The sequence below is a fragment of the Callorhinus ursinus genome, unplaced genomic scaffold, assembly GCF_003265705.2.
Source record: "Callorhinus ursinus isolate GAN/ISIS: 27379988/994484 unplaced genomic scaffold, GSC_fseal_2.0 scaffold7, whole genome shotgun sequence".
Lineage (NCBI taxonomy): Eukaryota > Metazoa > Chordata > Mammalia > Carnivora > Otariidae > Callorhinus > Callorhinus ursinus.
The window spans coordinates 929558-1001334 of NW_027397069.1; the positions used below are offsets into that span (position 1 = coordinate 929558).

General features: G+C 45.0%; 1 protein-coding gene across 1 annotated transcript; it reads left to right on the plus strand.

Annotated features, from left to right (window-relative positions):
* The first annotated feature begins 4036 nt into the window (after positions 1-4036).
* Positions 4037-47836, plus strand: EFNB2 (ephrin B2). The gene is made up of 5 exons (XM_025874926.2): positions 4037-4520; positions 26411-26694; positions 41876-41968; positions 42704-42817; positions 44130-47836. The coding sequence occupies exons 1-5, from the start codon at positions 4399-4401 to the stop codon at positions 44516-44518; spliced, it is 1002 nt and encodes a 333-aa protein (XP_025730711.1). The 5' UTR covers positions 4037-4398; the 3' UTR covers positions 44519-47836.
* Positions 47837-71777: the final 23941 nt, after the last annotated feature.

Genomic DNA, 71777 nt, shown 5'->3' on the forward strand with positions numbered 1-71777 from the left:
AAACCTGTTGGTTTGCAAATAAGGAAAAGAGATTTCATGCCAAGTACTCAAGTTAGTTGGAGCTATTACTGTACTCCTTCCACATATGCTTATTTTGCATTAATAATATAAAAGCAATGATCGATTATAAGCTAGAGATTTGAATGACTACTGTAAGTGGAAAATCATGGTATTTTAGTTCCATAAGGGATATATTGTTAACAGTTGATAAGGTCAGTTGTCACCAAACTTCCCAAAGGGAAAAATGATGTTATTTTGACCGAGAGCGTAATGTAGTAACTAATACTACCCCTACCAAATTCCTAAAGATAAGTAGATGCTGATTTAGGGTGTTTCAATGTGTAAGCTGAACTTCAGAAGCCCATGATGCAGGAGTGTACAGCAAAGTTTACTGAGAAAAGACTACTTTTGTTTTGAAAGGTCTTCCCTTTGAGGAATTTGAGCAGTATCATTTGCAGAGGAGTCCTAAAAATTACAGTGATTTTATGAAATAAACTGCATGCAATGGCAGGAAATGTTAGTAGAGTCTTAGAGCTACATGAAAGTCTATGGCTTGGACAACATTTACTCAACATGTACATCAAATTTCAGTAATTTTTCTGTAATGTTACATTTAGATAAGGCTTTTGTTCTTTGTTTTACAGAAAGTTATGTTAAGGATGTCTTTTGAAGGACATCTAAGAATTGATGGAGTACTATACAAGAAACGACCATGAGGTCTAAAGACAAGCATGCATAGGAACTCAAAGGGGCAGGAATATGACCTTGCTAAGGTGCATGTACTAGGGCGAAATTGGCTGCCATCTTAATTTTTTAAACAAATTACCTAGCTTTACATTTGCTACTTCATCATAACGTTTATTCAGACATATTTCTATCAACTTCTATTGACTATCTGAAACTCCCCCAATTTTTATTAACTTGACTTTAGAAACAGTTGAAGTAACTTGCTCAACTGAGATAAAACTTCATTTTTTTTTTTTAATGTGTGGGTGAAGATGTGCTGGTAAAACCATGGGTTTTTCAGAAATTACCACATTTCTCCTGACAGTTTAGTCACAATATGAAGTCCAAATACAAACATGTATTAAGCTGATGTGATAGGTTCTTTCTGGTTTGGCACGCATTAAAATTTCACCTTTGTCTTGTACATGCTGCTGTAACAGTTTTTGTGTGGCATCATATGTACAATAGTAGACACTATTGGCTTGAGATGATGCTTTTAATTACAGTTGCCCCTTGAACAAGTTGGGTTTGAAGTGCATGATTCCATTTACACAGGGATTCTTTTTTTCAATAAATATAATACAGTACTGCAAATGTATTTATATTTCTTAACATTTTCTTGAGCTTGCTTTAAAAATACAGAATATACATAAAACAACAAAATATGTGTTGATTGATTTTACATTATTGGCAAGAGATCTGTAGTTAAGTTTTGGGGGGAGTCCAAAGTTAAACAGGGTTTTTTGACTGGGGTGGTTGGTGCTCCTTACCTTCTTCCTTGTTTCCAGGTCAGTGGAACTGAAATTACCATCTCAACAGCCCTGGAACATTTTATCATCTTGAAGTTGCTATTGCTGAGGTTTTTCACCTAGTAGTCTACAGATACATTAATCCTTATTTACTGAAAATAAATTGATGAATATTCACACTCTAGTTATACAATAGGAATCTTTGTGTAGGATTTTATTTTTTGGTCAAATACACTTTGTTTAAAAAAGAAGCAGTTTTTACATGTACATTTACATTTTCCCCGAGGCAAAATGCTTTGGGTGTGTGAATATCTGATTTACTAAAAATGGAAGCCAGGGTTATTTTCAGACAATGCAAATTTCCTTTATTTCCTCTAGTTTACTTGGAGAGAGGATGTAGGAGCTAAGAGGTCACCAACTTAAACTTCACAAAAGAAATTCGCCAACTGCGAAACGTGGTACTGAGATACTCAGTTCTTGTAGAATATTAAGCTAGCTTTACATTAAATTTCAAACGAATTCCTTAAAATGTTTTAGGCTTACTAAAAACCACTCCTTTTTTACCCTTGTGACAAAGTTATGAATAATACCACCTGCCCCTTCCTGGTATTTTAGTCCTCATGGGAATGCCCATGACTTCAAATCGGTTTGCAATCTTTGAGCCTTTTTTTTTTTTTTAATTTCCTCAAATCGGAGGCTTATTTTTAAACTAGCAAATAGGGAAAATGAAGTTGTTTTCAAAGATTTACCTGGAATAGTATAAATGTATTTGGTACCTCCCGTGCCTTAGTGTTTTCGAGCGCTGCAAACTAGTCCTAACAAAATGTCAACACTCCAGGTTGGAATGTGCTTTAGCTTATGTTTACTATTTCCAAAAAGGAATACTTAAGCCGTAAAAATCTTCAAACTTTGTAATAAAGACGAGCGAAAGAAACAGTAGTATCTAAATGAGATGTTTTACAATATATATATTTTAAATTTAGCTTGGAGTAGATAATTTAGCTAAAGAAATAATTTGTAGGAATACCGTCTGGTTCCTTGCGTTTGAAACATTAAATCCCGGAGTAGACAGGATTTTTTTAAACCATGCTGTGGGTATACGGCATATTTTATTTTATTCAAACTGTGACTTGTACATTAGTACTGTGCCTTACTGCCGCCGAATTCTCCCTGCTGTTGGTCATTTTAGAAGCTTCTGCTTCGGGCTTTCTGCGCGGTGGGGTTCCCGGGGGTTCTGGTTCCGGGTGGGCGAGGTGTGGTGCGCTCTCGGGGAAGTCAGGCCGGCCGCTAGTGGGCGCTGTGGGTCCGTGGAAGCCGTCGACGCGGTGGCGCTCGTCCAAGGCGTTCTCTGGGCAAGGGCAAGCACTTGCCGAGAAAGAACCAAAGTGAAGAATTCCTGCCACCTCTCCATTTGGGCGCTATTTGTTACCGTCACCCCTAAACTCTCGGTCACCTTGGGGCGGCGTGAGTGTGTCCCAGAGGCTAATTAAGAAGGTCCCGTGGCGGGCGCGGGTGTGCCAGCGACACTCGCAGGGAACGCCTGGAGGTTCTGCCTTCCTGGGAAGCGAGGAGCGGAGGGTGCGGGGCCAGGATGCCTGCGCCCCATTGTCGGCAGCCCCACCGGCGCCACGTCCCCGGGAGTCGTTTTGCATCTCTCGGCCCCGTTGACTTGGGTCCGGCCCCAGCTGACGTTAGGAACCGAAATCAGGTGTGGAACACATCGCTCAGAAGCCTGCTGGGGGCAGCGAAGGGATGCGCGTGCAGGGGTGTGAGCCAGTCTTGCAAAGGAGAGGCTCCACTGAAAGGAGGAAGACCCGCGGGAAAACCCACTGCCTTCCGCTCCGCGGGGAAAGTTTCGCCCTCGACGTTGTCCCTCTGATGAAGTTAGAACACTTGCCGGGCAATGCAGGCGCGTGCTGGGCTCGGGGACAGGTGGCCCCGTGCGGTCCCCGCTCGCCTCTCGGCCGTCCCTAACTGCGTCCCCACCCCGCCGCTGGAGGGGCGCCGGGTGCACGCGCAGGCCACCCCCTCCCCTCTTTGGCGGTCCCGGGTGAGCTCCCTTTGCGCCACCGCCCGGGGCCGGGGGCGGGGCTCACCTGTCAGCCGGCGCCCCGCCTCGCGGCGCCCAATGTCGGGCGGAGGCGGATGACGGACGGGCCGGCCGCCCAACCGGCGCGCGGCTGCTGGGCGGCGGGCCAATAGGCTGCGCGGCGCGGGGCGGGGCCCCGCGTTTATAGTGCTCTGACAGCGCGCCGAGCGCGCTGACTCTCCTCGGCGGGGACGGCGGCGCCGGCCGGAGCTGGGAGCTGCGCGCAGAGGGTCCCGGCGCCCTCCCCGCACACAAAGGCCCGTGCGCGTCCGGCGCCCGCGGCGGGGACCGAGCCCCTCCTGCCTGCTCCGCGGGCCGGGAGCCGCGAAGATTGAGGAGGCTCCCGCGCGCCTGGAGGCGCCCCTCGCCGCTCCGCGCTCCGCGCCCTGGGACATGGAACCGCGCCGACGCGGCGCCCGCGCGCTCGGGCCGCTGCCCGCCCCCCTGGATCTATAGTGCGAGGCGGCCTGCTCGGGGCGCAGCGTCCGCCGCCCGCGCGAGTCGTCTCTCCGCCTTTGTGTCCCGGCCGCGCGCCCTCCCTGCAGCCCGCGCCCGGCACCCTGGAGCCGCACGGGAGCCTGCCGTCAGAGCTGCGTTCGGCGCGGCGCCCCGGAGCCCCGAGCCCGCCGCGCCGCCGCGCCCAGCGCGTGCGCTCCCGCCCCGCACCCTGAGGGCCCCGAGTGGAGCGCCCCCGACCTCGGCGGCGGCTGGAGCTGTCCGGCGCGCCCCGGAGCTGCCTGCGGTCTCCCCCTTGCCTGCCCGGAGGATTGGGGCTCCGGCCCGCGCCCAGTCCCTCCATCGTCCGGAGTGTGCGGCGCTGGGAGCGGCTTGGCCATGGCCGCGAGGAGGGACTCCTTGTGGAAGTACTGCTGGGGAGTTTTGATGGTTTTATGCAGAACTGCGATTTCCAGGTCGATAGTTTTAGAGCCCATCTATTGGAATTCCTCGAACTCCAAGTAAGTGGCATCCGCGATCCCCCTCGGTCCCCGCCTGGGGTCCGCCGCGTCGCGCCGTCCGGGGGGGAGGAAGGGCTGGGCCGCGGAGCCTCGGAGTCTGTTTCTGGAACCCCGGTTCCCCCCACTCCAAGTTCCCTGTCCCCCAACCCTCGCCACATTACTTGACGAAACTCTTTTCGCTCGGCGTTCCAGCCAGAGCGCCGGTTCTAAGGGGCTCCCTCCCCGCCTTCCTTTCCCAATGAGCTCCGGGGCTCTGAGAAACCCCTGGCGGCTCGGCTCGGGTGTCATGTTCGGGAAAGTGTCCGATGGCGATACCTGACCCTCACTTCTTTTCGAGGACGGAGAACATGGCCACAAACAGGGCTGGCCGGCGCGTAGGGGCCGGCGGGGATACTGCGCTCTCGAGCGCCCAGGGCGGTCGGACCCCCGCAGGCGGGCGGGGGCGCTGAGCCCGGGGCAGAGGAGCGCACTCCGCAGAAGGGAGCCTGTGGTCGCTTCTCGCCGTCCGCAGCGCCCCGGAGCCCGCGCGCCTCGGCGTCGTGCCGCCTGCCCGAGTGTGCGCGGGGAGCTCGCCAGCTCCGCCGGAGAACTCGGGCGGCGAGCCCTTTCCTGCCAGCCGGGGAGACGGGCCTTCGGTTTCTCCTCTGCACGTCTGAGCCCTCTGCGCGTCGGCTTCTCCCTTCGTTTCTAAACCAGTGGCCCCGAACTCTGTGCGGTCCAGATAGTTGACTTGATTTTAAGGACGCTTTCTGCAAAAGCTTCAGGCCCTGCCTAGTCGATACGACTCCTGACGCCTTGGCGCTCGGGGAGCCTGGGCAGGAATGGGATCCTTGGATCTGACTTGCTTTTACCAAACCGTGTAGCCAGGAGAAAGACAGGCCTCGTGGAGATTAACTTCCAGTATGAGCTACCAAAAGAGAATACATTGAGAATTTAGAAGAGGCGATTCGTCGGTAAGCATGTACGGCCATGGCTCCTAATAAGTTACCTGTGCGTTCAGTTTTGCATCTTAGCTTCTTCTTGGAATACATTTCTAGTTAGGTCCAAAAATATTTTACAGAATCATTGAATTTTTAGCCTTTGGAAACTTGGAAAAAGTGTGGAGGCATTGGCTGGCTCCTGGAGTAAGCGTTTGAGATCAGAGGGAAAATCAATGGCCTAACTGAAGACAAGCAAGTTGGCCATGGATTTAGGAGTAAAGAGATGGGGAATTGATTTTACAAATTATATTTTAATTAAAGAATTATGTTCATTCTTTTAAAAGTGGTAAATTTCAAATTCACCAACATGTTTTACCAAGAATTCCCCTTGATAAGGGCAAGAAACGTCACAGCTGTAAATCGGATTAAACACATTCTTGCATGATGCCGGATGGCACTTTCCAACACGGCTCATATTTAAAAGTTACTTAATTGCAGCCTCTCTCTATGCAGCCCAGTCTTGTATGGACCACTCTTTTTCCTTGATTGATGTAAGGTTTGTGTTTGCGGAGAAAGTAGTTGCAGTGACATCCTTACACCGGTCCGGAATTGTGAGGCACCAGGTGGTGCGGGAAAGTGCCGGTCCAGGCGGTTGGGGAGCCCGGGCTGGGCGGGCCGGGAAGAGGCCAGCCAGTGTTCGCTTTGCGCCTACAGAGGTCACTCTTCCACGCGCAATGCTCGCGGCTCCAGTTCTCACCTCTTCCCCCCAGGCTGTCTGCTCCGCTCCGCTTTACACTTTCGCTGACGGATTGTTTGGGGAGGCTGATTACCCCCCCACCACCACCACCAAGATTTAATATTTACACTTAAGACATTCCCATTAACCCGTCCATTGCTCAGCTCCGTGTATGCATCTCTGCGCTAACTACTTACTACTTGGTGTGTGATCAGGAGGCAGAGTAGAAAATACCTACTTGGAAGAAAAAAGGTAGAGCAGTAACTGTTGCCAGCACGGACATTAATATCTTCTTTTCCTAATGTATTTGGGGTGGGGGGAGGTGACTGCTATTTTACGAACGGTCCTGATGAGCAGCATTCCTCGGTTTTTCTGTGCTGCGGCCACAGACTTGGAGACCTGCTGGAGGCCTGCATTTTGGAGAAGCCTGCCACCCTGCACTGATGAAGTTTCTGTTGCCATGATTGCTCCGGTCCTCAAGAGTAGAATTTCTTTTAAAATTCTCATGATAATGGCTTGCCTGGAGGACTGGATAATTTGTCCCTGGAAAAGGTCTGCTTAAGAAAGTATGCAGCTGAATGCTAGCTCGAGAGATCAGAAAGATTTCTTCCTGGAAGAGTGATATGAAAGAGCCTTTTCTAAGTTGGGGAATGAATAAAAACCCCTAGTGCCAAAGGGTTGCTTTATTTGGGGAAGTTGCATATTTATTTCCAGGGAAAAGTTTCAGTCCGTGAAAGTGATGTGGCAGGAAGGTGATCAGATGCAACTGAGGTTTCACGTCAGTTCCTACGAACTGTGGAACAATTCACTTGTAATGAAGCCGCCATCAGTTATTAGATTTGTTTCATTTGGAGGTCAGCTTTTTTAGCAGGTGGTCGATGTAGGGAGCAGGAGCAGCTGTTTGGATGCCGCGTCCAGAAAATCCTTTGTAAAATCACCGTCTCCATAACTACTTTAATCACACTATCTGCTGCGCCCATCCCTGAGAGTTTGTGCTGCAATCAAACGAAGTTCTGTGTGCTGAAACATTAGCAACTGCCCTGCGAGATGGATGACTCACGTCAGCTCCAGTGGTGTTACCTCGGTTGTGGTCCCGTTAGGTTGTCGAAGCCTATTCCGCCCCCCCCCGCCCCTTTCAACTCGGCGGAGAACAGCAAAGCCTGGCTTTCATTTCCAATTAACTGATGTAGAATAATTTTTCCAAGCATGATAAATAGTTGCCTCCTCTAAAAAATATCCACTTTCGAGTGAGCAAGGCTGTATTAGTTTGGTGCTCTATAATTAATTACACTGACTTTTGTTGGAAATTTCAGTCGAGCAGTAATTTCTTCTGTCTAGGGGTAATGTTTCCTGTGCACCATATACTAGCTAGTTAACAAAGCATTTTGCTTTTCCCGTGTCATTTTTTCCCTGCATAATACTGAATTCCTGGTATTGATTGACTTGATACAAAAGAATGGCTGGATAATATCCAGATAACCTATAATACGTGGGCCCCACCACAGTCAGGCTCTGAATAAATACGGACCTGTCAGAGATTGATAAAATAAACTACAATGGATAGTGCTGTTTGAACAGTCCATTCAATACCATATATAAGCCAGCCTGCCTTCCATTGTGTCTGAAATTCTTATTTTTGTAGGTAAACAAATGCACATTCAACACTGATTGAATAGCCCCTTGAACTATGCTCCACAGTTTGCGTTTGGGTTAATCTTGTCGGTTTTAATATAGAGAGAAAAAAGCACAAAGCACCAGGGGTGGAATTGTTAGTCCTTTCCCATCCACATTCCTCACATTTTGTCAGGATGATAAACTAGAGGTAATGGAGTGTCGTTTCACAGGACAGCCGAGCCAGGGAGAACACAAAGACGGAGCTGAAGTGATAGCTCACAACATGCTTGGTCGCCTTCTTTTCAGGCGAGAAGAGAATTTATTTGGGAATCGTGTGTCTAGGGACTGCACTTTTTAACCTCGGCAATTATAGTTTCAAGCCTCAGAAACGGGAGCTGGAGGTTAAGATGATTTGTTAAGCACTTGGTTCTAAATCTTTCACAAAGCGTAGCTGTTGACACTTGTCCTACCAATGTAAAGAAATGCAAATGACTGCCAGTTTCCTGAACGTTTCTGACTCTTGCAGGCAAAGTAGAAGGACAGGTGAATTAGCCATCATCCCCAGACCAGCTAAAAACTACAGATTGGAATGTTCTCTCCAGGTGGAGTTAGCTGAAGAATAATCAGTATATTTGGATTACTTACGGTAAAACCTCTTGTCTGTAAATTTACTGAGAAATGCTTTGGTTGGTGGGTCACTGCGATCATTATCCTCAGAGGGACATGGCAGTTGGAGCAACTAAATCCGGGCTACCTTGCCTTCCACTGAGATGCTTTGGGTAGCTTCCAGGGGGTTGAGTGTGACATCTACCTTAGTGTGATGTTTCTCAGAGCGTTTGCCTAATGGGACACGGTCTGAGCTCCCAGCATGACTGCAATCATACGTCATAGGAATGGGAGTGGCAGGGAAAGGAAATACGGACTGTAGACCCTCGGCAAAAGGGCTTTTTTTTTTTTTAAGGAAGGTGATTTCTTTAACATTTTACGAAAACTTTATTCTTAAACTGTTCCATCACAAAGTAGACAAAAAGCAGGGCTCTTGTAAGAAAAATAATGATGAAAATGGTACTCCTGTCTGCCTAATCTCTGCTTTCGTTAGCAGCTGACATAAAGAGCCTGTTTTTCAGGTCACTTATCATTCATCTACATAGATTTGCTTATGAGCTCAGCCTTTGTGTAGCGGAGTAGAGCCTTAAATAGGAGTGTTCAACTGTTTAAAATATTTTGATTAAAATATGCAGAACCCATAGAACTATAAGCTTCTAGTCAGGAATTAGCTCTTTCAGGGAAGAGCTCCCCCCACTTTTTTTTTTTTTTTTTTTTTTTTTTTTAGGGGTGGGATTAGAATGGGGCTGGGAGAGGGATAGAAGAAAAGCAAAGAAGGAAGGGTGGCAAATGGGACAGTGTTCGAACAGCTTGGAAAAACTCCTGTGGCTTCATTGTCTCTGTAAAGCCAAAGAATACAAAGGCATAAGCAACTCAGCCCTTCTCCCATGATGGAAAATGTAAACCGTTGACATGGCCCCCTGTTTAACTTGTTTAATTCTTGTTTTAAATTCAGTGCTACGCTAGCCGTGTGAACTCTGAAGATTTCTTTAGTAATCCATTTTGTAGTTCCGAATCAAAAACAAAGTGAAAGGGTCTGACACAATTTGCTTTTATTTTTAGGCAAATCAACCCTGGTCATAGTTAATAAGGGGATTACAACCCAGACTAGGTCTTTACAGATGTAATGTAAATCAAGGGCAGAGTATAAAGAAACTGATCCCTTTTGATTGAAGTACGGTAAAAAGGCATAGAGAAACTAGCGGCAGTAATCTGATTGTATGGCAATAAAACCACCATTTTCTGTCTTTCAGATAAAAATAATGTGGTAAATCCATGCAGTTCATAAGATGGAAAGGCAGATAAAGGGGGAAGCCATGGCAACATATAGATTAGCTTGATGTTGGAAATGACACGTCTCTGAAAAGGGTGTAGAAGCGAAGGTCCTTGCTCCAGGCTGTTGGCTATTATGTGAGAACCACACAGACTTGGAAACTCGGATTAGAAAGTATGAAAGCCCTACTTGTGGCCCGGGATGGTGAAAGCAGGAAAGAAAAGCTGCTCAGTTCTTGCTCATTGGTGGCAGATAATATGGCGAAGGTAGATTTCATTGGCTGCCTTTTTTAGAGGTTGAGATACGGGGCTGATTAAAACTTCAGATCACTGCAGTTGTTAAGGCCTGCAAGATTTTCCTTTTTAACTCCTGGCCTGACAGCAGTAACCATTCTGTAGGATTAGCTGCACTTGGCGGTCCTCGCCTTAATCCATTTGGGCTTCAGGCAGGGCCATGCTGGGCAGGAACAGAGACCAGAGGGGAAGGTAGGGCTGGAGCTCCACGCAAAGAAAGAGACCTTTGGACTGTAGCCATGTTTCAGACCCAGCGCCATCTCACACCGCGTGGGAGAAGTGAAGGTAAACAGTACCCATTGTCCCTCTCCCTCTGCCCTTCCCCGAGTTTTGTCCTTCTCGCCCTGGAAAAGAATATATAATAAAATAAATAAAAGGGGGGGGTTGTTTTCATTCAAATCAGCGGTAATCTAATATGACCAAACCAAGGGGCTCTATATTTTACTCGTAAATGTGAGCCTTAACCTTGGAGTTGAATGGGATGGGCTCCCTTCGTGTAAAGACAGGATTAGAAAATGTTAGCACTGCTCAGCTTTAAAGTAAAAAACCAAAAAAGAATCGGCATGCCTGGAATCTTACTGCCCTCTGTCTTGAACAAGCTTGTGAATCAACTGGACTTTTGTTTTTGCCTTCCACACTCTCCATTTTAGTCATTACACAAAATGAGCCATTGAAACCATGATTGGGTTACATGTGGAGTGACATCCACAATTGGGTCAAGCCAGAAAGGAAATATTTGCTTTACTGCCTCCTACTTGGCGTTTTAGAAAAGTCTCAGCATTTCCTTAGGAGAGTCTGAAAACTCTTAAGACACATGGACAATACTGGTCACTACAAACACCCCCGGTGTCTTGATGGAGTGGATCAAGGGAGTTGCCCTTGCTGTTCTCTTAACAGCAACGTGGGGGCTTTCTAGACAAACTTGTTCTGTGTCTGAGATCTTCATCAAATCTCAGTATTCTCTTTCAGACCCATTGCGTTGGTATGGTTCCTAATACTCAGCTGACTCGACCCTCTGGGGCAAGGATTTATCGCCTTTGTTGCCTGCTTTTCTGGTCGTTACAATGTAGCTTTCATAGATCCAAAACATTTAAAAATGATTGCCCATGCACTTGCCATTCCCAGTGCCAGCAACTTTACCTTCCTTTCTAGTCTAATTCAGTAACCTATATCAAAAGATCCATTGCACTCGTCTAGATTCACCAAAGAGAAGGGACACCCCCTAATTTACAAGCTGGTCACATCCAAGCACCTTGCATTCTACATTTGACAATGATTGCTAATGGCCCATTCAGCTAAAGTATTTGCTTGTTAACAGGGAACAGAGCATGATAAATGTCCAGCAAGCTTGCGGCCTCCTTCAGCTTTTCAAATGCAGACTGGTGCATATTTATGGCAGGCAAATGACAAAGGAAGACGCTGAATTGCCCTGGCCTCCAGCTTTCTACTCGGAGCAGGGTTAAAGTGATTAGAGAAAGAAGCAGGGGAGTCTGGCCTCCAGTTTACTGACCGTCCCGCAGCATTCAGCATCCCGGTCTCCCTGCAGAAACGGACTGCAGAGGTGCTGGAGATAAGGATGGTTAGATCGGGTGCACCCGGGGAAGAAGGAGGTGGTCGGTGATGAAGTGTTTTCCGTGCACACTGGATGCCAGGTGAACCTGTATCTCGTGCTCCCGCAGAGAACCACCAGTGGTTCTTTACGTTCCTTTTCCTGTATAAATTCAAACGTGTAATTCTAGTTCAAAGCATTTTGTGACTGGTGAGTTGCATACTTGCTGATTTGAAAAAACAAAAAACCAAAACAAAACATAGTAGGAGAACACTACATTAAAGAAAAACAAGTTGTTTCTGCCTTTAGTAATTCTCTACGCAGAACCTGAAGGGGAAAAAAAGAAGGATTGTAGTGAAGTATTAATAGTTTGCTGTTTTGTTCCTCTAAAAGCACGGGTAGGTGAAGGTTCTAACAACTCAGTGGTGGGCAGACATTCAGGATGCTCGGAATGAACCCCCAGTGATCGGCTTTGCTTTGAAAACTTTGTTTTCTTCATTACTATAGGTTCTTCATGTTTCCTATATAGAAATGATTAAATAATCTAATGTATTTTCTCAATTTAAGTTCAGCTGCATCCTTTAATTACAGTCCTTGTATATAGGTCTCCCAGTACTTGCTGGGCAAGTCCCTATGGCCCCCAAGGCATTCCCCTGTGCTTTTCATGTACTGATTCCTCCCATATCACCCCAGAATAATTATGAGTGCTACTCTCATCTTTGAAACCAGTAGAGTCAACGTGTTTGTATTGGAGAAATGGGGTTACGGATGGTCCTAAGGCCTTGGCTTGTTTGGTAGTTGGTGTTGGTGTGTCTCTCTCTCTCTCTCTCTCTCTCTCTCTCTCTCTCTCTCTCTCTCTCTCTCTCGGGTGCAACACCTGCTGTCTGCCCACTGGTGCTCCCCAGCCACACTCCCTGCTGGGTCCCTAACCTCAGGGTGTCTGAAGTGTGCCTTTCCCTTTCCAGCATCTGAGGACCGGAGGCACAGCATAGTGAAATGCATCTGAATCTTGGTCCTTGCTCTTCCTGCGAGTTGAGCTGGCTCACTGTGGCTTGAAACATTTGCCCTGGACTAGAACTGTCTGTGAGTGGGGCCGGACCAGTCATGTTCAGGGCCAGGCTCGGAATGGGCCTGCCAAAGAAGTTAGAAAATGCCAGTTTTCACCTAACTACCAGAACTAAAGTCGGGGTACATTTTAGATGCAAATAAGCTCTTCTAAGCCCTGAGTCCCCCATGGTCTATGGGAAAATGGTGTGGACTGTCTAATAAAGTTTACAAATTCCCCTAGATAAGTGCCCTCTTTATGACATAGATCAAACATAATTTCTTTAAATCTTTTCTCTGTAATCCCACAGCACTTTAGTTAAATACCTAGGGTCTAGAAAGAACATTATACACTGTAGGGTCATGATTCATATGCAAGCCTTAATCCCCGTCCTTGCCCTCCCGGTGCCTAAGAGGCTGGGACAAGAGCTGTTGTATTTTGGCAACCTCTGTCTACTAGCTAGTGGTGACATCCATCCAGTAAGGATCAGTCCGATGAACAGACACAATCTAGATGTATATTTATGGCTGCCTGTGGTGTGTTAACTTGTCACCTGTTACTAGAGATCCCCCCTGCCCCCTGCCAGAGCAACGGCTCTAGAACTTGAGGGCACAGAATCACCTGGAGGGCTTGTTAAAACCGGGTTTTGCTGGGCCCCACCCCCGAGTTCCGGATTCCTGAGGTCTGGGTGGGACTTGAAATTGACATTTCTAACAAGCCCTCAGCTGATGCTTCTGCTGCTCAGAGACCACACCTTGAGAACCATTGCCGTAAATTAACTTTTTTTTTTTTTTTCCCCTTGGAAACAGCTCAACATTAGCTCATCACCTTCTAAGGCTGTTTTGGAATTTCTGAAGAAATCGGTGGTCCTTGTCTTGCTGCTTTCCGTCCCATTCTTGCCTTGTTGGAGGCCATAGGGGATCATCTAGGTCACTGAGAAGCCGATAAAGCATCGATTTATTCAACAAGCATTTGTTAACTGTGAGGCCCGTTACTAGGTTCTGATGATAGAACAATCTCCCCCCTCAAGAGACTTAAGTCCTAGGGTGGGGACAGAGAAGGCCTGGCGCAAGTGTGGTTACAGTAGGTCCCTGAAATACACCGTAATAAGCAAGTCAAAGTAATAACAGTTCAGCTATGAGCAGTATGTGTGTATCGAGTACACGTCTGTAAGCATCCACAGTATTTCATACGTCTGAGCATAGCTCAGAGATCCCACAAGTGAGGCAAGTCGACCCTGTGGGATAGCTAACCCAGTGGTCTCAGCTACCTTTGTGAATATGAGAATCCGCAGTACCGATGGGTTTTTAAGATGCATGTGATGATAATGGAAGGGTCAGGCAATTCGATTTAGCAAAGACGACCAAGCAAATGCTATTTTAGTTTAGCAAACAGTACCTGCTCTGGAATCTGGCTGTTCCAGCCCAAACCCAGCACAGCCGGGTTTTTTTCACTGTGTAACTAGGGGGAGTACCCTCTCTGTCTCAGTTATCCTGACTCTAAAATGGAGGCAGTAGTCTAATAGCGCTGAATAAAAGAGTAATAAAATTGTGGTCAGGATTAAAAGAGTTTCGCTCTGAGCTTGGCACAATGAAGCAATAAATGTCCGCTATTGTTAATAAAATTAATTGAATATTTGTGTGCCTGGCTATGGTTCATTTTGCCTACCATATACAAAGAATAAATAAAAATGACATGTTAGTAAAGATTGCAACATGGCATGTTCACCTTTTAAAGTTTGTTTTGTTGATTTTGTTCACCTGCCACCCTTCTACTCCTCCTTTAAACCTTTCCTCTTAAGTGAAGCATTTTATCTGCCCCTCTACTGCAAATTCTGTGCTCTCCCCTCTGCTCCCTACACCTAATGCTTGGTTGTAACATTTATAACACCGGAGAAATCCGTTTCCCCACCGTGGACTGAGGAGAGCCTGGGCTGAGTCCACTTTGTGTGTTCTAGTACTGGATACAGTAAGAGACTGTGTTGTTGAACAGAGAGAAGAATGCAGCCTGTAGGGACGACATAGTAGCCTCATTTGTGTTCATGTTACATGTTATTTCTTATTTCGAAACCAACTCACCTGGTGGACGCAGTTTATTTAACAAAAGTCATAGAGGACTTAGCGTATGCCATATGCTGTTCTAACAGTTTAACAAATAACTGACTCATTCAGTGTTCACAGTAACCATCTGAGGGAGGTACTTTTATGATTCCTATAATATCATTGGGGAAACCAAGGCACATTAATTAACTCGCCCGAAGACCTATAGTTAATAAGTGGTACGGTCTGCATTTGAACCTGATTACTCTGGTTCCAGAACCTATCCCCTTAATTCTCTGCCTCTCTCTCTTACGCTATTGCGTGGAGTGATTAGAAATCGAATAACTAAATTAAGCATACATACGTTCGTGGAAAACCATGCATACAAGATGGATTAAAAAAGTTTGAGGTGTAATTCTTCCCTTTGTCAGTTGTTATTTATAACCTTTCCTATGATGGATATGCAGTTCTCGATGGGCCCTTTGAATCTTTGATAACGAGGTTCTACTCAATGGAAACTAGACACTTATGAAAGTATATAATATTAATGCATTTATTGTGAGTGTTATTCCTTTGACTATTAACATCTTCCTTTTAAAATGTTAAACATTTGATGGTTTTTTTGGGAGAAAAAGAGGTCAGATTTTCGAGGAGAGTTGCATTTGGTTAGGTGCTGAGCATGCGTCAAGCCAAGGAGGTAGTATGACATCTTTTTTAGAGTCTAGTCACAATTAAATGCCATTTTATTTTGGATTTTGGGATCTGTGCCAGCTTCTAGCTTGTCAGAGCTGAGAAGACTCAAATCAAGTCCAGGCCTATTTCTACAGCAAACTGGGATTCTGGCTTCTTGCCTGTGGATTCATTCAGTATATCCCATCTGGCTTTTGATGTTCTGCAAGTTTGGAGCAGTTTGTTTCAGGAAGCCTAGCAGCCTGGGGTCCTCTTGCCTCCAGAATGAGCCTCTCTGCTTGCCTCTTCTCCAGGACTTAGTGTCCGCTTACCTGTTGACAAAGCAGCCGGCTGGAGGTGACAGCCAGGTCTTCCTTCCTTTTAGAGCTCAGGACCCACGGCGTCCCTCCTAGTTTCTCCATGCCCTGTGCCCTTCAGTTTAATTCAGTCACAGCCTGTTTGAATAACTTAAGAGTATTTAATTTCTGTGCATGTTTGTGTCTTGGTGAGGCTCTATCCAGGCTGCTCGTAGTGACTGAGCAGGAACTATACTGTCCTCAGTTACAGTGGCGCCCCACGCACATTTTTATAGGAGACAATTTGGGGGTGATCTGTGTGGAAGTCTCCAGCCAGTCAGGCTTGACTCTTTTGTGCTGTCAGCAGGACAGACCTGGCTGATGGGCAGCCTGCTTTATTTCTTCCCTCCTCTTCCCTCCTCTCTGGGCTTTCCCAAAGCCATGAGAGGTGCAGGAAAATATCTCCTGTCCTATGCACAGCAGACTCGTCCCTGACCCTGCTCCTGAGCCTGGGAAGAGGGGGAAGTGTGCCGGAGGCAGGCATTTAGGTGGTTGGTTGTAAAATGATTGCGCACAGCCTTGTAACTTTTGTTGGCAGGCTTATGCTTGACTGGCAGGGAGAAGCTGTTCTTATATGTGTTCTTATATCAAGAGAGAACTAAGAGTTTTGTCTCTTCTTCAACCGTACTTATCAAAGTGTTCATTCTGTAATCACACCGACACCCATGGAGCACCCTTCTGTGCAAGGCACGGGGCTGGACGGCTTGGAGTCCAGCAGGAAACATAACAGGCTCTGTCCCAGGGTCCCACTCCAGCTTGAGGAGCAGGAACTGGACCCCCTTGGTGTGCCTCTTTCTCTCAGTGCTGTTTTCCCCACCAAAGGGGAGAGGTTTCATTCACCCATAAAACATGGGTGAATTGTTTTTCTAAATAGGCGAGATTCTTTGGAATTAAAAAAAGTGTGATGATTGGAACGAAAGGAATGGGCAGGCTTGCTAGAAAAGAGACGCCCATTGCTGTGCATGGAGACCTCAACTCCATTCCTTTGCAGCCAGCCCACTCCCCTGTGAGTTACATGTGCCTTTCAGCCCTGTGATGTGCCCACTCAGGCAGATGAGCAAATGGATCTGCACACTTCTACCGTGAGAGCCACCTGGAAGTGCCCCTTGGATTTCTTTCTATATGAAAGCCACTTTTCTCTCGGGTGCCTCACCTATAAATAACGAGAGTTCCACCTTCCTTTATAGACTCTTGCTAAAAGCACGGTTTGGAACAAGACCGTGCAGGTGCAAACAAATCACAGTTGGGAAAGAAGCTCGCCGCGCCTCTTGCCTCCGCGGGTTATGAGATCCCTGTTTCGATACTGGGGCCGGCGTGGGTGAGCCAGCACGACAGACAGAGTTGGCCGGAGTGACTCACTCGCTTCCCCACTGCGCCTCCCGGCTCCCCAGCCTTACTCTTTTCAGTTCCCGAGTTTGGCCTTATCTGGCCACAAACTTCACTTTTCTGAAAGTTTGGAGGGGGAGGGGGCGTGCTTAAATCAGTTCCATAAATAAAAACCTCTGTGTTTTGTTTTGAGGTGGGTGGCTGCTTTTTGTTTTTAATTCCACAGCCGAGATCAACTAGTCTCTTTGAACCCGTGCAAAGAAAATGGTGCTGTGTGTCATGTACTGAACGTGTGACTTACAGATGCAGAGCTCTTCTTTTTTTCTTTTCTTTTTTCTTTTAATTCCAGTATAGTTAACATAACGGTTTCAGGTGTACAATACAGTGATTGAACAGTTCTATATAGCACTTGGTGCTCATCATGAACAGTGCATGAAGATACCTGTTTCAGCCTCAGCTGGCTCTAGGCTGGCCTGTGAATTGGAAGTTTTTTATTACAGCGGAACAGAGAAAACTTAAATAACTTGTGTTATTTTCCTCAACGAAAATGTAAACTATGGGAATATTATCTTTGAGTGTTTTAAAACAAAACTTACTTTAGCCACCACTGTTTGAGCATTATGTCACAAATAAAAAACAAGATTAACATCAAAAGGAGTCAGTTTTCATTCAGTTGTGCAGCATTGTAGGCTGTGAAACTTAATATTATTTTGACTCGTGCAGTAATTGTAGAATGACAGGGAAATGGATTAAGTTTAAATACAAGTGCACACAGCAGCTACACACAGACTGTCAAATGCAAGGCGAGGTCATTGGCCAGAGTGAGGCCCCTGGCTCTTCAGATTAGGATTTTATAAATAAAACTTTCCTTTAGACTGTAGTTTACTACTTTTTTCAAGTGTGTGCATAGACAAAGAGGCACAAATACTGTTGCTCCTCACCTTGAAAAGTTGCTAAACTGGTTTGCACACCCATCGGCTCGCAGTGCATTTTGAACTTCTGTGCTTCTCATCTTTCTTTTTCTGGAAAAGATTTTGCTTGTCATTGGTGTGAAGCTTGAAATGCACCCCCTCCCCCATACACCCCCTAGTTCTCGGATTTATAACACTTTAATGGTCCCAGATTGTATAGCCTGCTTTTATGCCCCTTTTCTTTTCCTTGAATAAATCAGGTTCATGTTGCAGATATTCGTTTGAGAAAAGTTTTTGAAAGAAGGGGCACCTGTGAAAACCAGCGATTGTTCCAGCACCCCATACACTTTCGAATTAAAGCAGAAAATGTCAATTAAGACCTCCAGTTACTACCTTATTTCTTGAACGTTTAAAGCCACTGAGAAGGTAGTGGTGCGCTGGCTTCAAGTTTTAAGGTAATTACTTGCTACTCCAAGCAGTGGTATCTGGTGACCTAATTCTGTATAAAGCTGACACCCTGTAGCTACGCCCCACTCTCTCTCTGGTTTCAGAGAAAGTTTGTGCAGAATCTTGTTCTGATGGGAAAGTGCAAAAGGGGGCAGTAAAGTGCTATCCACAAAAAGGAAACTTTTCCCAAGTATTTCTCAGGGTCTTGATACTGCCTGTGTCTGTTGTGGGCCCTGCTTTTATTTATTCCCTTTCTAACAAACTCTTCTGTTTGGGGCATTTAGAGAGAGAGGATCTTATTAAGCTGTGGCAGCAATGTAGTATTCAACGGAAGTAATACCGGAGGAGTATCCCTCCTGGTTATGAAATTCACATACGAATTAAGTCCTGCTTCTGCAGTATTTCTGTTCCCCAGTGCACAGGGTGTTTCTGAAAGGAATCGTGGGCTTCTGTGTTCATGCTCTTCTAGCGCCCTAGAGACGTGGAAGGAGGCCCCCAGTGCATGGTGAGGTTCAGGGTCATGGGTCTGGGCTTATCCAGAGCAACCTGCATCTTTTGTCAGGTGACCAGAAAGCCCAACCAGCTGCAGAGTGCTCCTCCTTCAGAATTTTGGACTAATTTACAAATGGACTGCTCTTCTTCCCTGAAGCCTTTGAAATTTAATTAAAGTAAAATAGAAGCATTTTATGGGAAAAGTGCATGTTTTCCAAAATATAGTAAACTCAAAGTGTACGTAATATAGAACTCTGGCCTGCAAATAAGCTTATTCTGTGATAGGACATGATTTTGGGTGCCAACTGCTAGGGTGAACCTCCTCCTAAAGCCGGCATTCAGATCCCCTGAAATGTTAGCCAACTTCCAGATTTTTCCGGTGCAGTGATTAAGCCTAAACTGTATCCATCCTGTATTTTTCATTTATTTTACTAGGGTTTTGTGGACTCAGAAGCTGATTTGTTACGTAGGCCACAGTTCCAACCATAATAACTTTAGTTATTTCAAAGGAAATGCATCAAAAAAGTTATAACGTCTACAGGTTTTAAATATTTTAAGTGCTGATTTTTAAAACCAGAATTATGAAAGATGGCTCAGGAACATGATATCATTTGTTCTTTGAAACTGCACTGAAAATGATGTTCCATCTGATCACAGAAGCATTTAATGTTTATCGTAGAAAATTCCGAAAAACATGGAAAGCTAAAAATCACGCTGGGTCCACCACCCAGTATCTCAAAGCTGTCTCAGGTAACAGCCCCAAGTTTGATCATCTGTGTATGTTTTCTGTGTTGTCAGAATAAGCAGAATCACATACCACACATTGTATCTATATGTATGTTTTCAATTGAAATTAGCCACGTACTTACAGTAATCGTATACTCTGATGTAACTTGGAGAAGAAAAATAAAAACAATCCTCAGTGAAAAAGGTAGCACCTATGCATTTATGAATCTTATTTTGCTCCACGGTGTGCTCCAGAGGTAGAATATCATGTGTGGGTCCCCTGTCCCCCCAGTTTACATAGTGGCCGGATTGGCACTGGTCCTGTTAATGAGCACCAGGGTCCTGTTCTCAGGTGGATGATACCTGCCATTAGCATGCAGAAATACTTGATTTTTCAATTGATTTTTATGTACCTAGTAGTAAATGGAAACGGCTCTGGATCTGAGCTGACACTTTTTAACTTAGGAGCACTGTCATTGTGTCTGGTTAAAGGGGGGTTTGCCTGACTGGGTCATTTGTTTAGACATAGACATTGGTCATTCCTGTCTGTGTCTTCTTCTGACCTCCTTTATTCTCTGTCAGCTTGCTACTTCGCATTCGGGTACCGCTTACTGAGTTGCTCTTGTGTATGTGGTGGTCTGGCATATCCTTCAGTCATTTACCTCCATATATTCCTTCCCTCGGGAGAACCAGGTTGCTCTTGTGTATATGGTGGTCTGGCATATCCTTCAATCATTTACCTCCATATTTTCCTTCCCTTGGGAGAACCAGGCCTCCTGTTTTTCCGTGTATGTTTTCACAGATTCTGTCAGCATCAACGGAGCACCTCAGCGATTTGGCCTTTCTTCTAGGCTAATTTTGGACAACTTTGAAGAAAAACATGAGAAGTCACTGAATGTTTGTCCTGAGCTGTAGGTGTCCCAATCAGGGACAAATGCAGGAGCGGGTAGGGGAGAAAATGGGCCATTTGTGGTGGGGTTGGGAGTGCAGCTATGGGTCCCCCCTACACAGCGATCCCTAAACTAATCTCAGCTGCCGGCTTCCCGCGGACCCTCCTCCTCCATCTGGCCAGGGTAAGAAGTTGATGGGGCACCCACTGCCCCCATCTGATTTCTCAAGCACCCCCAAGACCTGGTAATGCAATACTAGTCAACAGAGGAATCCAGACCTGAGATCACATGTGTGATGTTCTGGTCTGTCAGAGAAAATTGTGTGTTGTGACCCCTGAGCTCTTAAGTAGTTTTAAATGCATTGCGCTAGGGTTTTTTTGTTTTTTTTGTTTGTTTGTTTTTTGTTTTTTGTTTTTTTTTTAAAGCATGGATTCCTAGTGTGGATTAAAACATTACAGAATATCATGTCGCATGAGGACTGTATTATAAATAGTTTCTACAATAATGAATATGATGTTGAAATGTCTAAGTTAGATTATTAGAGATCTAATTTAGATTACTAAATATTAATGTCTAATTTAGGTTATTAGATCGATTCAGAGTATTCCCTGTGGGAAGTATTAGAGTCTGGTGTGGTGAATAACTTTTTTTTAAAAAACTTGGATTACATTTAATAGGTAATCAGAAGATAAAAACTTTCTGGTATCAGATCATTTCATTTCAGGCAGGTTAACTCTTTTATTCCGTATTGTCTCCATATTTGATTCAGAGTCATCACATCTATTGTCTTGCTTGGAAGTGACTCATTGGGGAAAACCATAGGAGTTGCCTGTTTGTGCTCAGCAGGCACCCTCTCTTACCATTCTTGGGTGGGGGGGGGACCTGCAGTGAGCAGCACAGACCCAGCCCTGACTTCAAGGAAGCAGCCCTGAGCCAAAGTCTCCTGATGGAAAGGAGGGTATGATTCTCCCTCCCAGGACGGCAGCAGGTGACTGACTGCTCTGCCCTTCAGTAGCCTGGCTCAGAAAGGAAAGTGGCCTGGCTTTGTTCTCTGTCCTCTATAGGACATGAAGCACTGTAGGCCTTCTTTGGTTTTTGTTTTGGATTAGACACCAGCAGACTTTATGAAATGATGCCTATCACTACTCTTTGTTTGGGTAGAGTTTCACAAAAACAACCTCACCTGTGTAGTATGGGTTATAACTCTGTGCTCCTTTTGGTTAGAAGATAAATGTTATTTCATCACATGGAAAGAAATCTGTATTTGACCTCCACTGTGGATAGCCAGGTTAGAAATTTTAAATGAGCCAGTGGTTACCACTGTAATTCTCCCTCTGTGTTTTTTGGGTTTTTTGTTTGTCTTTTTGAATACGTCCTAAATCAAAACAGGATTAAGTAAATTACTAAATATTACAAAATATTCAGGGCATAGTTCTACTGGGTAGTCTGACTTATTAAGGTCTCCCAGTAATCTTGAGGTAATAGAATCCCAATATAAAGGACCTAGCTTCAAAAACAGTTAGGATTTTGTCTGTGTTTTTAAGTCTGTGGTTACTGACTTGCTTTTAACATATGGGACGCATTGCTTTCCACTCGAAAGTGGTGTTATTAAGAAATTCACCCTGTTTTATTTTCATTTACATTTTGAATTCTCATAAATTGTCAGGAGACCATCCGTAGTACTATAATTAAAACACCGATTTCACATAGTTGGCCAGTTTCTTCCTCACCTATTGGTTCTCAGCCTTCCTGGGGCAAGGTGGGGTTACCAGATGGCCGCCTTTGTGTGAGCTGTGGTCTCAGGTGACTACTTCTGGAGCAGCCTCCGCTGTAGGCAAATGCTTGGTGTGGAATTAGACTCCACGGGACGATTGCAAGCCTGCATGGCCATTCACTTTCTCTTCGTTTTCCTTAACTTCGTGGCTTATCTATGCAAAGCTCAATTTAGAAAAAAATTGCATTTCACAAAACCAGATTTATGCTCTAATGTGATGCAGTGAGAACTGAAAAGTGTGCAAAGAAAGGGGGCTTTTCCTGTCGTGTCTCCTGTTTGGCACAGCGGGGCTTCATCTGTTTTGCATGTTACGTACGTGTGCAGTGATTAAATCAAGACAATGTGGTGGAAGGGGCTTCGATCAGCGCTTAGCTGAGAGTACGTTCTCAAAAGCAGCCTTGCGTTTGTTATTATTGGTTCTGGAGGGGCTAACTGCCTTGCATTTTAGATAGGAAGGGATTGTGGAAGACTGCCGTACTCCCAGATCCTTCCAGAGAATGGGTCAAAAGCTCTGTCTGCACTGCTCCTTGCTCTCCAGAAACACCCATCACGCCTGCAATGATGTCTTAGAAATCTCATCCCTGCTCCCCCAGCACACCCCTGTCTTCCCAGCACTAGGTGGTCCTGTCTACAGAACTCGTCCATGCCTATAATCTGCAAAGAGTCTATGGCACATAATTTGACTTAAATTTATTGGTGTATATCTTCCCTTCCATTTGTTCTTTCATATTTTTTCAATGAGTACATTATTTATTGAGCATTTACCATATGTCAGCCCTTGGGCATTCAGCATTGAACTAGACACATGGGATCTGCCTGCCCTCAGGGAGCTAGACAGTGCACTTCTGACCACAAGCCCTTTACGCTTCTGTCACTCAGAGCGTCTGCCGCAAAATAGGTTTGCTTTAGTTGCTATACTCGCTTGACTCTCTTTTTGCTCTCATGTTGCCTTAGAAACAGGGTTCCTGGGGAGCAAAGGGGTTTTGGGGGCTTGACTGTGCACAGTGGTAATGTAGGCAAGAAATTCATGATTCAGGCTCTCCGCTCAGCCACACTCTTTATCCGCTGAGAAACTATCATCTCATCAATTGAATGACCGGTGTGCTAACCAGTTTACATATGCGTGTTTGTTTATATATATTATATATTTTATATGCATTATATGTAAATCATATTGTATATATGTAAACCAGGTTACATATAAATATGTATATATATATCTTGTGTGTGTATATACATATATATGCTTAAGTAAACCTTTAAAGCACTCAAGTGCTGGGTCTTTTTTTAAGGAATTCTTGAAACAATTATTTTTTCAGGGAAAAGGATCAAATCCTTGCCTTACTCTTTGCCAAAATGTATTCTGAAAAGCAAACAGACACTTCTTGAGGCATTTGGAATAGTGGGTTTTTATGAGCATATCAAATATGCTTATTGAAATTCGAGATTTCTCCTCTTCCCTCTCATTTTGCTAAGCCATCCCTTGGCTTACCCTCCCCATCCATCACTCCCCCATCCCTGACAGTTACCACTTTTTACATGATTTGTGCCTTCTGAAAGTACAGTCTAAAACATGGTGGTCCTCCTAGCCAGACTGGCCCATGTGTGGGAGGTTCCTGACCTCAGCCCTGTCAGCAGTGGCAGCAGAAGCTGTTACTCAGATTTGGTGAGTGAAGAGACAGTCATAAGCAGTTGTTTACACGGCGGGGTGGAAATCTCCCATGATCCTTTGGTTAAGCGGCCGGGGCGGGGGGGGTGGGGGGGACAAGACAAAAACCCTCTCATGAAGGAAACAGGATCTAGGGAGCATTTTGAATGAAGAAAGAGCTTAGTGAGCCAGACACACGGGGTGTGATGTGGGAGAGTTCTGAGATACGCAGACATCGGACGCGGCTGAGAGGGAGTGGGCAGGTCCGATGCATTACCTTAAGGAAATTGACTGGATGCACAAGAAAATGGGTCCATCTGGCAGCTAAGGATCCTGATCTCTAGTGCCTGGGCAAGCCCCTGGAGAAATGGTCCAAAGTAAAAGTTGGTGCGTGTGAAGACCAGAGCTTTGAGAGGAGGCAGACACAGGCCTGCAGGCTGCAGACCTCAGCTGTGGTTTAGGAACACTTCTGACACGGCTAATGCGCGCTGCTTGCTCTGTACCAGCTCCCAAAGGAGCAGACTTAGGATCGAAAATGTGTGGCATCGGGTGGGCCCCCCAGGCAGGAATTGGCCTCTGGTTCTTGGAGGCAGAGAAGATTTCCTGAGACGGTCAAGGAATAAAACATGAGGAAAAGGTTGTATTAGGAAGGTGAGCAGTGTAATAGTCACCACACTTCCTTCATACCGACCGCCAGGCATCCTGCCCCCACTTCTTAACCCAAAGGACACATAGAATTACTCTGAGGGGCAGGAGTGAAGGCGACAAAGCTTCATCCACAGACATTCTGATTCAGCCCTTCAGTCCATTCCCCAGAACCCAGAGTTGTGTTCTACCTGCAAGAAAGACAGAATTGCCTACAGAGACTATGCTGGCACTCGGGAGGTGGAGGCTGGGGGTTGAATTTTCAAAGCATCTCCCCAGAAAATTGTATGAATGGCCAAGAAAGTCACAGAGAGGCTCTCACTAGGGGTCGTCTTCATTTGTCAAAAGTTTTAGAAAAGACTTCAAGGGTGCACACTTGACTGAAATTTGTCATTGTTATAAAAAAATTCATTTTGAGAAATATTTTGTTAAATGATTCTTGTTCACTTTTCTTTCCTTCCCTTCTTTCTTTCTTTCTGTCTGTCTGTCAATGAAATGTCTTATGTCCTTGCTAAAGGAGCTCAGGGAAAAAAAGCGGGGGGGACCACACTCTCTGGGATTATCAATGACACATTCCCAAAGAAGAAGACAAACCACTGTGCAGCATGCATTTTTTTCTGCCATAAAGAGTATTGGTTTTTAATATAAATCTGTACTATAATTTGTTATGTTCTGTGATGGTTCATAACAACCTCCTGCACTTTTCAGAAAATTAATACCATTCATTAGCATAAATCACAACCCGTTTCCTCAGTCTGTGCTTGAAATTGGGGGTGCCCCATCATCCAGGAGCTCCCTCGCTCGCTCTCTCAGTGAATTATGACCCATTAATTGTCATGGCTGGTGGGCTTCCCTGGTTAAATAAAGGATTGGATTGGAAGGATTCAGATGTGATGCTTTGTTCTTGGGCTTTAGTATTTTAATGAGCCTGCAGGCTTGGCTGCTTACCGAGGGAGGGAGGAACGAGATGGGGTTTCTGAGTGTGCTGTTGGTGTTAGCACTTGTAGATGGATGTTCACTAGAAAGCTCTTGTTTCAGTTTCTCAGAGAAACTCTCCATTAAGAAAGATCTTTCAGCAGCATGGCAAGCCAAGAAGGAGAAAAGAGAGGAGGGAAGCTTTTAGCTGTAAGCATTAAGGGGATATTGTATCAGTTGTCTTAGTTCTAAAGATTTGCTTCTAAGAATTAATTGGAGTAAATACACATCTCAAGGCAGAAAAAAAGGTTTGTGGAGCTGGGACAGTAGTTGCTGTCCTTGCACTATGGGGACTCTTCATCTTGCAGCTGAATCAATACGACAGGGAATTATTTCTGGTTATCTTTTATGGGTTTGTAAGACATTTCTTTTGTTCAGTGTAATAAAAAACCCATTGTCTGATCAGTGACTGACTAATTATGATAAGTAATTTGAAACATTCTTGATGAAACTTGCCTGTTAATTAACATCAACAGCAAATGGAAACTAACAGGACAACAAAGTATTAGCACACCCACTCTTCTCTGGAATTGACGCCATATTTCTATGGCATGCCCAATAAACCAAAGCTGCCGATGGTTTAAAAAAAAAAAAAAAAAACAGGTGTGAAGGTCTGACTCACCACCTAGGAAAAGTTATTGTGAAGTTATACAAAGGAGTACTGAAATATTACAAGTGAGGGGGTGGTAGAATGGAGTGTCAGGAGGTTGACTGATCCTGTTGCATAGAGTAAGGAGAGCGGTTTCTTTCTTTCTTTTTTCTTTTTTCTTTAAAGCTTAGTTCCTAAATACATTCATCCCATCTTGATCTGAACTAAGATACTTTTGACAAATATAAATGTGGATTCATATAGTTGTACTTTGGAATTATTGACATTGGCTATATTGTAATTATCATTGATATTGTTAATTTTTATCAACTCAATGGCTTTTTTTTTTTTATTTTATGCTTTATAGATTTCTACCTGGACAAGGACTGGTACTATACCCACAGATAGGAGACAAATTGGATATTATTTGCCCCAAAGTGGACTCTAAAACTGTTGGCCAGTATGAATATTATAAAGTTTATATGGTTGATAAAGACCAAGCAGACCGATGCACTATTAAGAAGGAAAATACCCCTCTTCTCAACTGTGCCAGACCAGACCAAGATGTAAAATTCACTATCAAGTTTCAAGAGTTCAGCCCTAACCTCTGGGGTCTAGAATTTCAGAAGAACAGAGATTATTACATTATATGTAAGTATAATTTTATTCATTTATCTTATAGAAATTAGAATAAGCTAAATAGGTTTGTATCAATTTTTTAAATTATTACTGTGGCGAATAATTTGGTGAGAGTCTTTGCTGAAAATTGTCCTTTTTTTTTAAGAAACCTTAATTGAATGAGGGACCCTGCACCAATAGTACTCGGTAATATAAATACCCAAAGAGGAAAGAGCCTCCTAGAGTTTTTATAGTATTGAAATAAATGGATATTTATGAATATACTCAGCATCTCTACTGACAAAAACATTTTTAAGCACCATTGGTGAGATCTCATAGGTAAATCTTGTGCGATGACTTCTCTCTTCACCCATCCATCTACCCATCCATCCGTATGTTCACTCACGCATTTAGTAATTTAGTATTTACTTTATGCCAGAAACCACAAGTGCTAGGTATTCAACAGTGAACAAGGGGGTGTAATGGTACCCTTTCCTTGAGGAGCTCATAGATTCAGAGGATGGGGGGTTACAGGCAATCCAGAATTATACATTGCGTGTTAAAACCAGATTTAGAAGAATAAGACAGAAAACCTGGATTTGTTCAGTGAATTACCTTTTTCTTCCATCTACATAATAATATGACACATTGTTGCAGGAAACAGGTACTAGATATCCTTCGGGTCACATCTGAGTTACTGCTCCCTTCAGAAGGCTGTGAAGGCAAAGGGTGCTCGCATCCAAGCACATGCCCATTAGGAGCAAACAGTATGTGGGCACAAAGGTAGGATTGTTCCAGGCCCAGGGTTTTGTCAGAGTGCAGTCTGAGTGATTATATCACTCAAGCAATGAAATATTTTTTTCTTAGTTCCTTTGGTGTAAAACTATGCCCATAACTGGGCTGGAGTGTGCATGCGTTTGTTACCACGGGCTTCAGTTCGTCAGCAGATGCAGAACTGCTCTCTCCTGGTGATCCAATCCCATCTCTTGGTGATCCATGGAAATGGCTCTCCCATCTCTTGGTGATCCAGTGGAAATGGCTTTCTCAGCCTTCTGGCCGCTCTTGAGAGTGCAAAGTCAGGAATTCACCGAATACTTACTTAGTACTCAATTATACACTGTTTTTACTACATTAGTCACTAAAACAAAGATGGTCATAGCTGTCTAATTATCTCGTCCTTGCTGCAAACCTGAAACACCAGGGACTGAAAACCTGTTTTGAAGCCAACTTGACACAGAGTGGCTTAGCAAGAGTCAGTACCACAGAGAAAGGGAAAGTGGTAAATTATAGATTTAAAGGACTAATTATCATAAAATGAAAATAAGAGCATTCTGAGGGATGAAACAAGGAGGCAGGGTGGTAAAGTATACAAAATGATAGAGAAATCTTTGAAAATAGAAAATAGTTATTAGGTGAAATCAATGGAGCTATTAGAAGCGTAGTGGTTTGCTTCTTTATTTATTTTAAAGACCTTTTAAGCAAGACTGTTTGCCAAGGACACTAACGTGTAGTGCAGGGACCTGATGAATTCCCACAGAAGGCTGTGCCCCCCTGGGTAGGTGGGGGAGAGCACGCACAGTGCCTGAGGGGGGCTCTCTAGAGCACCTACTGCACCTGCCCTGCTCAGTCTGTCCCTAGAACCGTGTGTACCGCCCAAGTCCACGAGCCGGCTCCTCCCTGGAGATAAGCCCCCAGACCCAGATTCTGTCCTCTTATTTTCATTTATGACTTCACTTCATGAAGATGGCTTTGTACAATCTGCGTCCCCCCTGAGCGCAAGCAGGGTTTCAGGAAGCATGGTGGGTTGAGCCTGTGGTCTGAGGTAGGATGCAGGAATGCAAACGCTCTGCACTTGATAGCAACACCTTTGTGTGTAACAGAGTGAGCATTTAGCAACTACATGGCATCCATATGTGACAGGTGCGTATTTAGAAGCACGATTTAATTTATAGTTATAATACTAATCTATACAGTAATGGCATCTCTTAAAAAAACTCATTATTAGTTTCAGTAACAGGTAGCCGAGCTCCCTTGGCCTCCAGAACTCGTCTCAGAGTGGCGATTTACTGTGTAAAACCTCGTGGTAGCCTGGGATAAAAGACTCTTTCTTAAAATAGAGCTAAAGGTTTCGAGTGTGAAGCGGTGCGAGGCTGTTGGAACACTGCTGGCCGGGTGAGTGTCCGGGGCTCCGAGGCTGGCCAGGAACCAGGGACACTGTCACCAGACCCCTGAGCAATTCTGTCGCATCACAGACATGGGAAGACACTGCCGAAACCTCGGAAAAGCCAGAAGCTCAGTCCTCACGCCCGCCCCCGGCCAGCAGCGCTCATTAATAGACAGCTTTCCCTCGAAAGAAGACAGACGAGCAGAACACATTTTAAAATAGTTTAAAAAGTGAATGCTGACTTTCCATTCTTGCTTCTTCGAGAATTCCAAGATTTTTAAAAGTCGCCGATTTCCACATCACACGATCACTCACATACACCCCAGAGTCACACTTGACTTGAAAGAGTACCATTCAAGATGGCGTAACGGAGAGCTCTCAGATTCACAAATGTATTTTGAACACCTCAGGTCCTCAGTTCACTTTGAGACCGTTAATAATGTTGGTTTGGGAGATGCGGCAGTACGACGTGGATCCAACTCCGAATCTCCATTGTCTAAGCACCTTCAGTGCTAAGAGTATGGGTATCAACATCGTCATCACTGTGTGCTGGTTCCTTGTCACGGGCAGGAACCAGAGAAGTGATGGTGTGGAGTAGTGCTACCTACCCCCAAGGGGAACAGTCCAGTTTGTCAGTGGACGGCCCAGGTGTTGGATAATTCCCCAGGTAAACTGATTCCAGGAGCACTGGGCTAGCAGCCCGGAGACCTCAGGTCTAGTCCCATTGCCTGTGCTTAAGGAGAAAGTCACTTTATCTCTTTGAATTTTGACTTCTAGAAAGTTCTTTTATCGTTGCTGTTGTTACAGCCAGTGATGGTGGTCTGCAGTTCCAAACCATTTCATGGTTGGATATATACATCCCGTGTAGGATTTCTGGTTAGTGTGTCTCTTCTCCAATTGAAATGGGTGGGATCTGCTATGAATTCTCCAAAGACGTGTAATTTGATTTACAGTGTTGCCAGATTTTTAGAATATAGTCATCGGACTTTGGAGTTTTGGAAGTAAATATTAACTTTTAATTGCAAGTGTATTTTTAAACCTACCAAGTACCCACTAAATTCCCTTAGGAAATGACATGACAAAATGATACGCTTCCTCATTAGTTCTTCTCGTAGATGATTATTTGCTTTGACATGTGGCAAAATGATATATGTGGGTTTCCTTAATGTTTAGAATTGACTTTTTCAAGTGACCTATTTCAGTAATTAGCCTTAGGCCTGATTTGCAACATCAAATCTCCTAATCTTAAATGATCCAAAAGTAAGGATGTTTGTTAGTGCCATTTGGTCTGAAAAAGCCCCTCTGTTCTTTATGACATTCAGATTCTTAATTGCCTTAAAAGCATAGTAAGCATTGTATATAACCTATAGTTATGTTTATAGTCTTTAAAATTTTTTAAAGTTGATGAAAATAACTATCTGTTCTCAAGTCCCCATTTTCAAGGGAAGCTCCATCTCAGTAAACACTCTAGTTAATAGGAGGAGAGCATTCCTGTGTTCTCAGCCTTCATCCGTATTTGTGTCATTGACTTCTCTTGTAGACACTTTCTGTGCGTGGTTTACAATTTCTTTGAGAGACGATCACCCAGTGGTGAATGAGTCAGCAATTTTGGCATGTTGGCCCTTTGCAACATCCAGCCTTATGAAGGTTCTGTAGGTTGGTTATCCAACCTCAGCATGGAAGCTTGCAAAATACCTACAAAGAAGTTTTCATCACTCTACCAAAATTATGTGAGTCAGAGATGGATGAAAAATGAGTGCCATTGTTTTGATACTTTTCAAGTGAACAGTGGCCACAGCAGAGCTGTGTGACAGAGAAGGCCATGGGCACAAGGCCCCTCCCAGTGTAGCCTCATGTAACTTTTACGATGTTTTACCTCAGATCCATAGCCAAGACTTGGACTTGTGGAATGGTCTGAAAGTCATCATTTCTAACAATTGTTTGATTAAAGGTTGTTCTTTTATGTACACCCTGCCGTATGCACAGTGGGCCTTTCCAAGCTGCCCGTCCCTTTCTTGGTCTTGGGAAAGTCTTCCTTGAGGAGTAGTCAGTGAGTTTGACTGAGTCACGATTTCCTAGGCCATTGGTTTAGTTCTCTAAAGCAATTTTTTAAAAAAATCAGACCACATGAAATTGGAAGCCTCCACAGTCAGCTTTGCTTTGCTGTTTCTTAGGCATAACCTTCACTTCTGAGCAAATTGCAAAATAAATTAAAATGCTTGCATACAAATATAACAAAATACTATTCTTCAAGAATCAAAACAGAGGAACAACAGATTCCATTTCCTGCATTTTTGTTAAATATATATGTATATACATAAATATTTTTAAATTTATTTACTTAGGTGTGTTTTCCTTTGGGGTTTGTTTTCCTTTTGTGTTTCCAATTTACTTATTTCAGGAAGTAAGTATGATAACTGGCATGAAATATAGTGGATGTACCTTAACCTCTCCTCAGCAAAATAGTTGTGGGAGCTTTTGAATATCCTTTCACATGTAGGTTTCTTTTCAGATATATAAGAATGTGTGTCCTGTGTAATGATTATGGGTTTTCTGTCATGAATTAATTTATATGCTACATTTCCCTTAAGTTTAGTGATAGGACAGTATCAGCCTGTCACTTCTGTCTCTGACTTTGGGGTGAGGATTTATGTTTTAGACCTTGTATAGAATTGCCAAATTCCAGCATTTAAACACAGTTTTATTTCTAACCTACAACTGTCATCTTTGTAATGGAATGTCCATCAGATTCTTGGGTGTCTGGAGGATTATCTACACACACCACTTGGGGTGACAGATGAGTGTGGTCGGTGGGAGTCTGGAGTCAGACAGACCAGGGTTCTTGAATGCCCTTCAACAAGTAACTTCCCCAGCCTCTGTCTTGAGCTCTTCATCTGTGAACTGGGCATAGTATCAGCTTTGCAGGTTGATAGAGTTTAAATGGGTGTTACGTGTCAAGTGCTCATTTCCAAGGTTGGCTCCTAATAAGTACAACGAAGGGGTCCCCTTGGAGCAGAACGTGTGAGGCGGAAGACCAAGGGCAAAGCGATGCCTTCCTACAAGCTAGCGGGCGGGGAAGATGTACTCACAAAGTGTAATGTATTTGCACACCATCCCTAAAATGAAACTCCAGAGAGTTTACAAGTTTCAGTAATGCTGCATAACTTAATTATAAGATCTCTGCTCTTTGTCTTCTTGGAGTGTTATAAAAGTTCTTTTGTCCTTAGGCTTTCTTTACCAAGAAACATGCATTTATGTATCTTTTTGTTGGTGGAATTGCCCGAGCTTGTTAGCAGATCCTCTGTAAGACCCAAAAGAGACAGACCGGGAGGAGTGTTCTGTACATATAATCATTTCCCCACTTGTCATTTCACCAACCTTGCCAGAGCTTTTTCTCAGTTCCCCCGCACACAAAGGAAACACTGTATTTTTATTGATAATTTCAGCAGCATCCTAATGTAGTGTAAGTACTCTCCTAGAGAAAAGAAAAAGTGTGTCAGGGTCGCCTTGTCACTGAGACTAGCTGGGAAAGAACGTTTCATTAGTCTGATAATTAGAAGTGGTGTTTCTATTATTTTTTAACATAATGTGAAATCCTCCTCTGACGATACTGAAGGCTCTTTCAGAGTGTATCAGTAAGACTCCTGGTTCAATTTCATAATGAATAAAACTTACATTCTTTACACTTAAGTTACAAAGTCTCAGCTTCTGCTTAACTGGCGATTGGACTGAGAAACCTCTGGCTCTGTCCACATCCAGTGGTGTCACCTGGGCAGTAGTGAGAATCCTGTGAACACTCTTCCTTATTCCCAAAAGTCACCAAGGAAAGAATAAGATGACTGATTCCTTAAAAAAGGAGTTCTTTACAGATGGCCCAGAGTAAAACTGCCTTTACAGTTTCATAAAATACATGTTAATATCTCTAGTGCCTGTATTTACTTAGCCTTATAAATAATCAAATAATACTAGAGACTGAGCGAGAGTGAGTTTCTTTCTTAATAGCCTTTAAATATTCACCTTGAAGATCAACACTTAAAGCAAAATAAAGCACTTTAAAAAAAAAATAGCCAAGAGGCATAGACAGACATAAAAAGATCACTTTGAGTAAACTTATTTATGTAGTTCTTAAGAGTCACACATTTGTTCCTAAAATTCTGAGATTCCAGACTAGGTGTTTGATCACTTAAAAAGGGAAGTGTTATGGCCTCACATACTCTGTGTCACTTTGCAGTCTCAAAAACAGGTGGTAGAGAAATTTGTATCACTCTGAGAACAGGAGAACTTAGAAAGTCTGAGTAGTTCCTAAATGGTACATGTATGGTTCACCCCCATGAAACACAAGAGTCAAGACTCCAGCCAGGGCTAGGGGACCCTTAGACCAGCATCTTCAGCCTGTGATGGTGCCCCTGGGTCAGCAAGCATACAGAGGCATCCCTCGTGAGACAAAAGGTCGTGTACATACGTGTTCGTCCCATGCGTGGTGTAGTAAAGGGAGTGTGCATACATGCATGCCTCACCCACTTCCACAGGGACAGTGTAGACTCTTACGTGTACACACAGAACATACGTAGCAGTATGAAGAAGCTCGCACAGGTCAGACACCTAATGATCGCTGGGCTTGTCCAAACGTGTTGGGCCCGCGCCCTGTTTTATATCGTGTAACCTAGAACTGACTTCAGTCATAGTCCCCAGAGCTGAATCCAGAAAATCCTACAGGAGCAGGTGGAAGGGAGAAAGGGTCAGCAGGGAAGGGGGTTGTGATAGCAGCATGTCAGGTCTTTCACATTTCCTCTTTATTTTTAGATCTTTTCATCAATGCTGTGTCTTATGTCTTATTAAGACATGCTACTGTGCGGTTTTAAAAAGTTATCAAGTCCTTCAAGCCCCTCAACGGGAAGTTGCTAATAGTAAAATTATCAAAATGTTCAATTTTTCAAATATACAAACTGAGACAATGAGACTTCAGATTTCCTTAGTCAAATACAAGTGCTACGGTTGAGGTGGATGGATGGATGGGCGGATGGATAGGCGGATGGATGGACAGACGGATGGATGGGTGGGTGGGCGGGCAGCACGTTGGGCACGAGCATGATTGATGACGTTGCAGGGGGGCCCAGGCTGTGTGTTACTAACAAGAGTTCTGCTTTGAAAATGGCTTTTTGCATTAGTGATGTAGCCCCGGTTTCATCGTTTCTGAGGTTCAACAAGGAGATGAAGGTATTCTTTTATTGAAGCAAACATGTGGAAAATTGCTCTGGATTCCTAGAGAATAGAACATGTCCCCTGAATGGAATAAGGTTCATGTGTAGGGCACATTCAGACAGGACACTTTATTGGGGTTACCACTGGTCTCTGGATGGTCAAAGCAAATAACATCACGTCCATCTAAACTCTCATGCCGTGGACAGTGGCGCATTTTCTCCTCTGCAGTGTTCTATGCGAAACTGTCAGCAAACATTAATTCAGTCACTAGTGAAGTCTTACCACCCAGAGATGAACTCAGCCTCAGATGGGTATTTTCCACTTCAGTGCTGCAGATGCCCAATTACTGGACCATTAATATCATTGCATGCGATTAGTGACAGTAGAATGAGCAAGAAGTTATGGGATGGGCGCCCTCCCCGCCATGAACTTTTACTCCAACCCTTTGCTATCTAGGCATTTCCATATCTCCGCACGGATATTTTAATAATTAAGACTTAAAAAGCCAGGAGTGGGCAGTGGATTGTGTGCTAGAAATAATTCACTCCAGCACATGCTTCTTCACGGTTCAGAATGTTACCATGAGATATTATCACTGTCTCTTGACCAGGAAGCCTCAGTTTTACAAATCTGAACGCTTAAGTAAGGCTAATATAGACAATAGGGAATAACGTTTTATCTTTAGACCTCTTACATCATTCTTGCTGTGAATTTTTTTTTTTTAACATGAGTTTGGTCATTGTATCGAAGTCATCTAGCCACCTATTTTTAAAACCTAATTCCTTTTAGTAGATTTTGGCCCATATTAAGGTTGACTCTCATGCCGAAAGGTAATTGTTCTTTTACTGTTGACTATCGCATGGTCAGGATGTTAATTTTGTCTGAATTGCCGTAACAATAAGATAAATTCCCTTAAAGCATACTAGATGAAAACTTTTTTTAATGAGATCTTTTTGCAATTTTTTTTTTACCTACTGGAAGATTCCACCTGCATAAATCATCCTAACTTTTAGCCATAAAATCTTAGAAACGAGTGTTTTCCCTCAACAGAATTCCTTAGAAATCAAGACACTAAGGCTTTGCAAGCAGTATTTTCAGGGGAAACAGAGGAAACCACTCCGTAATCAATCTCATGTGGTTAGCATGCCTCTAGTGAAAGAAAAAAGGGACTGGTCATTTATTGCTAGGACTGTTTGATCTTTCTCTGAAAAATGTCACTGCACTGCTAGAGCCTGGAGGGTAGAGCGTTCATTGACATGTATTCCCTGTGTGTACACGTGCATGCTCATGCACGCACACCCACACGCACATGCATGCACACACAGTCAACGCTTCTTACCCCATCCTTTTCAGCCTGGTTGTATGTAATCAGTGATCCTTCAGGACTGTGTTTCAAAGGTAACTATGGTTCTTAGCATCTTTAACGATTGTCACGAACTGCATCTTTGTGTACAGTTCTTGATGGCTATAAGATTTTATGAGTAAGCAGTGATAGAATTTTTATGCTCTAGATGTGGTGACTGTTACTTTATATTGTTACTGTTCTCTCAGTAGGTTGACCTCCCTCAATGTTCAAGTCTCATGGGATCTATGAAATAGGAGATAGAGTGAATATACTGGCACTTCTGCATAGTATCCTGTTGTCTCCCCCTTCCTTCCCCCAAATTAACATAAAGTGGCAGAGTAATATGTGTCATTAAATCTTTCGGTAAATGCACAAAGACAGTTGGCCAAACTGCTTCAAGGTTGTTACACCTCCTCTTATTTCTGAGCTGTCAATGGAATATCCTATCAGTGTTCATGATGAACCTTTGAAACTGAGGAAATTAAATTACACTGTTTTATTCAAGAGCATCCATTTATATTTGATACCTGGTATCTTTACTCAGATTTTAATACTAGAATGCAACTAGAAAGATACTAGTATCTTTACTCACATTTTAATACTAGAATGTAACTAATTTAGAAGGTCTAAATTGTAACTCCATTTTTAAATTCATTTTTCCAAATCGTTCTGTCTAGCAGAGAAACTAATTGTGTTGTGTAGAAGTCACTGGGGCTACGCCAGTTATTAATTCTTAATGCATGATTTACTGCTTTAAAATTTCAAAACACAACCATAGTGATGTGGTTTTAATTCAAGTGATTCTTCTTATCATACTGGAACAATGTTTCCTTAGGTGAGAAACACACACACTCTACCTCACTAGTCCCTTATACAGTGTTTAAACTGTGACCTATTCCCCACACACTGAAATCAGTTAATCAAATGCCAGCAAGAGCTATCTTGTCAAATAGGGATTAAAACAAAACAAAACAAAAACAAAACCTTTTTGTGAATCTATATTTCACTTTGAAAATATCTCCCTTTGTATTTTTCCTTTTTCAAATTGAGGCCATTTTAAGAAGTGTTTATATAGCAAAGATAAGGTAAATTTGGTGTTATGGGATGAAATGCCATGTGCTTTGAAATAAGGGTGAATTTTTTTTTAACATCCTGCCAAACAAAAATAACAAGGCCCTTGGAAACTCACGATGACACAGTCTTCATCTCTTACACTGTAAGTCCACAAAGAAAAACACATAAAAAGAAGCTAGAAGTGAATTTTCCTTCCTCCTTTTGGCACATTATACAGCTGTTTCTGTCTCAGGAGTTTTTATTAATTACAGAAAAAGGCATTTATTTTTGGCATTCAGTGAACATTATCGTCTCCATGTTTGGAATCTTTCTCCTCAGTATGTGGAGAGGATACTCTTCATCCTCAAGGCATTAAATCTGCATTGAGATCTGGAGATTGAGTCCCTGTTTCCCGTAGTCCACATTGGGAATATGAATTGATGTCAGGGGTTTAAGGAGATAGATCTTAGTTTCCTGGGTTGTATGTTCACAGTAACTGATTACATTTTTATCAGGCTCCTTGTTTTCCAAACTTGCAGATCTCATTCCATCTTTTTTTTCTTTTCTTTCTTTTTCTTTTCCTTTAGACACTCCGAGAGTTGCTAGCCCTGCTGGAAGGCAGTAACCTAGTTTGTGTGCCATGTTTATTTGAATCTCACGGCTTCACTTTCCATGTGTCTCACTTGATTCTGCTTCTTTTAGTTCCTCAGTTTGTCAGGTGATAGGCTTCTGGTTCTTCTGAGTCTGTGTTGAGCTGAAGGCGAGAGACCGATGTGTGGGAAAACTGGCCCGAAGAAAGCAAAAGTAGGAGGGCCAGCATATCATGACATGGTGGAAGAGAATAGTACAGGGAGGATGATAGTGATAGAGAATTGTCATAAAATGCTGTTTGTTTCATAATTAAATAAGACAAATTTGTCCCGTGTAGCTTTATATAAATTGTGGTTTTTATTCCTAGCAGACAACTGAACTCTGTCGCTTTAATGGTCCTATATAGCTTATTACCTATCTCTCTTTGGTCGACTGCTTTGATGAAGTGGATAAAAATATTTGCTTTTGAGTGTCTGTCAATCACCCGCCCCATCCCAACAAGCTACATTTTAAAATAGTTTGAAATACCCTCCAGAGTAGCAGTGTGTTTTTCATCCTTTCCAGCATAACCAAGAATTTTCCTTCATAGCTTCATAGTGAAGCTATATATTATCCTGGAGAATTTTTTTGTGCTGCCCTCATTCCTGACCCCTTTTTGAATGAGGCTCGTATATCTGCACAAACCCAGCAGCGAATTCTCCATCTGATGAGCACAGTGTTCCCGAATGTGATAGACTGAAAACAGCCCAAATCCAATGCTGCTGCGTAGCCCCCTGGGTGCAGGGCAATAACAATCAAGAAGAAGCCAGGTTAAAATGCACTGTTACTTCCTCTCCGTGGGCACAGTCTAGAAAACACAGCCAGAGAAGATTCTTGCCCCTTTAGTCTGTTTTATTCACTGGTTCTCTTTTCCCTGCTCCGATAACCAGCGTAGGATTGCCAGTGAGTCAGAACTGCAGCTAAGTTTAAGTCCGTGTGCAAATTCACGGGCAACCACAGATGTTGGCTGGTGCAGTTTTCAGATGTGAAGAACTCTCAGGCGAGAGTGTGAACTCAGGGTACTTTTTTGCTGAGCAATGATCTCCACCCGCTGAAAATCAGGCCTCAGGGGAGCGATCTAGTGATTTCAGTATACTTAGGACATGCAATTAGATCCCCGAAGCAGAAGCTTTTAAAAGCAGGCCATAAAATGCCCATGTATCTTTAGTAAGCCTATTTTCTAACTGGATGGAGAAACTTTTCTAGTAATTTTTAATTTTATAAAGTCTATTTTTTTTCCTCTAGGCCAAGGGGAAAAAAATGTCTGGGCACCAAAAGCTTAGGTATAACAGTGTTATTTTTTCCTGTCTCTAAGTGATTAAATGCAATTTCATCCATTTAGTAATACTGTAATTGTGGTGGCATTAGCTAATGCCGGCAGAGAGAGACAAAGAAAAAAACGAAGTATAATGAGGTAACAATTTATTTTTAATCTTTCTCTAAGTTAAAAATTCCTAATACATTCAAATCAACAATAAAAATATTGCAACATTGTCTCCTGAAATGGAATTAGATTTTTATCCCAAAGCATTAGCAATTTCTTGTTGTTTCTCAAAGTCAGTTGCTAAGCCTGTTTTTTAAAGCTTCTTGGTGACTGGGTGTTACGGCAGAAATCAGACTTTAATCTTGTGGCTTTATTTCAAAGCTCACCGCCATAAGGAGGGGCAGTCAGGATGGGACACTTGTCAGGGTCCTTGGCCAAGGCAAGGAGGACCTCAGGGGGACCTCAGCACTGAGAACCACACTCCCTACACTCCCTGATGAGGAGGTATGGTAGGAAGAGGGAGGTTAATTGTCATTACGGCATCAGAATAAGTTCGAGTCCCTCTAAATTATTTTAGACTTGCTCCGAAGTTTACTGTCTGAAGTTTCTGTTGGTTGCTGGCATCTGAAAACCGGGTTTTCTGTGACCGCTCAGGTCATTTCTAACGGAGGGTGGGGCAAAAATCTTTCCATGGCAGAACATCTCGCTGTATTATATAGTTTGTCCCCTTCTTAGGCAACCAGGTATTGGGGATGCCATGTTAACATTCGTAATGAATTTTTCAGTATCTCCCAGTAACCTTTGCTGCTCCCAAGGTGACTTAAAGGGCAATGAAGCAGAGTCTGGAATGCACATCACAGCGTTCTGCCTCCTGGCCCACCCTCCCCCTTCACCCCCACCCCCTCCCAGCCAACAGCAGCCTCTGGTGTCCAAGAACCCCAAGAACCCTACCAAGGCACAAGCTTCCATTTCCCTCTGTGCAACTCAGGGCCAGAAGGCTTTTTTCCCCTCACCCAGGGAACAAAAAAGTTTCAACTGATAAAGATGCAAAGCAGGTTCATTCTCCTGCTGCAGAATTTTCCTCCTCCATCTTGGAGTCTGTGGGTGCTCAATTATAGATTGCAGTTTATTTGAATACTTTTGAGTTCTTTACGTTGGGGGGTCATTTGGACAAAGTTTGGGGTGAACCAAAAGGAGCTCTGCATGAAAGCATTGATATTCAGAAAGGGCGTTGACCACAAATTAAAATCAAAAGAAAAAGAATCACCCAAATGACAGGCACCTCTGTGCTTGCTTCCAAACTGATGAAGGAGAAGCAGTCAGCACTTTTGAATTCTGTTCCCCAGGTGACACTTCTTTACCTTGTCTTACCCTTTCTGGTATTCATTCTCTTATTTTTTTCCTTTTAGATCTGAATCTTTGACCTTATTACCTCAAGGTTAAGATAAACAAAACCTCTGTACCCTCCCCCTCTTCTGTGCATGACCCTTCAGATCTTATTTTTAACATATTTGTTAAGCTGTTAGCCAGAAAAAGTTAAGTCATTTAACTGCATTTGGGTGCACTTGTGCATGTGGGCACATTTCTGCCCATATGACTTAGAAAACATGGAGATTCCATTTGAATTAAGTAAACTAAACTTTTGAAGCCATTGGCCAAATAAAGACCTCAGCTTTCTGCATTTTTCTACATGAGAACATAACCTAATTTTTGAGAAAGATCAACTGAGAAAACTTGAAATAACTAAGTGAAGATTATAGCGCTCCCCAAAATGGTGCCTGGTCATAGATAGCCACACTGTTTTATGCCTTTAGGAGGAAAAGACACTTCGAAATTTAGGAACCTGTCTAGAGGGAAAAGGGAAAGCAGATGGAAAAATGGGGAGAAAAACAGATTTTATTCGATTCACAGAGACATATAAAGTTTATAGGTATTTGTTTTAACGCCTCTGCCGGATATTTTCTCAACAATCTACGAGAAGACACTGTCTACTTTTTACCCCCCAAAACTATTATGGCAGTGTTGCCCGTTTCCCAGCAGAAACCCAGTGCCAGCATCAGCAAGAGGAGTGAGGTGTGGTTGTAAGACTGTAAACTTTAAGGAAACACTCAGATAAGCAAAGAGATACTTATACACACGAGAAGCAGCCATTGTTCTTAAGGAGAACAGTGAAAGTAAAAGTTGGTAACTCAAGGGCACAAAGACAAGTAAGTAAGTGCGTTATTTTGCAGCTAATATAGTTATCTGTAGCGTGCATATTTCTATGCGTGCACGAAGTCCTTGTTTGCCATTTGGAAAACAACCCATTAAAACAATGTCTTTGGATTTACTTTTACCAGAAATGCTGTCCCTGTTTCCGTGCCTTGCAAAGTGCAGTGTTAGTAGACAAGCCTTTGATAGTCCAAGTAGAGAACGACTTAGCAGCGCAGAGATGTATATGAAACACTTCTGTTCCTTGCCCCTTGAACTTTGGAGGGATGAAAATGTCTGGCACCCTCCACCTTCTTTTCTCTTCTGGAACTTGACCTGTAACTTAAATCCTCTTCCTCAGTGAAGTACCTGGCAGCCTGTCTTCTCGCAGCTTTAGTTACAGTGCTATTCAGAGGACACACCATCCTAAGGAGACAGAAGGGCAGTGTGTTTCAGTAGAGGAGAGCATAGGCTGTTTTTAAAAAAAAGTACTGAAAATGGTCAAATGCTCTGCCCTTTCTCCTCTTCCTCCTCCTCCCTCTTGAAGTGGGAAGCTAATCAAGCTGGTGAACAGGAGGCCAGTGGCCGCGGGACGTCGTCCCCACACACCCCAGGGTTGTTGCCGCGGGGCCCTGACCGAGCAGAGGACATGTGTGGTCCCCTCTGTCGGTCAAGCTGTCTTCTAGCAGGTAGCTTGGTTGAAGGGTTTGCCCGAGGTCCGTCTCGGTAATAAGAACACACTTGCTATTTCTGGTCCAGTACAAAACGATGGAGAGAAACTTCAGAATTTGAAGACCTGAATCTTGGCTGCCTTCTTCATCTCAAACAAGGCTGGGGAAAGAAGGAGAAGGGGGTGTGGGAGTCTCCTCATTTAGTGTTTACCGAACTTGGATGCTTGGCAAACGGGGAGCATCAAGCTAATTGTTCTTGAAGCAGGAAATCTGTAGTTGAGGAAGCAGGTGTTGTGGGATGATTACCATGTTTTAAAGTGACTGTATTAACTCTTTTGCTCTTTTGACTTTGACCCTGAAATAGTCAGTAAGCTTTTTGGAAGATGCTGTCCCTTTTATGTATGTGGACTACCTACTAAATCAGTTGGTTCTGAAGGAAGGAGAAAGCGCTTAATAAGTAAACTTGAAACCAGATAGCATATGTGCACCAGTGTTGACAGTCTCCATTTTTCTTTCTTTTCTGTTTTTTTCTTATGTTTGGCCTTCAGCATTCCATACTTTCAGAAAACTTGTGACTAAGAGTGAATTCTTATTTTTCAAATTGTTTTCAGACATTTCATGTTCATGTAAACTTGGCTTATTGATTTCCTGATTTTTCTTTATTTTTTTGTTTTGTCCATTTTATTTTTAATCAGCTACATCAAATGGGTCTTTGGAGGGCCTGGATAACCAGGAGGGAGGGGTGTGCCAGACAAGAGCCATGAAGATCCTCATGAAAGTTGGACAAGGTAAAGACCATCTGCTGCTTCATGAAGCCACTGTAATCTGGTTCGGCCCCCAGCGAGTATGGCGCCGGTGCTGTTAATGCCTGCCTTCAATCCCTCGTAGCTTAGTTTTGAAAGCAGACCTTTCTCTGTACCTTGAGCCACTGACAGATTGCCTCAAGTCAATGTAACACACTTCTTTTATTGGAGATTCCTCTAAAAGTTAAGGTCAGCCAGGTACGATGTCCATTGCCATATAGTGTATATACGTATATATGCACTCTTTTTTCTTCTTAAAAACGAAAGGCCTCTTTGATTCAAAAGTTAAGATATCCAGAGTGAAAAGTAAGTTTCTGCCATTTTGCCCATTTCTGCATCTTACCTACAGAAGACTTTAGTTCACTGAGCCTTTTCACATACAGATAACCTATTGTGCAGAATTATTCTTCTAATTAGAAATTGGTATAGTAGTCAATCAACTTGCTCGTTTAAATTGAAATGTCATCTGCAATGCTCTGCCTGCCAAATGCAAGAATCCCTATAGTTTGCACAGATGGCCTCACAATCTAAACCTCTGAAATAACTAGTATAACCGTTTTGTTTTAAAAGGAAAATTATATTCTTGTATGTCACAGTACTTTGCATAAAGAATCTTACGTTCATTGCTATTTATGCCTCTTGAGATATATATCCAAAAGCTCCTAGAGCTAGATCTCATTAGACGCCTGGGCTGTAAGTAATCTATTCTTTCTCATATAGATGCAAGTTCCGCTGGGTCAACCAGGCATAATGATCCAACACGACGCCCAGAACTAGAAGCCGGTACAAATGGAAGAAGTTCAACAACAAGTCCCTTTGTCAAACCAAATCCAGGTATAGCAGCATGAGTGTGTGTGGATAGGTCTGTGTGCCCCGGGCGCCTTGGGTCCCAAGAGGTAGAACAGAGTCCGAGCACTTAGATACCACTTGGGTTAACTTGTAGTTCCTGGAGTCGGTAATCTTTGCTCTCAGTTAGTTGTTATTAATTACTCAGTCAGAACAAAATAACTCATTCCCACGAAAGGTTCACATTCAGAGGAGTAGAATTCATCAGATGTAGGTGCCAATTATGAGCACCACTCAGACCAAAGTTATTTTTATTGGTGACACTTAATCGTGCCGGTTGCAACACTAGTTTAGAGCTGATGTTAATGTATATATAATTAATGTTCTAATCCCTCCTCTAATTATATCTAATCCACAAAGAGCCCGATTGATCCGCTTTCTACATTTTAGGTGGCAGCATCTTGAAATATTGCATAATGCCACATTTTTCAGGTGGTTATACCGCTGAAATTTTTTTTCACATTTTCAGTGTAAAATAAAATACCAGACGGATCCTGGGCCGCAGTTTAGAATACCAGAGAAAGTTGGCTGTCATTTAACTTCATTTTCTTAACAGTCCTTGAACAGATAGCTACGTATGTGTTTGCACGCTAATGAAATTTTTATGTGGCGGTTGCTGGGCAGACCTCCGCAGTTTTGGACCCGGGGTCTGTGCGCCTGGTTGGTAGTCGTGTGAATTTAGCATCTGCAGCGATATCCCCCGCTCTCTCCAAGCGTCAAGGAGGAAAGTTGTTATTTCTAACTTTCAGTGACAAGATGTGTCAAATTCTTGTGACAAACTGATAAATGGATCATATAATGATGCCAGGCGATTTTTTTTTTCGTGCTTAACATTTGGGTTGGCAGCCTGTTCAGTGTGAGAGTTTCTGCCACCTTCCAAATATATTTTAGGTGTAAATCAAATAATACAAACGAGGTAGGAGTTGAGCGTTTTCCCAGGCCCCAGCAGTCCCGGGCGTGCTCGGGCCGCGGTGCCGGTAGGCAGGGCTTGTCTGTTCAGAGTGCAGGCGGTTTGAGATTCCCACGGAGCCAGCGCCCAGGGAGGAAGGCGGGAGAGCAAGGGGCCGCTTCCTGCGTGTGTCCCCGCCCGTTCCCGCCGTGGAGGGACCGTGGCGCGTGTGGCTGCGAGGCGCCAGCAAGGCCCACCCAGGGTCAACTGTCCTGACGTGGGGGCCGCGCAGCCCTCGGCTCTGGCGCGGGCGGGTGGCTGCCTGTGCGTTTGGGGTGGCTTGGCTCCCCGCCGGCCGCGCCTGGGGCCCCGCAGTGACCCTTCTGCCCCTTGTGTCTCCCCGCCTGGCAGGGTCAAGCACGGATGGCAGCAGCGCCGGACATTCCGGGAACAATATCCTCGGTTCCGAAGTGGCCTTATTCGCAGGGATTGCTTCAGGATGCATCATCTTCATCGTCATCATCATCACGCTGGTGGTCCTCCTGCTCAAGTACCGGCGGAGGCACAGGAAGCACTCGCCGCAGCACACGGCCACGCTGTCGCTCAGCACGCTGGCCACCCCCAAGCGCGGCGGCAACAACAACGGCTCGGAGCCCAGTGACATTATCATCCCGCTGCGGACCGCGGACAGTGTGTTCTGCCCCCACTACGAGAAGGTCAGCGGGGACTACGGGCACCCCGTGTACATAGTCCAGGAGATGCCCCCCCAGAGCCCGGCCAACATTTACTACAAGGTCTGAGACTCGGCGGTGCCTTGGCTTTCCCGGAGGAAACTTCCTGACCCGCTGCCGCCCGAGGAGGGTTTGATGACCCCCTGTGCCTCGACTGGACTGGAGCACAGCGGGGGAGCGGGAACGCCGCTTCTCGGAAGAGCCCCGTTGAGTTGGACAGCTTGCCTCGTCTGTAGCGCCCCGGGCCGTGGTGGAGACAGACGCTCGCCGGCAGCCGGGAGCCGGGCGCAGGGCGGGGGCCCGCTGCGACTGCAGCGCTCGCCTCCCACCCCTCCACCTCCAAGCCATGTGCGGCACTCAGGCCTGCGGGGAGCCGAGGGAGATGGAGCGCCTGGACGGGGTGGGGGGGGGGGAGCCGGGCGAGGCGTGGGAGCCTCCCGGGCAGGTGTCCCGGGCCGCCGTGCCCGGAAATGCGGTCTCTGCCTCGGGCGGCCCTCCCGAGGAGCGTCCGGACTTGACACACAGACCTCGGGCTGGGGGAGGCTTGCAAGAGGTCCAGCTTCCAGTCCTCACCGTGGCACCCCCCCCCCCCCCACACACCCCCTGCCGATCTCTGGCTCCCCCTCCACACTCTGCATCACTGCTGGAACACTCACGTTGGGGGGTCTCCTGCTCCACGCACCTGCAACCACAGCTACAGCGGAATGGGTAATATGCTTCTCGAAGTTGTGTTTGCTAATAAGGAGCCTTGCAGCCAGACGCCAGGCTGGGCTGGCAGCCGTGGAAGACGAGGAGTTCGTGGAAGGGGGCGGGCCAGGGAAAAGGGCTGTCTGCAAATGCAGTTCAACGCCGCTGCCTCCGAAGCAGAGTCGGGTGGGGGAGAACCCAATTAGGTAGCACAGCACTTTGGTTTGGCTGAGATTTTAAGAGGCAAGTAGGAGACGCAACACCACCACTCGCAGTGGAGGAGGGTGCCTTTGAAGGAATCCGCTCTGATCACATGGCAACGTGCAGGAAAACCAGAGTCCCTCTTGGCTGGGGAGAACAAAGGGGCATTGTTGGGAGAGGAACAGGCCAGGAGGGAAGGGGGCAGTGGGCCGCTGATGACAGATTTGGGCAGGACTGTTGTGGTACTGGCAATAAGATGTACAGCTTCGAAGCTGTAGGAGAGTCGGTCTGCTTTGGATGATGTTTAAAGCAGACTCAGCTGCTATACTGATCACATTTTATTAAACACAGGGAAAGCATTTAGGAGAATAGCAGAGAGCCAAATCTGACCTAGAAGTTGAAAAGCCAAAGGTCAAACAGGCTGTAATTCCATCATCATTGATGTTATTGAGGAATTCTCTTATGTAAAAGGTAGGTCAGATTCCCCGCCCCCCCCCCCCCAGTGCACCTGCCCCCCCCCCCTCCCCCCTGGAGCCTCCCCGACACTTTGGTTTTGGGAGGTGCTGTGCTGGCCCAGGGAGGGCTACTGAGCGAGGCCACAGCGCGGCTGCTCTGTGTCTAGGTGAAGCACACGGCGAACCTCTTCGAGTCCTTAAGCCGGAAATCGATGATGTCGAGGGGGAGAAGGAAGATAGCACGTATTTATAATAGGTATAGAGAACACAAGGGGTAGAAAGTGAAAGATTTTTACTAATATATATTTTAAGATTGCACACAAATCACACCAGAGGATGTGAAATTCACTCGTGGCAATTGCGTGGTCCCAACGCTCAGTGCTTAAAAAAGAAAAATTGGACAGCTACTTCTGGGAAAAACATCATCACTCCCCAAATAACAATAACGAGAGTAAATACAAAAATAACCCAGTCCTCTGAAGGCATCTCACGGAACCTAGACTAGGAAATGCAAGCCCCAAACACCAGGAAATGGACGTGACCGCACCATATATCGAACAGTGGCAAGATGTCCGGGCATTTCTTCTCTGTGTCGTGTTTCCCCTTTGCCTTACGGCTCAAGTGTTCGCTGACACCCACCGGGTCACGTGGAGGGGCTGTGGCGGCAAGTTCAGCTCCGGCCCCCTCCGCTCTTCCCCCTCCCCCTCCCAGGCCCTTCGTCCCCTCCCTTCTGGGAAACAAAACGAGTAAACAGGAAACCTACTTTTTATGTGCTATGCAAAATAGACATCTTTAACATAGTCCCGTTACCATGGTAACACTTTGCTTTCTGAATTGGGAGGAAAAAGAAATGTAGCAACAGCATTTTAAGGTTCTCAAACCTCCAGTAAATACCTGCAAAAATGAGTTGTCACAGAAAATTATTCCTTCTCTATTTCCTGAACCTGAAAATGATGTTGGTCCAAAGTGCGTGTGTGTATGTGTGAGTGGGTGAGTGGTATACATGTGTACATATATGTATAATATATATCTACAGTATATATTATATATATCTATATCATAGGTCTGTGGAGGGTTGTCATGGCGACCAGCCACAGTACATATGTGATTCTTTCCATCACCCTCCCCTCTCCTTTACGTGCATCCATACAAGATTTTCTTGTAAGCCATCAAAAATTAACCTTTAGGATGGGGGAGAGGGGCAAGAAGGGGAAAAATGGGAAATGGTCTGATTTTAATGAAATCAAATGTGTGTCTCATCGGTTGGCTACATTTTGGTTATATGCTAAACTGTGAAATCAGATGAATTGATGAAGAGTTACCTGCAACCAATTGAAAAGTGTTCTGTGCGTCTGTTTTGTGTCTGGTGCAGAATATGACAATCTACCAACTGTCCCTTTATTTGAAGTTGGTTCAGCTTTGGAAAAGTTACTGTAAATGCCTTGCTTGTATTATCATCCCTAGTCACCTGACTTTGGAATTTGCACCATAATGTTTAAGTGAAGATGCTGTAAATAGGTTCAGATTTTACTGTATATGGATTTGGGGTGTTACAGTAGCCTTATTCACCTTTTTAATAAAAATACACATGGAAACAAGACAGAAATGGCTTTTCTTACCCAGATTGTGTATATAGAGCAATGTTGGTTTTTTATAAAGTCTAAGCAAGATGTTTTGTATAAAATCTGAATTTTGCAATGTATTTAGCTACAGCTTGTTAAACGGCAGTGTCATTCCCCCCTTTGCACTGTAATGAGGAAAAAATGGTATAAAAGGTTGCCAAATTGCTGCATATTTGTGCCGTAATTATGTACCATGGATATTTATTTAAAATTTCGTTGTCCAATTTGTAAGTAACACAGTATTATGCTTGAGTTATAAATATTTTTTCTTTATTCGTTTTGTTTTAATAGCCTGTGCTAGGTTTTCAGTCCGCTTTACTTCCACGTTGCAGTCAGCCCCCAGAAACGAAACCCGTGAGGTCACATTCCACGTCTGTTTCAAACTGAATTTGTTCTTAAAAAAATAAAATATTTTTTTCCTATGGAAAAAGTGCCTTCAAAGTTTTTTCCTTTCCCTCTTTTTTTCTTTTCTTTTTTCTTTCCTTTTTGCTTGTTATTTTAATTTGCTTTTCTACTCTGTTTTCTCTATAATTACAGTTATCCGGGACCTTCTGCCCATGGGCATTTTTGTGCCCATTTTTCAAATCAGGGCATGCACGTAATGTGATTGTTAATCTCGCAAAGGGCCACGAGCCCATTGGTTTCCCCATAAAACTCGAACTCACATTTCACAAATATTTTATCGTAAGGTTTTATCAAGTCCTAAGTAAGCGTCCTAACCAGAAAGCATCTCTAGTTTCACCTGGATCACACCGTCTGAGCCGTGACCTCATTCAGGTGAGAGAGGAAAAGGAAGGAGACGCACTTCTGTTATCTCAGCACTTAATTCCAGATCGATCCAGTTTCCATTCAAGCAGAGCAGTTTGCCATAGACCGCTTTGTTGTTCTTCATGGAATAATCCCAGGAGGAAGGAAAAAAGTCCAATGTTCTCTGTCAAACTTTAACACTGATGAGATCATCCTTAGGAGGGAGGTACTTCAGGTGTGGTGGGGGTTGAGAAAGGCCCCCAACCCAGGAGCCAGATGCTCCAGGCCAGACTGACTTGCTGCAGATTACAGCCCCAGCCAGGTGAAGAATTGGTAGGTTTCAACCCCACCCCCACCCCTCACCCCAGAGGTTCCCATGAAAGGCTGGTTTTAGAAGCAGAGATCTCGGTGGCATCTTCCTGACGTACTTGTCCTAAAGAAAGGTTGGTGGCATAAATGCTTCCCTTACAAAAAAAAAAAAAAAAAAAAAAAATTCTCCAGGAGCCCACAGTTTCAGGTGATGCCAGAATGATAGCTCCATCTGCGCCATCTCTTTATTCCGAGGCACCTAACCGCCCCATCACTGCAAATCCAAGTCCCAGGGCACAATTTACAGCCCAGTGACTAAGCGGGCTGCTCCACCCTCTGTACCATTTCGCTAATGAGCAGTCCAGCCCAGAACAAAAGCACAACAGCCAAGGATTGCATTTTCAACGGACACGGCCACCTTTATTGCATTTTAAATGACCAAAGACACCGTGTCATTGTTCCCACCTGGTGTTTGAAACTAAGTTGTCCAAACTGGGCAGGCCAAACTCCAGGAAGAAATAAAGTGAACCCCAGTTGTTACCCTTTTTAACTGGCGAGAAGGAAACTTACAGAAACTTCTCGCAGAGTTTGTCACAGGCAGATGCTCTTATTTCTCTGTCTGAAGGGTCAGCCTGCTCCTGCAGTCACTGTGTCATGTACTCTCCCCTCCCGCTGCTGTCCACTCCTCTCTAATGTCACTGTCCTTGTCAGCAAAACAGTTGCCTGTTCAAACCCTGGGAGAAAGGTTCCCAGTGGAAAGGAGAAAAAAAAAAAATATATATATATATATATATATATATATCAGTACTAGCTGTCATGCACCTTGCTGTCAGTCTCTGGAGCCAACCCAGAGAAGGATCAGTCAAAGGCAAAAACAACCCAGAGGAGGAAAAGTCACTTCCCTAATGGGTGTTCAAAAGGATGATTACCCTCCTCTTGGCTTCGGTGGCAAATAGGTCTTCAGGTGGCTCAAAAGGACACATAATTGCTACTGTGCAAAAGACACTAATCTGGGTGTTCTGCTTTTTTGTTTCCAGTTGATTTGGGATGATGTTTGTGGGTATTTACACTACAGATGTACTTGAAGACAAAATAATCAGTGTTGTAACGGAAGAGTCTTGCCTATTCTACTCGGTTTTCTGGGTAGGGAGGGCATTTATCAGTGACAGGGGAGAGATTAAAATAGTACACTTATTTGTGGGGCACCTGGGTGGCTCAGTCGTTAAGCATCTGCCTTCAGCTCAGGTCATGATCCCAGGGTCCTGGGATTGAGCCCCGCATCGGGCTCCCAGCTCCGCGGCAGAAGGCTGCTTCTCCCACTCCCCCTGCTTGTGTTCCCTCTCTCGCTGTCTCACTCTGTCAAATAAATAAATAAAATCTTTTTTTAAAAAGTATATACTTGTTTGTAATAAAACATAGCACACCAGATTGATGAATCAATTTTTTAGTGATGAAACTCTGCCCCAGAAGCTCAAGATGCATTCACCTCAAGATTTTTATGCTGTGATGCATTGATTAATGAAGCCTCTTCAAAACAATTCTCCACATGAAGTTAATTATATTTTAAAAAACAACCAAGACCCTCATTAAAAAAAAAAAAGTGCCCATATATAAGGACACCGCGCAAGGGAAATCATACCAACCCAGTTTATGACCAATCATAGATCGCCGCTGAATGTGTTAAACGCAGGGAAGGTGAGACCTCGCTCACAGCTCTCTCTCTGCCACCCATGGCTCTGTGGTCTCTCTGCACATCCCATCCAGTTCTGTGCCTTGGGGCCCTTAACGGGAGAGGGTAGGACTCCAACACATTGAAGGTTGCTTTCAACTTCTGCAGGATATGAAGCAAACCCCCGCCTTTCAAACTGTACAAAAGTGCCTTCATGTCAGCTGCTCTTTATCCCGGCTCCCCTGGGGGGACAAGCTCTGAAGACCTACAGTGGTTCACAGTCACACCCCACCCCCTCTGGGCTGCACTTGACCATCTCCCCACTGCCTCCAACAAGATCCCACATGGGGCCCCGGGCTCTGCTGCTCGCCACCCCTTCCTGGCATGGAAAGAAAATGCAAAAAATCCAATAACTAGCAATGTATACATACCGGTAGAACGGGAAGGCGCGCTCTTGTGGTTTCGGCCTTTTATTCCTAATCGTCAAGTAGATCTTTTTTCTTTATTTACAGACGTGTTTGGGTCACGGTAAGCAGGCCCCCAACTTCTATTTAAATACCTCATAGTATTTAAATAGGGACCAGGCAAGGGGTTAGGTGTGGGTGGCGGTCTCTTCCACCAGCTAAGGGAGCCCACCTTCGCTTCATCTTCCTCGTAGACTCGAGACTCACTTGCTTCGTATTTGATTCTTTCCATGCTGGGATCTAGAACACATCCCTGTTATGTATGCCTCCTGTATTACTTATACTTCTGCTTCTGTTGTCTGTGGCAAAGAATGGTATGACTGGAGAAACATCTTTTAATTGCTAATAGAGCTATTATTTCCCAAGTGCCATTCATACCTAATAAAATGACTAGAGTTTTTTGTGTTTTGTTTTTAAAGCCATGGTGACTCTCTCTTAAAAAGTCCCGGAACAGTAGGGGAGATAAATGTCACAAAAAAAATTGCTTAAAATCAACTGAAATCTTAAGCAAAACCCAACAAGATTGCTCTTCAGGTGCATCATCTGTGTTCAGTGGCTTTGTTAACGCAACCTTACAGGAAGACCAAAAAAAGCGGTAGACATTAATGTCTAGTTCTAAGCTCCAGCAAGTGGGGAAAATTAAAACGAAACAAAACAGGAGGGGGGTCCTGGCTTGCTACATCTTTCACTTGGGTCCCTGAGTATCTGGTCTCTTGGTTCTTTATCATCTGGCTACTTCTGCTTATGACTCAAGATGCTGAGAACGATGTGAGAGGCTTCAATAAGCATAACTCCCAGTTTCTAAGTTGTACATGTGTAACTTAGTGCAGTTCGGATTCCTTTATATCCTTGTGATGAAGCGTCATTGACTCTGAGAGAAAGCCCACAACCCGGGAGAGCCGGGGCGCCTCAGTCTGGGCTCCTGGCTCCTGGCAGGTCCCCAGGCCGACCACACCGCTGCCCCTCCACCGAGGCCAACCGTCGGAATGTGGGCACTTCCTATGCTTTGACTCAATTATACGTGCCTGGTTTTGAAGTGCAGCTTATAAAAACACAACGAGTCAGCAAATAGTATCTGTCTAGCTCTTCCGCGGTGAACGCGCACAGGTTAGGAAGAGGGTGCGGACCGCGGGCAGGAAGAAGATGGTGGACGCCATCCTCAGCGGGAGTCTTTTCCTCAGACTGGGCCGAGACACTAACCAGGAGCCCACACCAGCGGACTCATGCTTATCCACAGGCCTCGAAGCTCCTGCCCAGTAAACACACACACAGTTTGTATCCCACGTGCATCTAGTTAGCACTGCATGTATGGCCGGCAGTGTGCTAGGTACGGGGGGCCGGACGACATGGAAGACAAAATCCCTCCTTATGGGGAGCCCAGAGTCCACTCAGCAGCCCTGCTCTTTCACGAATAGCAATGACACATCTCACACGTGTGTAGGAAAGGAAGGAATAACGATTCTAACGACTGTATGTTTTATTCCGGGAGCATCTTCCTAAAAAGTATTAGTGTGTTAGTAGACTTTTGTTCATCCACCTGTCTCTTCTGTTCGTGCGGGTTAAATTTCTTTCCTTTTCAATCTTTCATTACATATACGCCAACTGGCTGGTTAGGATGCTAAATTTAGTGTAACTGCTCTTCCAAACATCTTAGGAGTTTGCCTTAAGTGCCTGCCTCTGGCCTTAAAGGGCAAATCAAAACATTTCCAATTGGTTTCCAGCCCACATTACAATGTGTATGTGTATTTGAAAGACCCTTTCTTGGCTATAATTGGTAGGTTTCTTGTAGCCAGTTCTGAGGAAAGAATGGCAGAGAGCTTTACGTCTGCTAGCAGCAGTTAGCACTGAGCTCAAAAACAGTAAGGAAAAAAAAAATGAAGTCTGAGCATGTGGGGTGGTTGCCAGAGTGACCTACAAGTTACGTGCAACGTAAGCGTCTCAGACGAGCAGATGCGGGGCTGCTCCTGAAGAAGCCCGGGTCTCTGCCTTTCAAGTGTCCTACTCGAGAAGGGGGGGAGGAGAGATAAGAAGCTCCTACCAACTCCCTTAAATATTTTAGATAAAAATAATGACCATGTTAATCTCACTTGAATGAGCCCGAATTTATTCCTCCCGTCCTGCTAGCCAAGGGTCAGGAAAAGACTAGAACACACCATTTTCCGGGAGCGTGTGTGTCAGTGATTCATACTGTATGTGGCAGTCACGTGTGGGTCTATGAGAAACGTCTCCCAGCCGCGGTCGAAGAACCGTTCCCCATCTCCAAGGAGGAAGCAAAGATTCACTGTGGCAGACAATGGCAAGCACACCTTGGTGGCTCCTTCTCTCAGGCTCCCTCACCGCCCTGCGCGGGGTCTGGGTTTTGGTTGCAGGGAACTGGGGAGTGTGGGAAATGGATCAGAGACTGTGCATAAAGCAGTGAGCAGGACTCATAAACTTTTGTGTGTGGTGACCATTCCCGACACAGGGAGAGACAGACGCAGCGGGAATAGCAACCTACCTCACCTCCCGAAGAATGACCTGCAGGGACATACTTTCTCCCTGAGTCACCACCACCTCCAGGACTCACGAGAGAAGGGATTCGAGTCACATGGCTTTTCATCCCCCCTGTGCATTGTTTTTTAAGAGTCTCGTTGATGCTGACTTTAACAACAGATTTCGGAAAAGTGCTTCAAACAGGGCAACAGAATTTTTTAAGTGACTTTGCCAGCCAAGCAGGGACCGTGATTACGATGGTCATTAAGCAGTTTAAAGAGTCTGGTTCTGCTTAATAAGGTCGCCCAGCTTTTTATGGGCTTGCACAGAAATCCTCTTGGAGAACTTGTTCTACGGCAGCCCATCGTCACCACTGTTTTCTGTGATATGTCTTGATTTCAGATTTTGAGGTCTGATCTCTGGCATTTTCCTACGGCTACTTCTGGACTCCATCTACATCAACCCTAAGGTAGAAAGACGGGAGACCTATGAGCCTCTCTGCTCTTAAGTGGTATGCTTTTTGTCACTTTGTTTCATTTTAATTTCCTTAGCTTTTGACTTGGGGAATTGAGAGAGATAGCGCAAGTTGAAAGATAAGAACAACAAGGTCGCATATATCTACCATGTAAATGCGACAGTTACCCTTTTGCACCTATGTCCATGCTCTGAGTACACACCCGCACACGCATACACCCTCCCTCACACACACAATTCTTTAGCTAAGCACTGGAAAGTAGTCGCAGACATCCTGACACTTCCTTCCCGCATCTTAGCTTCTACGTAAAAAGGAATCTTCTTCATGTAACCTTAATATCATGATCAATCTTGAGAAAAATAACAAGAATTTCATGATATGATCAGTCTGTTAAATTTATCATTTTAGCTTTTTTATTTTGGACAAAAATAGTACTGTACCTACATCTGGTAAAAATTATGTTTCCTTAAAAATAATAAAGTAAAAATTAATATATATTAATAGCTAATATTGTATATTAATTAAAAATACTTAATAATTATATAATAATATAATAACATATAATTATGTTTCCTTTCCCAGCCCCTCCTCCATCCCCCAAAGTAACCATCATAAGCGGAATCTAGTCTATCTGTTCAGAAAAATATTGTATGCATATTCTTACATATAAATGCACATCTAAAAAATCTCTATAGAGATTACACTATACACATGGTCCTACATGGTGCTTTTTAAATAAATGATGCACCTTGGAGATCTTTCCTCACTGGTACATTCAGTTTTCCCCTTTTTTTAACAACCATATAATATGCCACAGTTCTTTTAAATCAGCGCCCACTCGCAAAAGTCGGTTTTTAAGCTCCTACACACAACACATCTTGAGGCAGAGACAGTGGATCTCATCAGGTAATTTGCATACTCTCCTATTCTACTCGGCCTCACTTGCAATTAGGTCTAGAGGGTGCAGCTCCAGATTCCATGAGAACTATGGAGTGAGCCCAAGAACCCTTTTTTTCCCAACAAGCATGCAAGATTGCGGACGAATACATGGCTGATAACAGCTTGCTGTTTCCTCTGTCCCGGTCTCAGTGTCTTCAGTGAAAGGGCGCCAACACTCTAACATAATTCCAGTTCCCGGATAAGGAGGAGCGATGGGTATGAGGAGATATGCATGTAGTATATTTTTTTCTTGGACAATAATTTAAAATTCCTTAGAGCTAGAACTCGAATTTAGAGCTGCAACTCCCTAGGTCAGGCTGCGTGTGTGATTGTCCACCTACTCTTGCATGAGGCTCAGAGGTCTCCGTTTATGGACAGACACCTGCTCTCTCGGCCTCCTCCGTGCCCATCTGGGCCTTACTTGTCTGCACATATTATGGATGGCTAAGAAATAGAGACTCAGTCAACACATCAGGGACTTCACGCAGAGGATGAGCAAATGGACGAGCCCTTAGGAGAAGGGTTTGGTTGTTTTTGAGTGGATTTCATGCCCCTTGGCTTTGTCCTCCCTCCCCACCATCCAGGCCACGTGCCCCGGGGCCTCCCCAGGGATTGGGCTTGCATCCCTCCTGGCTGGCCCCCTTCATCCCAGTGCTACACCTTGGAGTTGGCTTTGGCATGAACCACACCCACCGAGGTCTACCTGGTTAGTATCTCAGTTTCTCCTTGTCAAATTTCAACTGTCCAATCTGATGAACAGATTCTAGAGGTTGGAAGGCTTTGCTCACCAAGCACATGGTTTATTTAACTCATGTCTTCTGAAGACAATGCCCGTTTTTCTTGTTTTTCCCAATAAAATGTCAGCTTAGAGCAAGTCAATAGAGAACTATTTTTTTGGCAATAGGAGTTTCTCTGTAACATTCAACCTATGCCTTTCCTGTCCAGATGTGGCTGGTTTTGGCTCTTGGCTTTAGTTCCCCAGAGCAGTGAGCACAAGACAAGCAGGATTTGTTTTTCTTTTCTTCCTTCCTCTGTTTCACACCATACGCACATCCATTTTTTTCTTAGAGGCATTGAGAAACTGGGCGAGGCTTTTAATTATTTCAGCACACACAATCAGTGGGTAATGGTGATAACCAAGAAGAGAGAAAATGAAGTCCGTCTGTTCTCTCTCGGGCTCCTCCCCTTTCTTTTTTGCCAATTTCCACATGCAGGGAAATAGCTCATAGGGCTCGTGTTCTGTGGATGTGAGCCACAGGAGGCTTAAACTGAGCATTATCAAAACACATTAGAAATAGATCACATTGCAAAGAAGAGCAGGCTTGGCCCAGCCACGGCAGCCCCCCTCCGCCCCCCACCGAGCTGGGAATCCGGTGGAATGCAGCTCCATGCAATGTTGCTCATCACATCTTCCCTACTTCCTGTACAAAATCTGCAAGCCGTGGCCCTCCTGTTCAAGCCAAGCTGCGCAGAGAATCCCACTATTGTGGCTGGGTTTGAAACACAAAGGTAGGGTTCTTGCAAAAAAATACCGTGCCATCACGTCTCGGCTTTCTTGAAAGATAGCTGAACACCGTGAGTTTGCATTGGTAAGGGATGGCAGTGGGAATCTGCTCCTGCCGCTTCTTCGCTGCATGTTCTTGAGAAAGCTACTTAACCTCCTGATACCTCAGTTTCTTCATCAATGAAAAGAGGTCTATTAACACCCACCTTGAAGAGCTATTGTGAAGATTAGTGGAAATAGCACGCGTAAATAGTCCTGGAAGAAAATAGGCACTTAATAATGATCTTTGCACGGTGCTTCTGTATTTCAAACTGTTGATCCGAAGTCTTGGCTCTGTGATGGGTTTTACTATGACCACACATGATCTTGGGCTGCTGGCTTTTTTAAGCCCATACCTCTAATGGACAGGCGGAGCACCACTATTAACGTTACATTACATATACAGCATCTTCAGATGTCTCTAAACGAACGGGAAAACCATTAGCGATTTTTTTCCAGAATAAGGAAAGAACAAATTCTGTGGGCCCCTCATGGCTATGCCTCCATTATTTAAGCCAACATATACTTTATATTAAGGTGTTACTGATTCAGACCCAAAGTGAGACCTCGTCTTCCTTGGTTTACACCGTAAGTCGAAATACAATAATATAAATATAAATATAAATAATATAATACACTGAGTGTATCTGTGCTCACGTTCCTGCTCGTCCGCCAGTATTCCACATTTTCGGAGCTGTAGCCGGAGAGCAGAACATTTCCACACACAAGGAAGAGTGAGGGAGGTATTCACAAACAGTCACTGAATTCCAGAATTCGTGGCTTGGTGATAGGTTTGCTTCCGGACGCAACCACAGTAGTGGGATTCTCAGAGGTGGTAGAGGATTTGCCCATCTTCACAGTATTCGTGGTGAGGGTACAAAGTCCCCTCGAACTAAACGCTGTCAGCTGAGTCGTGACCCCTCCCAAACCTGTATGTGGAGTCCTAACGCCCAGCACCTCCGGGTGGGACCGTACTTGGAGACAGGGTCCTTACAGAGGCGATCACATTAAAGTGAAGCCATTGGTGGGGCCCTAATCCGATAGGACCGGTCCTCCCAAGAAGAGGAAATTTGGGCACAGAGGAAAGACCATGTGAAGACACAGAGAGAAGACAGCTAGCTGCAGGTCAGGGACTGAGGCCAGGAACAAACCCTTCCCTCTCAGCACTCGGAAAGGAACGAACCCCGCCAGCACCTTGACCTCAGCCTTGAGCCTCCCGAACGGTGAGAAAATACGCATCTCTGGTTTAGCCACCCTGTCTCTGGTATTTCGTTGCATCAGCTCTGGCCAGCTAATACACCAAGTATCTCCTGTAATGAGTTATGGGTCTGAAGGAAATTCCTGGACTGCTCGTCACCTGCTTTCCATAACCTACGAAGCTGTGAACTTTCGCCGGTATGAGGAAGAAAGAGGTTTCAGTAGGAAACCAGCCATGGTCTCGGGCACATGCTTTCTGTAAAGGGCCAGATAGCGAACCTCACGGCTTACTGGCCCTGCGCTCTCTGCTGTGCCACGCCATCCCACTGTCATCGTGTCGAAGGTGGCTGGGGACCGTCGGGAACAAAGGGGAGAGGCTGGGTCCCAATAAACTTTCCAGAAGCAGGTGGGAGCCTGGATTTGCAGACTCCTGGAGTAGAGCACTCCGTTCAGCTTATCCCGTTCACACCTTTCCGTGCCCTGGCCCGATTTCTAACTCTCTAAGCTGCAGATGACTGAGAGCGATGCAGTGTTGTCTAAAGACAGGGAGATCAGTCGTCCCTGGTAGGAGCTCAACGGGCTTTCCTCCTCGGCTGTGGAAGAGGCTGGCTTTGCCTGCATCGGCACATTCATTCATTCAATATTCCTGATGTAAAATTGTGTCCTGTGTCTTCTCTCGTAAGCTGTTTGTTGCCTCTTACCAGTTCCCTTATTAATGCCTTAAGTGTAATCTCTAATGTGTGCCCATTTTCATATTGGTTTCAGAGTCATGAACCTATTTTGAGAAAATGGTGCTTTAACACTGGGTGAAGGGATTATGTCATCCGGGCAGATGGAAACATGGGCTATATTGTCCTACAAAAACGCTGAGAAGTCCAAGTGTGTGAGGCAGTAGGCAATAAAGTTTTTTTCTGTTTTTTGTTTTGTGTTGGTTTTAGAGAGGGGGAGAGAGACAGGGAGGAAGGGGGGCAGAGGGAGAGGGAGAGACAGAATCTTAAGCAGGCTCCACGCTCAGTGCAGAGCCCAACGTGGGCCTCGATCTCAGGACTCTGAGATCATGACCTCAGCTGAAATCAAGAGTCAGATGCTTAACCGACTGAGCCACCCAGGTGCCCCAATAATAAAGTTTTGATGTAGCAGGCTGTTCCTTTGTCCTGGCTTGATGGGTGCCAGCCGGGAACGTGGACAGTCAAGCAGAGTGACAAGAGACTGGAACTCAACAGAACTTGGCCCACATTGCAGATGAAACCTTCACTGTTGGTGACCTTGGACATCTCCCACAAGCTCTGCCGTCCTGAGTTTTCTCACCATAAAACGGGCATGATGGAAGTCCCTACCTCGGGAAGTGTTCCAGGAATCAAATGAGCATTGCAAATGAGAGATTTGACGTAGATGCCACACTTTCTGAGAGCATGTGAAACCACGTGCTGGCTAAGTAAATGCAGGCAGGTATTATTATAAAGACAAGAATGAAGACACACAGAGTTTGAGGGGATATGCAACAAAGCCAGGAAAAGCTTTGCCCTACCCTGAATTTGTCTGGGTGGCAGCATCTCGTCTCTGGAGAGGACAGTGAGCAGGAAAGTGGTGCCCTGGCCAGAAGTCCCACTCTTTCGTACCTCCCAACCGGGAATTTCCTTGCAAATTTTCTGCCAATGATTCATACTTGCAATCTTTATGATAACTTGGAAACAAAAACACACAGTCACAAAGCCGTTCCCACCAAGGGCTGGGGATGGGGACAGGCCATGCTTCTGCCGCACCCAGCACGCCAGGAGGAATTGCTGAGTCCAGAAGGAGTGTGCGGGTCAGATGGCAACATCAGTCTGAAACAATAGGGCTTACTCGGTCAGAAGTTTTGTCTTCAGGGTCGCTTTGGATTTCTTAGCTCAGATCTCTGCTGATTATGAAAGCATCAAGTCTCAAACCTTGCTAGGTAGGACTTATGTACTTTGTATGCATTTCTTTGCAGTAATTATTAATTTTAATTTTAATTTAAAAAATATGTTATTTATTTATTTGAGAGAGTGAGTGAGAGAGAGAGCACAGGGGGTGGGGGTTGCGGAACAGAGAGAGAGGGAGAAGCAAACTCCCCGCCGAGCAGGGAGCCCGACATGGGGCTCAATCTTGGGTCTCGGGATCATGACCCGAGCCACCCAGGTGACCCTAATTTTATTTTTTAAATGGTTCTGCTCAAATTCTGTTTCAAAATGTCTGCACACACCAAAAGCAAACCACAAATGCACGATGATCTGTGACCCTGCGGACGTCTACATCAGGAGCACGAGGGATACAGGATGAAGAAGGCTCAGCCCATCACCCCGAGGATTTCAAACCTCTGGCTCAGTGTCCTTGGGTGCCCAAGGGAGGGTGTAGTAGCGTCTCCGTTAGGGCTGTGGTTCCTGTGACATCTCCCCATAAGTTAGCTCCTACACAGCTGCTATCTCCCCACCGGGTTAGTGAAGGTGACGCTGGGCGAAACGCCGGTGCTGATCTGCTCAGGAGGAGCCAGCCGAGGGAGAAGGGCAAGCTTGTTGCCATAGCTGCCTCGCGATTATCATCAGAAGCGCATCACGCTGTGTGTGCAGCTTCATCTCTTGGGGGCTGTGTTTAGCTCATGCCATGAAGATAATATGCTCCTTTCGCTCTCGCCATGAAGGAAGCAGACAGATAGCTGTCACCGTGTTCCAGAGGCAAGGGGATATGATACCTTAGCCCAGACCAGGATTGGGAAGCAGCTGAGCATTTTCAGGCAGCCTCCGGTTAACTCAGCAAGAGCTCCGGCCCTGGAGACACTGTCAAGTTCTTTTGACTGTAACCCAGTTACGCACTACGCCGTCCCCTAGCACACCCCCACACCATACAACTGAAACCAGAGTTTCACGAGATCACATTTACCATTATCGTATGCTTTAAAAAAAAAAAAAATCTAACTCATTACACGATTTCACAATTTCCTCCTACTTCCTGTGGGTCAAAGCCCACAGTTTGAAAATCACTGATAGAGGAGTTGTGTGATTCCCCACAGGAGGTCAGGGTAATATGGGCATTAAGTTGAGGTCTCGAAGCAGTTAACGAAGTGAGCGATATTCTTGCACCCCCATGGCTATCCTTTTTAAAATCTTGCCTTAGGATGAGTACAACTTTCTAACAGTCTGTGCCTCGGTTTCCTTATCTGTAAAGCAAGAGACCTAAGTGTCAGTCTCATAAGGTTGTTGTGATGGTTAGATGGACTAATAAAGCACATAAAACAATACTGTCTACGGTAAGACTGCTAACTTCTATTGCTATTGTTGCTGTTGTGTTTACATAGAGCAGATGTAGTGACCAGGGAAAGATACAGTTTCTATTTATTTATTTTTATTGGGACATGACTGACATGTAACGTTAGTTTCTGATACATAACATAATGTAACTTTAGTTTCCGATACATAACATATTGATTCCATATTTGCATATATTGCAAAACCTACAGTTTCTGAAACAATTAATTTTTTTTAAAAGCCCTAACTGAGAATAAACGTTTTTGCTTTCTTTGACTTCTCATTTTAAGGCATCCATGAAAAATTGCAATTATAACGCATAAAAGAAAATGAGAAGCCCGCACGGGGTTTTGTCTTAATAACTTTGCCTATTACTTACCACTGACACCATTTCCAAATAATCTATTATTAGCACAACATGCCAATGGAAAGAATATTGACAAGCCTTTCTTTATTTTATAGAAACCACAATCTCTGTTATGAAGACCTCCCCCAAAGGCTCAGCCAACACTGTTGTCTTGTTTAACTGAACTTCAGGACAGCTGGAGGCTCGGTTCCAAGACTGTACTTTGTCGCTCACACGTGGGGTTGGATCTAGGCCGGTGCCTGAACTCCGTCCCAGACAGGCATGCATCCTAGGTGCTTTTTTTTTTTTTTTTTTTTAACTGAAGGTCCTTTGCTGGTCTTGCTTCTGTGAGTGGCTACAACAATAGGGAAGGATCGCTGGAGAACCAGAAAGAGACTGGGCTCCCCAGTTTGATTCAGGCTATGTGCCAAGGTGCCAAAGAGTGGCGCGATTCAGGACATAGCACTCTGCCTCCAGAGAGTCCCTTGGCCCAGCCCTCCCCTGCCCCCATCAGAGTCTTGCCTGGGCAAGGGACTGCAATCAAAGCAACGTACAAAATAAAGAGCAGTTTTACCCAAATCTCTGTCGCCTGGTGAGAGCACAAGGCCTCACTCCAATTCAGAAAAGGTCTAAGTGAGCCGACCACCAGCCAGGTACCACGTCCGGCTTGCCTCTGAAGGCCCAGCTTTGGCAATGCCGGGTCGGTCTCCGGGCACCAGCAGCAGAGCCTTCCATTCCATGCCGGGGGGCCGACAGCACCCCGGGGCCCCTCTCAGGCAGCGGCCACAGTCGCCCCACCGTGGGCAAAACCATCACAAGGTGGGGACCTCGGTGGACACTGGGTCACTCAACAACAATGGGAACCTGTTTTACAGTTGGCCGGAGCAGAAGAAGGAAAATGGTGGTCATGTCCTGGTCATCCGGAGGAATTTGTTCAGTGCACATCATACCCTCCTGGAGAACTCCTACGCTCACTAAGGGGGCGTTTAAAGAAGCTTGAAAGGGAGGTAGCCTTGCTAGAGAAACACTGAGTCGTGAGCATACCCAGAAGCCCTTTTGCCCTCGCTGAGCCACCCCAGCAACATGAGTCCTCTTTCCGGTTATCTAGGGCTGGAGTTTGACACCCAGGCTGGTTTTCTGGGTATTATTTGGGGATCTGTGAACTGAAACAGGAAACAAAATCAAACAAAAACTGTATCTTTGTACCATCTAATCTCTCTTACATGTGAAATAAAACAAACACAAAACAAGCTCACAAATGACAGAGGAGAGATGGGTGGTTGCCAGAGGCAGGGCTGGGGGCAGGAGAAATGCGTAAAGAGGGAAGAAAAAGAAAAAGAGACACAGCGTTTCCCTCGTTGGGAACAGAAGCGATTTCGCCATCAGCTGCACGTTTCCCTTCCCAGGACGGCCTTATTCCGGCCCTCCTCCCCGTCAGGTCGGCTCGGCTCGGTCAGAAGGTGATTTCTAGAGAGACGGCCTAATCAGGGAGCAGATTATGGGAGCTGTGGTGGCCAGGAGTCAGGCCCCAGAAGACGAGACAAAGCAGAGAAGGAAACTCGAGAATAAGACGTGGGGAAAAGGGGCAGGGAGTCCAACAGAGTCTGGGAAACCAGAAGTCAGAATGAGATACGGAGCAATACAGCAGCAGCCGGGGTTTGTAAAGGGAGGCGAGTGTCCCTAACTGGTCAGTTCCCAGGGCCTTGGGTGCGGTGACTCAGCCCAGGCGGGGCCACCCTCCCGGGGGACACCCGCCTGCTTGCAAACTGCTGGCCTTATCCCTGCGGCTGCAAAGCCAGGCCTCACCTCTGTGGGGGCACTCAGCTTTGGGAAGGAGAAACCAGGTGCCTGCTCTTAAGAAGACTGCTCCACAGCTGAGGGGTGCGAGTTCTATGCCCAGGGGAGGCAGAGAAAGGGGGGTTCTTTTTTTAAAATTTATTTTTTTAAAGATTTTTGTTTATTTATTTGAAAGAGATAGTGAGAGAGACAGAGAACACGAGTGGAGGGAAGGGTAGAGGGAGAGGGAGAAGCAGACTCGCTGCTGAGCAGGGAGGCTGATGTGGGACTCGATCCCAGGACCCTGGGATCATGACCTGAGCCGAAGGCAAGATGCTGAACCGACTGGGCCACCCGGGCGTCCTGAAAGAGGGGTTCCTGACCGATTTTTGAGCCGAGTACTCCTTCAGCAATCTGGTGAAGCCCGAGGGGCCCGAAGAAAAACCTCATCTTAAAACCCGTAACATAAAATATGTAGAGCTCAAAACTATCAACTTACCATGATGTACACCTGCAAATAATAGGATACTGTAAAATATATAATAGATATCTTATAATTAAAAATAAAATAAAATAAAATGCATAGGACACCAAAGAAACCAATTATAGTGAAGTTGAATTATCAAAGGAAACCAAATATCCTGAAATACGGTTCGGAAGATATTAGAGTAAATGTGAGGTAGAAATACGAGTGCCTTCTCATTAGTAGTACCCCACATTCTTCCGGAGAGAGGATGGGGAGTCTCCTTGCTTCTCCGGGAGCAGTACAGATGATATGATGCTTCCGGTGGAGATGCCGCTGACTTAGGAGAGTCAAACATTCCAGCTCCCAAATCAAAAACTTCGAGGAGGAAAGTCACTGTGCAGCAATATTAAAAATGGCTTGAACACATGGTTTTGGTTACGAGGAGGGGCTTTGCAGTCAGACCGACTGCTGGAATCCTAGCTCAGTCGCCCACTCCCTGTGACCAGAGAGGTAAGTTCCTCCGCCTGCACCAGCCTCAGTTTCTGCTTCTGTCATAAGAGACCCCTTAGAGACTTCAGAGGAGAGCACGAGACCTACTGCGAGGCGCCCGGCACATGGCTGAGCATCTGCTACGCACCCAATCTGTCTTACTGCTTTATTGTCTATTATTCAGGTAACCGCGCACACTGGCTCGAATGAGCAAGAATGTAAGGGGGTTATAATTCACTCATGAACTCCTAGGTGGGTGCTCTACAGAAATGGACTTGGCCAAACTGTGTTAGAGTATTCACAACGAGGACGTCAGCAGGGGTCAGAGGCCTTTAGGAAGCAGAGAGAGAGAGTTTGAGGAAGGGAACCGGCCCCAAGTGGGGAAGGACCCCCCAGTAAATATCAGAGCCCTGCGGGGGCCCATGCAGCCCTGAATCCTGGGAGGTGCTGAAATATTTGGGGGCAGAGCGCAACAGAGCAGGGCAGAGGAGAAACTGCAGAGTCACTGGCATAACTGGAAATAAGAGAAATTTTATTTGTCAATGAACATATTTCCTCTGGAAATAGGGAAAAGAATGCTTGTAAAGATAACGTGCTAACCATTTCTTTTTCAATTCACTTTAACATATTCAAAGCAAAAGTGTTTTCATTTGACTTTCCTCAAAACAATTCATAACATTTTAAAAAGGTGGGCACACACAGCAGGGAATGAATTGGATACGGGCTCGCTGGCCCACAGAACTTTTCCTTTCGGATATGCATACGGCTGAGCCATCTGCAATCACCAATGGCATTGACATTGGGCGGGAGTTTCTTAGTTGTTCATTTGTTTCCATTGTTGTTGAAATCAAGAAGATTTTATTTGTAACTGCATAAACCAAACAGTAACTCTGGAGGTTGGGTCTAAAGAGCGCTTTTCAAACCCAAATTTCTATGGAGTAAAGACAATACAGTGGAGAAAAGACCAGCTTTCCACCAAGAGCTGGGACCACCGGACATCCTCATGCAAGAACATGAAACTAGACACAGGCCTTACGCTTCTTAAAAATTGACTTGGAATGGATCGGAGACATACATGGAAAAGGCAAAAGTATAAACTGCTAGAACATAGCAGGAGGATGACCTTGGGTTTGTCAGGGACTTTTCAGATACAAAACCAAGGGCACGATTCCTAAAAGAAATAACTGACAAGCTGGACGTCATTAAAAAAAAAAAAAAAAAAAAAGTTCTGCTTTGTGCAAGACGCTGTCAAGAGCCTGAAGAGACAAGGCACAGACTGGGAGAAAAACACTTGCAAAAGACGCATCGCATATGGGTCCTTTATCCACTACATGAGAAATTCCTGCGCCTTTCCCTCAAATTTGCTCTGAAACTAAAACTACTTTTATAAAAAATAAAGCTTAGGGGCGCCTGGGTGGCTCAGTCAGTTAAGCGTCTGCCTTCGGCTCAGGTCATGATCTCGGGGTCCTGGGACGGAGCCCCACGTCGGGCTCGCTGCTCAGCGGGGAGTCTGCTTCTCCCTCTGCCTCTGCCCCTCCCTGCCTCCACTCTCGCTCTCATGCTCACTGGTGCGCTGTCTCTCACGTCTCTCTCTCTCTCTCTCTCTCTCTCTCAAATAAGTAAAAAAAGGCTTAAAAAATAATACAGTTTATATTAAAAAAAACAAAATAGAACTTATGTTTTGTCCTACAATATTCTCCTTGAAATTTCCTTATTTCTGCCAGTGTATTTAAATTCTTATAATCATCCAGGCTCACAACTGTCATCAAAAAACAGCCCAAGGAAGCAATCACAGATCCAAAATGTGGGACCTTTTACAGGCAAATTGATGGGATTTCCACATAAGTCAAGAATTTGGGGAAAGCAAGCAAACAAAGAAACAGGGCAGATGCCCCAGATGACACGTGATTTACTAGGCATCGCAGCCAAATGTAACGCATTGACCTTGTTTGGACCTTGATTTGAACAACCCAACTGTAAACGGACATTTTTGAGACAACTGGTGAAACTTGTCTGTGGACCAGGGAGACGGTGGATGAGGCAAGAGACACGTGTACCGTGGGTATCCTAACGGCACTGTAGTCCTGTCGGGGCGTCAGCGTGCTTGTCCGACTCAGTGCTGTGATGTGCTCTTCTGGATTTCCTATAAAATACTTGAGCAAAGAAAAAAAAACAGTACAGAAAAGGCAAATAGGACAAAATCTTGATGATTATTAAATTTCCGCGATGAGTATGGGGGTTCACTGCACTGTTCTATTTTTTGATGTGTATGAAAAGTTATATAATAAACATTTTAAAAATTCTTCTTTGATTTTTCCCTTTGTTCAAATATTTCCTGTGTGCTATCCAATCTGATGCCCTAAAAACTTGGCCGATAGTCCTCGCCTTTCTGCGTTCAGTTCTGTCTTCCTGACCTGTCTGGGCTCTTCCGCCCTGCACCTGTCCCCTTCCTATTCCTCAACCCCCGGCCCCCCAGCGAGACTCAGCTACCGCTCTGGCCACTCTCCTCTTCAAAAGAATAAAAACAAACCTAAAAGTCAGTCAATCAGAGACTTATTTTCTGCATGTTGAGGGTTTCTGAAAGAAAAAAAGAAGGACGTACTTGTATGTAGAATCTGGAGGGAAAATCTTAGGCCACATATATGGAGCGCTCGCTGTAAACTTAAGAAACACTACTAGTCTTGCATTTTCTGGTTTTTGCCTTTCAGTTCTTCAGTTTGTTCTCAAAAGGAAGAGCTGAGTACTCATGCATAGCTTTGATCAGGGCACCCCTCGTCCATCCTAGCTTCTTCTTCACCCCCATTGTGGGTGGAATCCCTCTGCTGCATCTCTGCAGGGCAGGCAGCCTGCTAAATGTGTCACCTTGAGAGGTGAATGCTGTGTGTTTCAAAAGCCCTGTTTGTGCCAAGTCACAAACGTGAGTTTCTCCACATCTTCCGTGCTGTTATGGGATCTGTAATTACTATCAAAGTGATCTCTCCTCAGTAAAATGCTCTCCGTGTTTGGCTCTGCCCTAACGATGGCTGGTGCCAAGGGCCGGACTGTTGCTGTCAGGTGGATTGAAGTGAAGGGCTCTGTGCCTTTCATGTGCTGGCGCGGAGAAAGCCCTGTGCCCAGGTTAGATTTCCAGAAGCACCTGTGAATTCTGCCCGCACACCTGCAAGGAAAAGATGTTTTCTCTATGGGATGAGGGAGGGTGACTTGCATCCTCCGCTGTGCGTTGATAAAAAGTGACAAAAGTCCTTTCCCGGTGTCCTAAAGAAAGGGGAGCTTTAAGTGCATATTGTCATGTCCCCAAGGCAACGTGGAAAAATAAAATTGAAGAGAATCATGTCAGCAGTTGTTAGGCTAATTTTTTTTTTTTTTTTAATAATGCCTCAATGTTTTTTAGTCTAAAATATATCAGGCCTTGGATCCCAAACTATCACGGTGCCACCGTGATCATTTCAGAAACAGACATACAGGCCGAGTGCTGGGGACCATACTTAAGACCAAGATGGGGGCACAGGATGAGGAGTTCGCAACTTTTCCAGAAAAGTCAGATCTGAACTTGCTTCTTACATTCTTGCCACATGCCATCTGTCCTGGAGGCAGGAGTTTCGGGGACGGCTGGCCTCGTCGGAGCCCCTCCTTCCCCTGCTTCCCAGTTCCCCGCTCTCATCCATTTACGTTAACTTCTCATATTAACTGCTGTGTCTTTTCACAGATCCGGCTGTGTCGCCCCTTTGAGGCGGCTGACGGTGGCCTCCGTGCCGACCGACTGGCTGGCCAGAGCGGAGGGTTAATTGAAAGCCTCCAGCACCACCCGGGAGCTCTGAGTCGCCTCCCCTGGACGGCTGATACTTCTGAGGGTGTTATCAGCCAGAGCGGGGAATCGGGGCCACACAAACCCTCATCTTCACGTTGGCAAGGGGGCCTGGCATTTGGTGCCAAGCCCGGAGGTTGGCATGTGCCCGAGGCCACTGAAAATCTGGCATTTTTCTCCTGGGATCCAATTCTGGTAGGTTCCCGGGCGGAGGAAAACGCTTTGATTGTAACCTGTATCTTTCTGCTGAATCATCACTGAGGCATCTGGTTTGTCTACTTGGACGATTCAGGGAATGTTAAAAGAAGATGTTCTCCGTACATCACTCGTTGGCTTCCCATGCTTGTTCGGCTTCTCAAAGAACAGATTTGAAAGACCCCAAAAGGGAATGGTTTAAGGTAGCCCCCACGCCCGCAGAGGGGAGATGCCAGCCCAGCAAAGGGCAGGTCAGAGGGGTCACTGGCAATAATGGAATTTCAAAACCATTGTAAAGGACCTGTCACGCCCGGAAACGCTGAGAGGGGGACAAGTGCGGGCTCCCAGCAATGTGATGTCCAGAAGCAATGAAATGATGAGTCTATTTCACACAATGGACCTGTCAAGGAAAACAGTGTCGCTTCAGAGGAAACCTTGGAAGCTCTTGTTAGTGGCCTTCAAAGTATCAATTTTCAGGTGCCAAGTGGTAATTGAAGTTAGCAAGTTATAGTAGCATTCAGTGAAATTAGATCATGCCAGAGCCCACAGAAGGGCTCAGGATGAGCGTCCATTCCCATGGATGGAACATTCCAGTCTAGTTGATCTTTACAGCACTGGAGAACACTTTTAGGTTGAAAGGGGGAAGGCATCCTTTTAGTTCATCAAAATGCTCTGTTCTTGCGGGTTGAAATTCTCCTTAGAGGGAAGGGTCTGCTTTATTTAATACTCAGAGAAGCGGTCCATTGTTGTAAAAAATAATGTCTTCATTTAGTCTTCCATTTTTTCTTAGCAGTTGCAGAAAAACTCTTCTCCCAATGGGCTAATAGGCTTTCTTTTGTTTGATAATCAAGGCACATAATCTGCATTAACTCATAACTATTTTTTTGTTGTTCTTTGTTTTTGCCATGGTTTCCACAAAGCTCAGAACTATTAAAAGTGCCATCGGGATAACTATGGGTCAGCCTTAGTTTTTTTTTGGTACAATTACCCCCAAGCCTCTTTGTTAGCTTTAATTTTCATTCTATTTTTCTTCTTTTGATTGTTTTACCATATGTGCATTTCTTCTGAATATTTGTTTCAGAAAAATAATTGAAAATAGGTGAGCCAAAATAATAAATAAGGTAAATCAGTTAAGTAGTAATAAAGTAATACAAATTAAACTTGGGCAGCAAAGTGGGTTAGGCCTGCTGCCCGTGAGGCCCTGTTGATGGGAGCTGGGTCCCAGGGGCCGGCCTGGGATGGGTGTTGATGGGAAGGTTGTTTGTTTTATCAAAGAGTCGGAGAAGAGAGATGAAAGCCAGAGGCAGGAGGAGAGCTGAGGTCACCCGTCCAGGAGAAGGTGGATCATGCATCAAATCGGAATGACAAGGGAAGACATAAACAGAGATTAGGCCGCGGGAGAGCGGTAGCAGAGGGGGTCAGAGAAATGGAACGAGGAGCCAGGTGTGGGCAAAGACATTTGACAGTTTGGGAACTAAATAGTGTTCGGCACCCAGTTGGGTATTTCTTTTATGTAGAAAAGAGCAGATGGTATCTGCACAGTATCCCTACACTGGCCGGTCAGAGAGGGCCCTCCAGGACCGACTGGAGGATCAGCGAGGACACGCAGCGGCTGCCTGTCTGTCTTCACATCCGTGAGTCCGGCTGGTGTACGGGACGGCACGTACTCCATCTCCTGCAGCCGCCGGCTCCCGCCGCCCCCCCACCGCCGCCCCAGCCTGCTGGGGCCCCTGGGAATGCCATGCTCAGAGTCGCCAGAAAGAAGAATCTTCACAGAAATGCCCCAATTATTATAGCATGCTGCCTCGTATTTATGAAACAAAAAAAGCAAACAAAAACAAGGAAAACGTGTCTGTGGGTTGCATATGGCCCCCAGGCCACCTGTTTGCATCTCGAAATTCCCAAGCTGCGTTTGAGAGCTGTAAGAACACAGGTCCCACTCTGGTCTCGGACACTTGCCATCTGACCTTGCGCAAGGACCACGGGATCCATCTGTACCTGTCCCCTGCTTTTTATCAGAGCCACTAGAAGCTTTTCCATGTTTATATCCACCTTGCCCACGTGTATTTTGAGGTCCGGGAAGACGGGCACCGTGGTTTACTTTTCTTTGTGTCTCCTTTCACACCTCACTGTAACTAACACAGAGTCCGAGCGTAACAAATACCGATTGCTTAGCAGATACCTGTTTGAATTTCCAGAGTGTATAGAGCTCCAAAAACTACTGATGTGTTTTGTTGGGCAGCTAGATGGATTCAGTACTTTACGAGAGCAAACTGGTGATTGTTGTTAAAGTTTCAGATACACCTACTTTGAGGTGTATATCCTAGACACATTCAGGCTGATGCTCTGAACGAGACGGGAACAAGGGTATTCACCACAGCCCTGTGGATGGACGACAAGCCTGTAATCCGTCTAATGGAGTTAAAAGGAATGTACAACAGTTGAAATGACAGAACTCGATTCGGTACATTCATGCAATGAGATTGAAATGGGTGCACAATCATTGAAATGAGTAAGATGGCCGTGTATCATGCATAGGTCTCAAACACATACTATCGAACCCCAATCAGCAAGGTGTAGAATTATATATCACAGTATATTATATATATGTACACTTAGTGTGCATGCGCGTGTGCCTGCGTGCGTGTGTATACGTGTGCATGTGTGTGCGAGCAAGTGTGTGCATGTGTGTGCACGTGTGTATGTGCGTGTGTAACATGGGTGGGAAGTACACACGTCAGATTCCCATAACAATCATCTTTGAGGAGGTCGTGAATGGCCGTCGGGACACAAAAGGGAAGGGACAGTTCGAATTATCAAGATGTTTTATTATTTCCTCTAAAAAAATGAAACCCAGCAAATGTGGGCATTTATTGAATTCAGGTAGTGGCAGTACGGGTGTTTGCTTTGTTCCTTTTTGTACCTTCCCAAAGTTTTGTGTTTTTTTTTTTATGTAAAAGACAAGTTAGTATAGTTGCAGAAATTCCATGTTTTTGTAATAGTGTTTTTCCTCGGCGTTGCCTGTTCTGCCTGAAGTTTTTTCAAAGTAGGCAGCTACGATTTTTCTCCCCAGATTTCAACTTTTCATCTTGGTGTCATCGGTGAGCTCCCTCCTATTGGTTAACTGGAACGTATCACTTGTCTTTTTCCCATTGCCCGAAACCTTAGGACCTCAGCCCAAAGTCAGGGCCGGCAACACTCAGCGTTCCCTCACCTCGACCCTCAGAGTCACCTGTACTTTATTCTCAAATTGCATTGTGTTTACCCCCAAATCCACAGCTACCTTTTAGAGACGAAACTGAAAGACATCAAGAGTTGTCAGATGTATTTATCCAGGGCCCAAGTGAAGAAATGATTTCATTCCTGGTAGACCCATCACTCTTCCAACCGTGTAAATTAAGCCACTTTCCTAACCTCCCCACTAAGCACGCTGTGCGGGAAGATTCTGGGATCCATGCCAAGAAAGCATCCCCATGCCTTAGACAAATGTGGCTTTCTCAGCAAGCTTTTGCAGGCAGCCGAAGGGATGCAGCAGGCTAAGAACCAAGGCTTAAGTGCAACTCGCCACTTTAATCAAAATCTTCATTTTTCCCCTCTGTTGAGGTTAGGGAACAACACACCGTCTGATAAATCTCTGGGTTTTTCTTTCAACTCTTTGGCTGCTCTTAGTTTGGTAATACAAAACGAGCGTGTCACTGGATGATCCACTTTCCTTGGCCTAATAGATGACTCTTAGCAACAACCCCCCCCCCCATTAAAGTCGGCTGCTAACCTTTTTGGCTTCGAACTGCTGCAGGACACTAGTAACTTAAGACTCGCAGCAGGGAGGCCAGAAATAAAAAGGAGCATAATAAAGATGCTTCCTTCACATATTGGTTAGTTCTGGGGGACAAAGAGAGTGAGAAATGTGAGCTGTTGGCTGATGCGAAATCATTTTCCCCTATCGGTACCTTTCCCATCAACGGGCAAAACGGCCTGCGTCAGCCAGATCTCACGTGGCTCGGTCTGCATCTGAGAGAATCAAAAACTCCCCATGAGTCTCCAAAGCTCCCGGGGTAGCCAGGGCTGTGTCCTTACCAGTCAGGATTGCGCCATCGACCCCATGGCACCATGTGTCCTGGTCAGGCCCATGACTTGAGCTGAGATGTCCCTCCAGAATTTCGGCGTTCGATATCCAACTGTGAAACTGTCTTCATCCGACTGCACAC

What these genes read in the sequence shown, in the direction of transcription:
- EFNB2 (XM_025874926.2), top strand. Translation starts at nt 4,399, where the DNA reads ATGGCCGCGAGGAGGGACTCCTTGTGGAAGTACTGCTGGGGAGTTTTG. An exon ending in TGGAATTCCTCGAACTCCAA is followed by an intron (nt 4,521 to 26,410) that starts GTAAGTGGCATC and finishes TATGCTTTATAG; the next exon opens with ATTTCTACCTGGACAAGGAC. An exon ending in CAGAGATTATTACATTATAT is followed by an intron (nt 26,695 to 41,875) that starts GTAAGTATAATT and finishes ATTTTTAATCAG; the next exon opens with CTACATCAAATGGGTCTTTG.